Here is a 62,198-nt window from a genome sequence, read left to right on the forward strand (position 1 = left end):
GACTCGCTTATTTTCTGGTTCATTCGCAGGAAAGTTTTTTCGAACACCGATGTTCTGGTGGAAAACAATACAGGCACACGCATGAGCTATCGTCAAAAATCCATGGTTGTTTACCCATGCAAATCGTTGTTACATCGCGAACATGGTAGAATTTGTAATATTCAACTTTTTGAAAGATGACATTTTCCCATAACAAGAAAATTGATGATCATCAAAAATAATTTTACTCTAAATTAGATGTAAGGCGTAACAGTTTTATAATTCGTAAATAAACGAACGAACGATTTTTCTAATTTAAGGTTTTTGTCTCATTTTGTCCCTTACGTTTCTGTTTAAGGTGCCTTCCTCATACATTTTTTTGACATTTCTGTTTAAGGTGCCTTCCTCATACCTTTTTTGACGTTTGTTGTGCTTGGAGGTGTACCGATGTTCATATTGGAGTTAGCCCTGGGACAGTATATGAGTCTGTCTGGCTTTAAGGCATGGAATATTTGTCCCGTATTCCGAGGTAGCCTGATTTATTGACTTATTGTGTTGCCTTTTATATTGCCATTTATTTTTGTCATCAGTATGCTATTCCTTCACAATAAACCCACTACGCGTTTCTATCCGAGCCGACAAGAGATATTAATAGAAAACATTGTTCGTAACATAAATAATGTTTTTTAATATAGCCACCCTTGCAGGTTGGGGATGGAGAAAAGTTACCCATGGCAGGTCCTCTAATGACCTTACTTGTTAAAAGGACATTAAGTAAGAACAAAGCAAACTAAAATAATAAGTAGCCGTCTGAAAAAGGCTTCGCACGCTTACCCATGACATCAATATAAGTCATTGACATTTAAAAACTTTTAAAAACAACATACTTACAGTGTTTATGGAATGTTATTACTTCAACTTTAACTACAGTTTTTCGGACAGGTTGCGGCACGGTAGCTTTAACTTACTAGCAGTGTGATTCTAAGGTTTTATTAACTTCAACATTTGTTGTATGGTTCTTTTGAATCTTGAACTGCTTTCAGTAAGAAAATCCTTCGCCATTGTTGTTTTGTTTTATTTGAATTAAACATCTGTTCTTTCAATAACCTCAACAACACATAAACAGTCTTGTGTTGTGTTCATTGATTACAGACTAAATGGTATTTATATGCAACCCCGTGATTCAAGGCATTGAGAATTAACCGTTGATAGCTTGTACTTGAAGTATTACGAAGGTATTTTACATTATTTAAGCTTTACGTGATGAAAAGACCAGAACTCGTGTTGTACAGTGAATACACTTGTGTCATATTTTTATGTGTTACTACCTGTTATATCACCCATGTGAAAACAGATTCAAACCAATAGGCACGAAGTATGCTGAAGTGAGTCATTTCATTTTTTTACTTTGCACTGATTACAACAGATACCAAGAAACGAAGACGGGAGTGTCGTGTTAGTTATCAGGTTTATGCTTGTATAGGGTTTTATGTCTTCGCAACAGCTCAATTCATAGGAACCCGGCGTAACTTTTTAAATAATTGTGTATTCGTTTGCATACAGTTTGTAAAATGCTGCAATTAAATATAAATGTATACTGAATAAATTCTGGTAGGATAAAAATAAGATATAATGCCCGACTCACGTCGTTACTATTGTAGTGTGATGACATGTAATTGTGTCGTCACGATGTTGTCCTTTTAAACTAAACCTAAAGAGCCTGGGAAGGGTCAAAGCAGCTTTTTTTAAGTCGGTTGTTAGATCTTTTTTTTCTCTCTTTATATATACTTAGACGTATTATGTTCTCACTGTCCGATAGATACACTTAAAATTATTTTATATACAGCATTGCATTATTGAAAAAATGAAAAAAATAGTTATATACCAATTTATGTATACAATACAGAAGGAAACATTTCATTGCTTTTCTAAACATGTTGGCTCAGCAGAATAGTGACAATACATTATGTGTTTTAAAATGCAGGTATTGGAATAGCAAACATCATCATAGATGTCTTTGCGAACATCTATTACATCATGGTGCTGGCGTGGGCTGCTTATTTTTTCGTGATAAGTTTGACATCAGTCTTACCTTGGTCTGATTGCAACAATGCTTGGAATACACCAAGGTATTTAATACCCGTATATAAAACCAAATTTGTTTTAATTCTGACTTCTTTTTTTTATGTTCAAATTGTTTTATTTCCCCAGCATCTTTGGGAGGGATGCCAGGGTTGAGGTACCCCGGGATCATCCCTCTTACATAATATAGCCTCTTGCCAAAGGCCTCTTTCTCTTCATTCTCTCTTTCTTTTTCATTCATTCTTTCATACTCAAACTCAAAATCATTCATTCTTTCATACGTATATTTCATTCATTACAATAACGATACTATTTATTTTGATTAAATTGATATATTAAATTACATCAACCATTCCTTCTTTATATATTCAAATATTGAAAGTATTTTTACATTTATAAATTAATTAACATGCCAAAAATTCTGCTTAACTGATTTGGGATTGCCATATTGTCCTAAAATTTAGACAAGATAAAACCGAATTCATTTATTTTGAATGATGTTGTTTTTCATGTGTAATTTGGATTAATTTAAGAAGAAATGTTTTGGGAAATAAAAAAAGAGTACAAATACTAATGTACCTAGCAATTTAGACATATATACATAAACACGAAATCATAAACAGTGTACACATTATGTATTCATAAATACATTATACACACACTCGAAATGACAAATATATTACTTGAGTCATACATATATACCACACATAATTGTACACACATACACTCGTACCTTAACACACAATTTTGACTTACTTTATCCAGATAATAATACTTCTTATATGGGTGAGCGCTCCTTTCCTTGGACTGCCAATTTGGACTGAACTGATTTTTACGTTGACTGCAGTAGGGCCGATATAGGCAAATCAGCTTTTAACGAATTTTGACGTCACGTTCGGCGTTGTCATCAATTTATGTGACATGTAACGATCTGGAAAATGTTTGTTCTATGAGGCGATTTATGTTAAAATTTCAATCATTGTAAAACAATACATCGTTATCGCAGACTCGCATATCGTGTACAAATGGAAAGCTGAGATCCAAACATGTATATATATATGAGATGACATGCTTTCGCCGTTTTTTGACGTCCCTGCAGGTCGGGGATGGAGAAAAAAATACACCTGCTTTAATCAACTGCATGAATAGTCAGAGGCAACTGATGAGTTAACCCTCTGCAGAATTTGGGATTTGCTTTTGTGTTCTGTACTTGGGGACACAAAAGCGATCAAAATAAATCTGCTGCACCATTTAAATAGTTGGGACCTTTATATATATTCTCTCTACCTCTAAAAACCTTCTATTTCTTAGCGCCTAGCATGGCAATACCTCACTTTTGGTTTTAATATGGAACGCTTGTGCAGGTGAAGAGGCAACGGATTCTGTCTCAAGGCCGGGACATACCAAAGTTTTTAAAAACGGTATTTGTTATTCCCTGCTTACCGTACAGCATTGAGGGAAATGACAACAGCTGGTTCACCAGTTGTCAGTATAATGTGACCGGGCGGAATCCTGACCTGTGTGCCTTCGACATGTTATTTCACTGAAATAGTACTGTGAAGCCTGCACCAGTACACCAACATATCCTGTCTCCAGATCACATACACACATGCACGCATACAAAACGCATACGGCGATATGTCCTTGAATGACCTCAGCTGTTAATATAATAAGACGTTAAACAAAATAAAACAAAACAAAACCACGTTCTTTGAAAAACCCGTCTATAGAATATAGCAAAAAGAACAAAATCACGACAACATAGTATATGCTACGTGCACATTTGTTATATGATATCTATTTTACTTTCTGTATCGATGCCAAGTATGACAGAGTAGATAGGGGATATATATACATATGGTTCAGATCAGTAGAACATTGTTTTTGTATTTTTATTTATCTTTCTGTGAAAATTTGAAGCAACGGTGACAGTATTTTAGAAACCATCACGAACTTCTGTGCTCTAAGAGATGTATTTGAACTTTTAATTCCTCAGAGATAGAACTTTGGATAAAGCCAATAGACATATGGCACTGACAAGGCGTGCGTCACGACTCGTTGTTAGTAACTTGTACCTTATCTCTTATACACATTTTCTGGGCCCGGGATCATGAAACGGACTTAAGTCTAAGACAAAATTTGAACTTAAGTTTGAAGTTTTGACTTAGCTAAGGTCAAAATCTTAAGTGGATCCTGAAACGTGCTAAGCAAAATCTTAGCTGAGACTGAACTTAAGTCAAAACTTATTCGTTGTCAAGCACATGCGCGCGCCGAATTGCGTATTTACGGTATCCATAGGAACTCTTCAATGCGGGAAACCACGTTGTTGTCGGTAAACATAAAAACAAAATGGAGAAAAGGAAGAGTACAGAGTACATCACTTTTAAGATTACAAGTGTGAGATTAATACCAGGTGAGCGATGCAGGCCCATTGGGCCTCTTGTTTGTAAAAAACAAGGAGCGTGTTCGGATTAGAATATCCAGAATTGAATTAAAAGATTGTTTACACCAATTCTCGCCATGATGCTTAAGTGCATTGCACTAACGTACGCCGAGTTCTGTTAGATGTCTTTCAGCTTAAAAGTGAAGTCACTTCAAACGGTTACTTACTAGCGACCTAGTTGGACGAATATATTCGTGTCTTGACGAGAAAAAATAAGTGAGAAAAGAATATTGTATTATGAATTTGAAGTCGTTAACGAAAAAAACTGTGAAATAGTTAATATAATGTCGACTAAAATATTTGGTACTTTGTTTTGTTTTACTGGTTATATTAACTGAATCAAATCATTATTTACTCATAATGTCTCAGCTGTTGGTTTGTCTCACAAATTCTTTTAAAGATTTAAGTTCACCTGGTTCAGCATTATGTTGGGCATTCGGGCATTCGGACATTCGGACTTTCAATGTTTTGTGGCTTTGGTGTATAACGTTGTTTACTGTTTGCTGGCTATGTTTTGCTATGAGTGGCGTCACACCATATTTTATTAATGTCATATCAGTATCTACTACAAAACCAAAAATTGCCTTTATTCTATGTGCACGTTCAACTCAAGAACATATAACTAGAACAATATCGCAACTCTTTTGAAAATATGTCAAGGAGTCTATGACTTACGCTCTCGATATAGTACTAAACGTGTAAGCATTGAAGTTCCAAATGCAGACACTTTTTTGTTATTTTGCTGTCGTAAAGGTAACTGTAAATTAAAACCACTAAGAAGGTTTTGAAACATAACTGATGAATATTTTAATACAAATATCACATTTGCTACTTCTTTGTCCTTATTTTACATTTATAGATGTACACCTTTCCATAAACTTGTCGAGACCAACTCGTCTGCCATTGCATCTCTGATAAACTCGAGCGTCACTGCTGAACTGCCGGTTGATCCTGCTGTCGAGTTTTGGGAGTAAGCTGTAATTCGAAAGACAATCACTGAGGATTTAATAACAATAATTCTGCATTAAATGTTAATGATTTTCGAAGTTCGAATGTGTTGTTGATGCAGTATAAATTATGTATGCATTACATTAGCTACATCTTAGACCTTTCATAATCTTGCAATCTAATATTTCTGTGCTTAATTGTATAAATAAATACTTTACAAGCTATTTAGTACATTACACTTTAATTAAAGTAATATTCATATCATAATTGTCTGCAGACGAAGAGTGCTCCAGTTGACAAAGGACATTACAGACGGTGGCGGTATAATCTGGGAGCTGGCGCTGTCCTTACTGGTGGTATGGGTGATTGTCTATTTTTGTGTGTGGAGAGGAGTCAGGTGGATGGGTAAGGTAGGTCAGTTAAATATATACAACCTTAAGTGCGGATATGTATAAAAGCGATGCTCATGAATAATTTCTAATAAGCTGTATCGTATAACTTGAAATTACCTGATTGCCATTAATGTGTGCACATAATGTGCTGACCTGGCAAATACATTTGTATCTAAAGAAAGTTTTAATATTTTTGTTGTATAGAGCCAACATTGAAATCCTTGGTTTTCCCCTACATCGCGTATAATTCTATTACGTTTTGCTAGTCGCGTTGGTGGTACTCCATGCTAGTTGACAAAAAACATACTATATTGATATTCTTTCTATGCGATCAATTATGATATTGGGAATTTACTCACTTAATGAGCTATTGTTTTGTTGTCTGTGGGCTTATAGCATTAACAGTATGTTGGATATAAATGTAGGGTAATCATTTCTCGAAGTCTGACTTTGGTCAACACGTTCGATGGACGACGAATCATAACGATCTTTATCCATCTTTGAAAAAATATATTATGTCCCTAGACCCTAGTTATGTGTTTTTACTTCCCCTAGTTTGTGCAACTTGATACTTTTGTGTGCTGAAAGGTGTAAGGTATTAGTTACGATGATTAGAAATGGTTCGTCCGTATCACGGGCTGTCTTTAAACATATTTAATGTGTCATGGTTCTCCACTACTAGAGATTTATGAATTAAACATGTATACTATTTTTATCTGATCCTACATCTCTCTCTGTGTCGCTGTCTCTCCCTTTTTGCAATGACAAATGTGATAAATTCATAGCAAAAAAACAACAAAAAAACAACAACAACCAAAGATGGATTAACTTAAGTTATTGTTGTTCCAACATTTTTATGTCTGGTATAGAATAATGTATGGCATAAACAAAACATACTGTTTTTTTCCCTTTCGTTTGTATCGTACGTTTGACTGAGATGACTCTTTACTTCTATCAACTAGGTTGTATATTTCACGGCCATATTTCCATACGTCATACTGTGTGTGCTCCTGGTGCGAGGATTGACACTAGATGGCGCAACGGACGGTATAGTGTTTTACCTAAAGCCAGACTTGTCAAGACTTGCTGATATACAGGTATGGGATGTTTTGCTTCGTTTGCAACCTTGCTTATCGCCAACGTGTTTCAATGCCATTCGATTTTCTTCTTAACGATTATTTTTGTTGCTCCGATTGGTCGTGCTACATACAATGTGGAACCATAGGTCGAATTCGGATGTGGAGTGTGTAGGCGTCCTTTGTGCCTTCTGCATTGCGCCTACGCAACACGCCAAAAAATCCACATAGGGTCTAGAATAAGTATTTTGCTTAATGTTTTTTTTTTGCCCCTCCGTTGATTTCAATTTTCTTTTGGTCAGGTGTAGACCTAAACCTTATCACAACATAAACACCCACTAAAATGTATATGAGCACTTGGTTCATTTTTCGTAGAAGCATAAAACTGAAATTCTCAAAAAGAGTTTTTTTCCCATAAGACGAATGCTGTCAAACTAATAATGCACTGAAGTATCAATTTGGATGCAACAAAATTTCAGGATCATATGCTACAGTATACATGTAAATATCTCTTACTATGGTGAGTTATCAGATATTTACAGAAAAATCAACAGCCGAAAGCCATTACAAAAAAATGTGTTCATCTTATAATAAAAGTATCTCATAACTTTTGTATACCAAAAATATATTGACTAGTTCATGAAGTACCAGTGACAGAAATATCAATCCAAAATATGTGGTGGAACATATTCAAAGAAGGGATCAAGTTAGACGCCGTATTAACAGCTGATGACATTTACAATGTTTTGCAAGAAGCAATAGTGTGAAATGTGTTTGAATGGCAGATTTGGAAAAGAAGGAAGACAAAAATGATGCGAAGCTTTGAATTTGTTTTCAAACTGGTGATTCTAGATTCACAAGAAAAAACAAATTTCAATCTTTGTCAACTTCGTAGCTCTAGGGTGCAACTTTTTTGGATTTTGAAGATTGCTATGATAGCCAAGATACTAAAGTATACTTGATGTATGAGCATACATTCCCATAGTTCTTTGACCAACTGGGCTTTATCAGTAGTAATCTATTATTGGATTATTATCATTTGGTGTCGTGCTGTGCTGAATCCAAACATTATATTTAGTCTGGCTTTTGTGTCTGGAACAAATCTGACAACGGATGAGGTCTTGAATGCTGATTCACCCATATTTCATAATCTTTACGAATTCTGACTTTGCTTTCTTGGAGAGAGCTGGTTGTTTTTAACCTCTGAGCCAAACAGTTTGTTTATGTAAGTAGAAACTTCATTTCGTGTGCGAGTTCTCTGTCTTTTCTGTCAGTTTTCAGTGATCTTTGATACATTGGTCCCCGAATCCAATTGAGACATGCAGTCACAATCTTAAGCACTTCCTCAATTATATATCTATGATGCAATTTGATATTAATCGAGTTCTAAAAAATATCTAATGTTTAAGAGGGCCATAATAAGACTCTACAATCCATCGGGATTTAGTCACTGTTCTGTCAATGCTAGCCTGTAGATCAGAGTGTTGGCTCTGACCAGTCTTAAGATATAAGTGCATTCTGGTATTAGTACCAGATGCCTCTAACATTGGTAGGACATCTCTAAAACCACGAACAACAAACTCATTGTCGTATTGCTCCGACCATGTGAGCTTGTCTATGATATTATGTGAAATGCTTGCATCATTTTGGCTTCCATAGAATGGTCAAACTGTGCCCTAGAATGTAGCCATCATGTAAAGCTATACTTATGAATTCAAGATAATTACATTCCTGGCAACCATAGGACATTCTCTGAAGCTTGTAGTCAGCACCTTTTTTAATATACATATATGTACCATCTATTAAGGCAGTCACTAAGTCTCCAAGGAATGTTTCTGAAAATACAGTATAGAGTGAAAGTACCTGTTCCCTACTCAAATGGTCAAGACCAAGGAACACTTGAACTATAGATTTATCCAATGCTTGTACTACAGAATGAAAGATTTTTAAAATACTAGACAGGAAAATACCAAAAGGAGAGGTACACCTAATTACAAGAGATACATGTATCAGTTTTCATCTTAAGCCAAAACAGTAAAAGAGCACTTTTTGCATTTTTGGAATATACTGAAGAAGAAGAAAAAAAGGGGACCAAGAACGAATGGATATTAAGAAAGTGTTCTTTTATCAACCTGTCCAAGCTTTGCAGCCAGGGTCATCCAAGAGACGAAAATTGAGAATGAAGGCTGATTGATTCTTTGATAAGATGTACGACAGTTCTAAAAGTTCATCAATTATTTCAGATGACCTACTTCATAATTGAGAATTCAAAGACTCTCTTCTTTAAAGGATAATCTGTATACAAGGGTTCTGGTCATTGCCAATCAGACAAAAACACCATAATTTGTGTGAATATTAACTGATGCCTGGCACTTTTTTTTGCAGAAGTGTGGATTTGCTTCACTTCGAAATAAAATTGTTAAAATAAAGACAACTTTTTTTATGTGAACAGGAACCGTAAAACAGGTCCTTGATTGTAAAGAGAGGAAAACTATTATTTTCATCTTCAAAATGTTCTGTTTCAGATAATCTCTTCCACATATACTTTATGTAGCACGTCGGACAAAAACTAACTTCTTCATTTAAGATACGATGGCGACATTCACCAATTCATTTACTCTTCATTATGAGATGAATATTAACAAATGAGTATGAAATATCCCCTCACAGCAATGTAAAAAGGAAAGTCTGATGATTAAATGTATAAAAAATGATAACAAAATGTATATAAACCAATTCTAAAAAGTGACAAAGATATTACATTTGAACTTAAAATTGATTGTTAACAAAAACAATTTTGAAGCAAGTTTGAATTTGGATTTTTTGTGACCTAACATTCACTGAAAGGTTTATTTTACGGTTACAACGAATTTCATTACCAATTACCTGTAATCAGGTCCATTGCTTTTTGGTGGACACCAGGAAAGTGTCTTAGGCCGTCACCTTTTTAGGTAAACGGGATACTTTGTTGTGCAAAATGAATACTTTCCACCACTTCTTTTTGGACTGAACTTTTGCATATATATTTGAAATAACACCACTTCTTCAAACTATGAAAATATTTGGTAGGCAAGAATAATAAGAATGAAAAACCCTTTATGTTACATTAAAATTTTCACAAAATGTTCGAATATTTTTAAAGCACTACATGAAAGAAAATGTTCTTTGTCAATGTTGTAATAAGGTTAAGTAATCATCTGAAAAACTAGTAGAGTGATTCAAGGTAATAACTCTAGATGTGTAAGGGATTGAAAAAAGTTAAAACAACAGCATAAATATTGTAGCACCTCTGAAACCAAAGTTATGAGGAGGCAGTCTCCTATGAAATTTTAACATAGCTGGAAATAGTGTTTTTGTATATGTTGTATTTCAGCTTTATAAACCCCTCGAATTGTTACAGATGTTCAGATCTTCTGTTTACTCAACCAAAAACACTGAAACACTACATATAAACTGCATATATCAAGCTATCCAAATAGTGAAATGTTCAATGCGGACTCTACACATGGATTTTGTTGTACAATAATATGTGTTCATACGCTGTATGACAGAATACATAATTCTGCAAAAGATGAATAATTTACCGAGGAAATTTTATAAAGTGTAACATCCAAAAATTCTCGTGAAGCAAAATTATTCATATATAGTTGTTATTCGCAGAAAAAGGGATGTCTTAGAGTATCTTGACAAAAAAACTTTGTACGCACGCCTACAACAAACCTCCCACGTAGAGATCAACGTCGTTTAAGCTGACGTTTTATGTTACATGTACCTCGTAGTTTTTTTACAGTATATAGAGTTGATACATATGCCTACTTGTTTGAGGTAGAGTTGTTTCCCTGTTCAGAACCTTATTTTCTGATTTTTTCTTATAAGCATTCACATTTCGATCACAACATATCTACATATGATTTGATTTTACAGGTTTGGATGGATGGAGGAACGCAGGTATTTTACTCATACGCCATTGCACTTAATCAAATAATTACTCTGGGGAGTTACAACAAATTTACAAACAATTTTTACAGGTAAACAACATTTATAAATTAGAAGGATTTATTTGTTTTATTCAATTATTATCAAGGTTGACATTTTGGTAGTTTGCAAATTTCAAACATTTTTGTATTAAAGAAATCAACGCGAAGAAGCAATGTTTTCACGAAAATATCCACACTGCGAATTAAATAACTACTGAAGAGTTTTGATTTAAAGACTAATATTTCGTTGGGTATCAACTGTCAATATAAAAAACAATTACGAAAAATATGTTTATTAAAGATGAAATTCAATTATCACAGCACGTGCTGTTTACATTCAGCTGTTGCTTGTATTGGTTAAGAACTGTCAAAAAGTTGTATCATGCCGTGTCGGATGAAATACCCGTGTTTTGCTGAATTAAATGCCTTTTTTATTTGATTATGGATACTTTAAATAATATTATCCTTATATTTGTTTCATCACATGTTGATAGAGACGCTATCCTAGTATCGTGTATCAACAGTGGAACCAGTTTGGTCGGGGGATTCGCCGTCTTCTCCGTGCTAGGATTCATGGCTAAACAACATAACATTCCAATAGCAGATGTGGCTAACGCTGGTAACGATCTTTTTTTAAGCCTACTGATTTTTTATCATTTGAATAGTTTTATATAGATTCATATAGTAAACAAATTCATATTACATCAGTTGAATATGATTTAATAGGACTTTTCGATTTACTACATACTGAAAAAGCCTCATTTAGAGCGTTTACTTTGAAATACTACTTTACATTCATTGAATTAAATTGATAAAATTTGAATAAAAATATGTCACTTATAACATTATATGCAAAGTTGGAAACAAATATATTAAGTGTTTCATACTTATAACAAGATTGTGACGACTGACATGCACTAAACATTCTTGAAGGATTTTGGCCATTATATTCATATTTCATATTTTACTGTTGTATGATACAGAAATACGTATAGCCGCCACACCCACGTCTCTGTCGGTGTTCATGTAACGGTCCCTCTATTTTAAAGACGTAAGTGGTCACGTGATGAGTGACGTCATAATGTAGCTTCATGCGATATCACTCTGAGTTGTACAATGTATGATGGACCGGCTGATCAATATTTTCCCAATCTTGAAAAACAAAATGTCGTTTAAAGGAATTAAGCCCATTTCAATTCAGTTGAACTGTAGTTAAAATGTGTTTACTTGGGTGATTTACCCAGATCGAAAAGTAGTGATATTAGTATGATATCAGGATTATTTTTATGAAATTTCAAATTCTTCAAAATTTCATTATTTGTAGTAATGATGTTTCTGACTTTACAAAATTGCCTAAATTTTCAACATGAAAACAATAATTTTGCATTTTATTTTACATATCTTCAGGGACATCACGAGGATTTTGTCATGAGTAGGGGCGCCTTATGATACACAATCATCTGAGATAGCAAACAAATCCAAACTGTTTATAATTCCTTTTGAATTGTATTGGAAATCACGTACCAGAACGATGTGAAATTCATATCTTTTTCGAGTGTAAATTTCGCGTTTAAATTAAGGTTATCGATGAGTGGAGACTTGTTTAACTGTTTTCTTTCATAAATAATAATTTAATGTGAAATACAATTTGTTTGAGGGGAAGTATGTGGTCCTCACTGGGGTAGTAACTTCCAAGTATTGAGAAGGGGAGTTGTTAAATTATTTTAATGATGGTTTACAAATATGTTTACATGTTCATTGAAAAGTGCAAGACAAATAGTTTCTTATGAACAGTGCACTTTTCTAATGTTTTTATACACATTAAAGATGACATACAAAATAATTTCACAAAATTCACAAAAATACATATAAGTAATTTTCAGAGAAAAAATCTTTTATATTTCACAGCCAATTCGTTCACTGTTGATATAGTTTTCTTTTTTATTTCTAGTTTCGTGTATGTCAATGTCTATTGTTACAGTGTTGTTTGGCCCTATATCACTCGCTTTATTGATGGGCCGTGAAACAATACGAAAACAAAAACAAAACATAGAAACAAAATATCTTCTTGATATGGAAAAAGGGGCCATTTTCATGTACGTTTTTCCAATTTTAGCCCAAACATCTAATGGAATTCTTTTAAGAAATATTACTTTAAATGGTAATTTTGTTTACACGTGTCCTTGACAGTGTCAGTTTGATTTTCATTAGACATACATTTGTATTACACATACACACGTAGGTCTACAGTTTAGTGGAAATTAATCAAATCTCCCATTGCGTTTACTTTCACGGGAATTATGTTCGTAAACATGGTTAAACCGAATTACATGACAGGATATATGTTCACGTGCTTCATGTGAATCAAAAACTGTTTCGTAATATTTTTTTATCTTTAGACGTTGGTATGTGCACATAGAACGTTACATGTACATTTGGTTTGAAGTAGGAATAAAGACAATTTGCTAACCGTTTTCAGAACATAATTATAAATTCCATTCCAGCAATCCGATTTTCAAAATTTGCAGCATCAATAAACTGTCTCCTACGTATTGTTGATGTTTTTGTTTTAAATACAGTGATATAAAGAGGATTGCTTCTGTTTAGCCACTGCTCTACATTAATTGTACTATCTTATCTATGTCCCTATCATATCAGAATCACTTCCCATGTCAATTTTTACTTTGGTAGCGTTTCGTCTTCTTTCTGTCTTCGGCTGAAATAGATATTCAGTGTGTAGTTGTCAAGCACCGAACTGCTACTTGTTTCTGTTAAAAAGAAAAACAAATATATGCAATGTGTAACTCATGAACACTATCTATTGCAATATGAACAGGTGATCCGAAGCTGCTTTATGACGTCACAGGTACCACGATACCGTGAACATTCTCGCAAATTACGACCGGTTACCTTTAATTGACTTTTTCTTAAAAACAGGACCCTATTGAATGATCGTGGATAGACAATTTGGCAGTTATTAAACTGTGTTACATTTTTTTACAAAAAAGAAACAAATATTGCCGGAAATCCATTGATTTTGCTTACCATTTTTCATATTTTGTTTTTTTGCACCCTAGGTCCCGGATTGGCCTTTATTTCATATCCTAATGCCGTCACCCAGATGCCAATTTCTCCTCTGTGGGCCGCACTTTTCTTTTTGATGATAATTCTTCTTGGACTTGACAGTCAAGTAAAAATATTTTTTTTATAAATCTTCGCTCATGACTACGATAACTCTTTCATAACTGCTCGCTGTTGATAAAGATATCCTAATTGCAAAACACTCCGAGTACAAATATTTATTTGCATTGAGACAAATATCACCAATTACTGTTGATCATAAATTACAATAAATTTCATGTTTTCACATTGAACTTTCTTAATTTTAAACAAAAAGAGTGTACATCATTGCAAATCATTGTATTACATTCGCTCAAGCTGTCTTGAAATTAATATTTGATATTCATAATACAATACTCGAACCTGCGTGTGTTTTCAAGCTCCAAAGCACTGATATAAAAAGTCTTTAGATAAAGATCCCATCATTCAATATTAGAAAAAAGCAATGAACATTGACGGATATTCAAACATTTAACTGGTCACAATTATTTTGTTATTATATATATGTTATATATATTATATATAATATTTGGTTGGGGGAAATGAAATATTTGAAAAAAAAAAAAAAATGTTTATAAAAGCGACCAGTTATCGGCCATATTTGAAGCAGTACTGTCCAATAATGTTATCAAAGTCTAGTTAGGATGAACGTTTTCGTCACGTGAACTGTGTTATTTGAGGTTTACCTCACCATTCGATATATCGATACAAATAATTTTGGCAACAACACATGTGGATCTGTTTTACGTATATTTTCTCTTTTACGAAACTCTCATTTTTGTTGAAGTTTGTTGGTGTTGAAACGGTTATTGCCGCGGTCATGGATATGTTTCCAAACTTGGTGCGAAGGGGGAGTCGGCGGATGTTGCTGATGGCAGTCTATTGTTTCCTGTCGTTCCTAGTGGGACTCCCATTGGTATCCAGGGTATGTTTGGTTGTCCAACGTAATCGAGTCTGAACAAATTGCAAATCCATCCTTTTCTTTTTATATGCATTCTAACTATGTGCAGCTTCACCGTCTGTTTTGTATATCCGGGTGAATAACTCTAACACTTTAAAGAGGCTATTTAGTCAAATGACAACCTGAAAATAGAGTCATCTACGTAGTTGATAATGACATGACCTCAAGCGTACGTCCAGTGTTGTCATTTTTCATCTTTTGGAAAGGCCGTGATAAAAACAGCTACGCCTAAAATAGCGTAATATCCGGGCCTTTCAGTGAGAAGTAAACTTGTACAGCACTACGCTGTAGACCGATAACACAGTGTCAGTTATGAGTCTGAGCTCATAAATAACACATTCTTGAATTTACAATGTATATCGCAAGTAAGAATTATAAGTATCATAATATATACCTCTAATCAGATATTTCTGTTAACTGGTTCGCCCGTTGTCAGTATAATGTGCCCGGGTGGGGCGTCCAGCTGGGTGTCTTCGGCAGTATGTTTCAGTGAGGTAGCACTATAAAGTCGGCACCAGTTCCGCGCTATCACAAGGAGACAAACACGAACATATCGCAGCCTCCCAAAATACACACTCATACACTACACGCATGCATCTTGCACACAGTGGAGGCCGTTCTTAAATGACCTTAGCTGTAAATAGGACGTTAAATAAAATCAAACAAACAAACAAACATTACGATTTAGAAATGAACGCACTGAGAGCCGCAGGTAGAATTTCAAACCGCAGGAAGAACGATATCAATAGGTTAAAACGCAAAATAGAACACTCATTTATAACGTTGTTTGATATGCTGTTGGAAGATGATTTTGATTCAGAATAAATGCAAGTTCTCTCCTCGGCTCGAAATACATTTTTGTTAGCTACAAATTCACCGACAACTGCCGCTAAAACGTACGGCTGCACATTTGGGGATTTCTCCATTCCTGATTAAAAACGCCAAGAAAACATTGTCTTTTGCCAATTTCCCGACATGAATTGTTCATAAGGAATATCAAACTATATAATCATGAAGAATTGTGTTGTAAAAAAATTAATTTCATCCCTTTAATACATATTTGATTCAAATTAACCAGTACCCCTATATTTTCTAACAAGCCATTCGAATTGATATGTCTCGCCTGTGCCCCGATTTGACTATCAATGCACAGATCAATGGACCATTGAGGTAGGCCGCATCCATCATTTGATGCATGGGTTGAGACGTACTACCTAAGATGAATCTATGTTCCAAGTTCGGTTGATCTAGCACTAATGCTTTAAGTGAAAGCAGCTTCAACGCAAAAACTAAATGTTGATACCGCCGCCGCGGGAAAAACAACACCTTAGAACTTCCGCTTCTTCGTGGCGGCGAAATAAAAATCATTTAAATGTCTTCAGGTGTTTAACGCAACTCCACTTCAGTTTCAACTGAAGTTTGGACCACTTTGCATTTACTCCTAGGATCACCGATAAGTCCTAAAAACAAAACAGCTGTATTGTACTGTATATGTCATGTTTGGTTTGGTTTAATTTTGTTTAACGTCCTATTAACAGCTAAGGTCATTTAAGGACGTGCCTCCATGTGTGTTGTTTATGCGTGCTTGTGTGTGTGTATGTAGGAGACAGGATATGTTGGATGTGCTTGCCTCCTTGTGATAGCGAGGATCTGATGCCGACTTTATAGTGCTATATCACTGAAATACAATGCTGAAGGCACCAAGCACAGCACTCCGCCCGGTCACATTATAGTGACAACGGATGAAACAGTTGTTGCCATTCCCCTCAATGCTGAACGTTTAGCAGGGAATAACAACTACCATTTGTAAGGACTTTGTTGGTATGTCCCGGCCTTGGGACAGAACCCATTGCATTCCTCGACTAGGCGAACGCTCACCAATAAGGCCAAAAGTGAGGTGTTGCAAAGCAAGGCGCTAGGAAATAAAAGGTAGTTAGAAGTAGAAATAAAAATAAAAATCCCAAATGTTGCAATGAGTGCAGCTGTTTTATTCTGGTCACTTTTGTGACCACAAACCGAATCCTCAATTATGCAGAGGTTTCACTCAATAGTCGCCTACTCCGATACATGCAGTGGGTAACAACAGGTGTATTCTTTTCCGATCCCCATGCGTGTGTGACTTAAGTTATCCTTTTTTGATTCGATGTATATTGTGCAGCGAATGTGTTCGATATTAATGTATTTCTTTAACCCTTTACATATTTTAAGCTATTCACTTTTGGTTTGATGTGTTTATTTTCGTGAAAGTCTCTTTTTACAGTATTGTTGGCCCTAAATGACTCATACTGTAGACGGGCCGTTAAACAATACAAAAACTGAACAAAACAAAACAAAACGAGTCTGGTAACTAAGGATTTTTTTCTGATTAGACAAAATTGTTTAAACACTAAACTTGACAGTTACAATGTAGCTTTTGTGTAAAAGACTTATTAGTAAAACAGTCTATATGTTTAAAGAATGTATCGTTGAACTTCTATATCAACCCAATATGTTTTCCAGGGTGGAATGTACATCTTCCAGCTGTTTGACTACTACGCCGCCAGTGGAATGGTCCTGTTGTGGGTAGTGTTCTGGGAGGTGGTGGCAATCGCTTGGGTATTCGGTAAATGTCCCATCTTATATTGATACCGCTCACTATCTACATATGTACAAAAGCATGTATTGTAAACTTATCTTGATTTTTTTTTTATCTTATATGACAAATCGGTATCGGTAATGGTGAATCGTATATGTGTATTAGAAAACTAATGTTTTAACAAAATCGTGACCGAAGAAAAGTTTTTTTTATGCTTTTAAGGAACCTGTATCGTGGGGTTATTCTCACAAGAAAAAAAAGGACAGATTTCGCATATCAAGAACATTTTTTCCGGATGTAAATGTAGAAACCACCTGAACTAACTAAAAACTCACATCGTTAGTATGATTATGCTTTTAGATATAAATGTTTGCTTATAAACACTTCAAATATCTAGAGATATTTTATTTATTTTGTTTGTTTGTTTGTTTGTTTGCAGAAATCATTGCCGAAAGTTCATGATCGTTTTTCGTACTGATCGAGTAAATACGAGATAAGCCAACATTTCCACAGCGTTAAAAGTGTGCAGTGACCAAATGGGCTTTAAGTGTGTCGAATTAACATTTATTGTTTTGTTCTGAAGGTGCTGATCGGTTCTATGACGCCATTGAGATGATGATAGGTTCGCGGATCAATCCGTACCTTTATTTCTGCTGGAAGTACCTGTCACCTGTATTATGTATGGTAATACAATCTTCTGTTTTTATAACAATAATACTGTTGACGTTGTTTGTATCATCAGATATATCAAGAAAAAAAACACAATTCAAATACAGTCTTTGTATGAGTGATGAGTGATTGTGTTTTGAAAACAAATAAATATCTGCCACAAGGACACCACCTTGTACAGTTTAAACAGCTATATCAATATATCACCAACTACGTTGACACTTTCAAGGGTAGCTTTAGTGTTTCCAAATCGTTTATTGTAGTTATCATTTTACAGACCAAACTATTAAAACACTTACATTTTGGGACTAACAATAATCTCCATCATCAGTACTTGTAAAGGATGGGTTAAGTTCTTTCCTGGTACCGCTGCATTATTTAAAAACACCCGTTTCTTCTTCAAGAACCAAGTTAAAGTTTAGTACGACGGTGAATGTTATTATTCTTCAAACCATATCATTTGTACCAAAACACGATAATGTTCCAGTGAATGAAGACATGACAATTGAAGTACTATTCCAATATTCTTATGATAAAACAGTATGACAAAGACTGCTCTGTCTTTCGTTCTGTTAAAATGACAGGGTTGAGTTGGTGTGTGAAGTCACTGGTAAATTTACTAATATCATCACCAAGAATCTGACTCAGATTCTCAGAATATCTACAACACTGATTTCTTAAAGTAGCGTAAAGGGGAGAAGACAATCAAAATATCGTTGATGAGATAGGTATAGTCAGCGAAAACATATTTTTTTGCAAATATGCCCATATCTGTTTAAAAGGGAAGTGACCTAAAGTCGTTTGAAGTGTCCTTGAGACATTAAACCTAGTTTTACAAATTCCATATATTCTGGGAATATGTATATCTTTAAGAGTTTTTTTCTTAATCTTTTTAGGGTCTGCTGTTGTCGCAGCTGGTTGAATTTCGGCCCCTAACGTACAACAAGACGTATGTGTATCCCGACTGGGCCCAGGCTTTCGGTATAATGCTGGCCTTGTCGTCTATGCTCTGTATCCCGGTCTACGGTCTCTTCAAGATGGCCATCACGGACGGATCACTGATTGTGGTTAAGTATATACCGTGTATTGTCAACCCTCCAGATCAACTCCCTCCTTTATATAGAGATTACTAGAAGAACGAGGTCAATTCAATAAATTTCGTCACTAGTGCCAGGAATCACATGTACATGTATGATGTATATATGGTTTGATAACTCTATAACCAATATATGTCAATCCTTCGAAGAATCCTCCTTAGCATATTTAGGAAACCGCCGGGGTTTGGGTACCCCGGGGTCAGCCACTTCACAATCATGTGTCCTCATACAAGAGGGCTCTCATACTTACTAGTAGTTGTACTATTCTTTTTTTTTAATTTTCACTGTCTTCTTTAACACGCATACTTACATTCATGTTTACATGCAAAAGTAACCTTACATTTATACATGCGTACATTTCCTTTGCCGCGCCGCCAGGTGAATTACCCCGTAGTGGGCATCACTTCGGAACAGATCGGCCTTGACATTGGCTGTGTGTTTTAATATTAACATGGTGGAAACACGCCGCGCCTGGCATATGACAATATTAAACACTAATTATATACTTGCATATAGACAATAATATGAGAAAACTGTCAATCAATATCATAACAAACTGGGCCAATATCGGATAAACTGGGCCAATATCGACGAACTGGGCCAATACGGGGTAAACTGGGCCAAATATCGATAATGCGCCAATCGAACGCATACCATATTACTCGGAACATTTCTACACTTATCGGCAATGACTATACACAGTGTCGAGACCGATAACGACCTTCACCCATATCAACGCTTCATTGACGACGGCAGACGACAACAAATCGTCGATCGGCTCTGCAAAAAATGGCGAAGACATGCTAGCGGTGTCAATGCATGACATTACCAGATTTGAAGTTTTAAGTAAGCTGAGCCAAACATTGCTTACTGATGTATTAGGCAACGACGACGGCGAAGATAATGTAAAACGTGATAACATTCCCGAAGTAGTTGCTCGTCCAACTGAACGATTCAGGATGTATCTTACAAATAAACTGACCGCTTCATCAAAGAGCAAGCGAACAAGAACACTCAATACAAAACAAAGAGTGACTTAAAGGTATTTAGAGACTGGGCCCTGGCTAATAATAAGCACATGGATCCGGCTGAGATAGCTCCATCAGAACTGGATTCCCTTTTGGCACGTTTCTTTCTCGGTAAGTCATGTATTGAACTGTTATAGTAAACTGTATGTCCTTACGACTGATTACCAATTGAAAATATAACTAAGGCTATTGTCACTTTATTCATGATGGTGTTGTGTATTTCTAAACAAATCGATAATTGTTTGTTTATTTACCACAAAAGGACTATAATGTATTACCTTGATAGGTAGTAATGACTTACTTACTGATGGTAATAAAAAACAGACATATATGAATACATATGGTGCCTACAACTAATAATTTGTAAATGAGCCAGGGGATCAATGTTTTAATTGTCTTAATTTAGATAAATACATTTGAAATCTATTTAAAAAAAATACACTTGACATTTATATATTTTATTAAGATTTAATAATTAAATCTAGTACAATGTAAACTGTACATTACATACAGAGGTTCTTCTTATCACTGTGTGGTTGAACAATGGAGTGTATTTTGGACTTCGCGGAAGACAGGACCATACAAATCTCTACTGGGGTGATGTTACTCTGAAGTATACAACTACTGATAAGGCGTACCTGGAATTCAATAGTGAGTTTCATTTTCAGGCTTAGTGAAATATTTGTCCTTTATCAATATACTAAACCCCATTACAATATAAAATATAAATGATGTGAATTTTTAAAATAGAAAATATATGATTTTTTTATGATCATTATACAATTAATACAAGTACAATCAAATATAAGAAATAAATATCTTATATAAAGTAATTACTGTTACAGAAATAAATAAAAAAAAACACGGGATGGTGCACGAAAAGGTGACTACAGAAAGGTGGACCCTGATTTTTTCACAACCAGATAATGACAACTGTCCTGTAAAAATGTACAAGCTCTATAAATCTCATCGCCCACAAGACCTCAATGTTCCTGATGCACGTTTCTACCTTCGGCCGCCTTCTGGAAATCCAAAAGCGGACAGTGCCCTTTGGTACTCCCATCAACCTGTAGGTAAAACAAGACTCGGACAAATGATGCCCCGTATGGCAGAAAAGGGTGCATTAAATGGAAGGAAGGTAAACCATTCAACACGTAAAACATTTCGAACTCTGTTGTCCAGGCTGGTGTTTGGGTCAATATGACAGACCTTGACCTTATAACAAGGCCAATATGTAATTTGCTGATTAATAACCCTATATTAGGCAGTCTAAACGTGCTTGTAAATCATTCGAGTAGGCGTTTTATGTTTTATGTTTTAATTTTCTATTGTGAAAGAGGGAGGGGGCTGATATTGGTGAAGCTGTGTTGTAAGATCAGCGTACCTGTTACTGTCAAGACGCGGAACAAGGAAAAAGGTTTAACCCCTCTCTAATTAATTGGTCTGCATACTCAATGATATCTTGTGTTTGACGAATATTATAACCGATATATTTATTTGTTAAGTAACCTTGTTGATCTATGCTAATAATAGATGATAATACTTTTTGAAGATTTGGTTTGGTTTGATTAAGTATTGTTTAACGTTCTATCAACAGCTATGGTCATTACAGGACAGCCTCCCCTGCGTGCAGGATGCATGCCTGTAGTGTATGCGTGGTGTGTGTTTTGAGAGCCTGCGATATGTTCGTGTTTGTCTCCATGTGATGGCGCGAAACTGATGCCTATTTTATAGTGCTACCTCACTGAAACATACTGCCGAAGACGCCCAACAGGATACCCCACCTGGTCACATGATACTGCCAACGGGCGAACCAGTCGTCCCACTCCTAAATCCTAAATTGCTGAGCGTTAAGTTAAGCAGGAGTAAAAACTACATTTTTTACCGACTCTGGTATGTCTTAGCAAGGGGACAGAACTCAAAGCGTTCTTCACATGGGCGAACGCAACTAAAGGCCAAAAGGTGAGGCATTGTCAAGGGAGACATTAGGAAGAAGAAAGTTGTTTAGAAAGATGAGAATATATTAGATGCCAAATTAATTATAAGTCGCCTTTTACGATCATGCAATGGGGGCGGCACTTCCCATTCTTACACCCTACAAGCAGTGACCTTTTTGAAGACGTTTTCACTTTTGCCAGTACATATGCCGTTATTTTATAATCAAAGTTTAATAATGTGATCGGTCTTCAATTTTCTAGTGATTTTGGGTTTCCTTTTTTTCATATATAAGTGTAATTGCCCCCATGTTTTTATGAAGCTGATGATTTAGTTTTTGTATAACATGCATTTAGTGATTGTTATACCACCATATAGCCTTGGTGATTTTTTTAATTTCATATATTTACAGCGCCTGTACATTCTTTTTCTGTAAGTGGATCGTTGCATAGTTTACTTGTTTGTTTATTTAGTTTATTTTCAAAAACGTTATTGCTCAAATACCCGTTTACTTTGATGGGGTCTGGAGATTGTGTGGTGTATAGGTTTTTTTATAGAAATCATGCGCCCTGTTTTTAAAACCTCTAATTCTTTTGTTATTGTTTTACCCTCAACATTCAATTTTGTTAGTCTTTTTCTTATCTGTCGTTTATTCTCTAATTGGAGAAGATATTTGGTGTTTTTATTCTCCCTTCTATATCCAATTTTCTTTCGCTTTTATTTGGGTGCCTTTCGCTTTTAAGTTTTTCTAGATCTGTTCTTTTGTTTTCCATGCTTTCCATAGCCCCATCATCACTATTTTTAGCTGTCGTTCTAGTAGGTTTAATTTATTTTTCCTTTCCAGACTTTTCTTCATGCCGAAATCAATTGACTTTTCTTTTCTAAATTGTGGATTTACATAATTCCCATTCTACTTGTATATCTAGTACACCACCGTTTATCGCATGCTGCTTTTCATTAATAACATGTTTGTCGGGTTTTTTGTGTGAAATGTGTTTTGTGAATGAAAGCTATGTCTACTTTTTGATGAAATAAATATGTGTATAAACGATTGCTTTTGTTCCTTTCTCCTAGACCTTGGATATTAAGCGACAGAATATGGACTGTGCTGTTAAGTTGGTGATTAGGGATGCATGTTGTGAGTGTGTATGGTATTTAGACTATAGACGTGTAGGTATAACCTTTTTCAATTTGCTTTACGTATACCGAGTCATACTTAATTATGCCTTGAAAATATTTTGAACTAAAGGATGTAATACTGAGATAGTTTTTTTAAATTCACTTACCAACATTTTCAAGATCAAGACAGATTGAATTATATAGCAAAATGTAGGTACAGTTGTTATTATAACTGTAAACTTACGTATCTCCTCATGTTTGTATAAACTATACCTGTATTCACATGTATATACAGGTACTTTGTTTACCTCGTACCATATTTTGAAAGCATTTAAAACATTTAACAGTATTAAAATTTCCCATACTGAGATGTTGAACCTGCGAACGTCTTTAAGATATGTGATTTCAAGTACATAATGTAATGTTGAGATTCTTTATTTTAGTATAGTTACAACTGTTTTCAAATTCAAAACTAGTTGATTTAGGAAATACAGAATTGTGAATACAATTGTGTACAAACAACATGCAATAATATTCCCATACACATACATGTACATGCATATATCTATATACACACGTTTTTGTTTCATGCAAGATTGTACAACGTGTATTATTAGTATAGCCATATTTAGTTTCCAAGTGTTCATTTTTGTGTAACTCGTTGTCATTCTCAATAGTCCATATAACGATAAACAGTTCAATAAAACCAAAAAATAAGTTAGACATGGTAGCGTATCAGGGTCGACTGCTGGTACCACTTGCCTTTCGCGTATTACCGGCGGTCGGTGGGCCTAAGCCTGACTTAACCTTTTTTTGTCGTTGTGTTTAGTTCTTCACTAGGGGTTGGTGGGGTCCGGTCTTGTCTTGACTTTTTCCAGACGCTTTGTTGAGTGTCGAGGATGGTGTCGAGACTTTCTGTGTTTTACCCGTTAAAACGCGTCGGGTTCCTGCGGACACTTTGAATTGACGACACTCTGTATGTGTATCACTATCAGGGATGAGCGCCTCATTGTCAGTGCTTTGAGAGATCGTGCCGTTGTCGAAGCTATGATCACTATCGTAGTTCCTTCCCGAGCGTTTTCATTTTCGTTTGTTTTTACCTCGTCACGGTCCTCGGCTTCTCTGGTATTGCCGTCAGACTTGGGTGCCTGAGAGGGTAATGGGCACTCTGATTGTTTATGGTTTATGGTGCATGGTGGTCAACGTCTTCGTAGACATAATACATTGCTCCTGTTGACGCTTTTCCATAGTTGTTCACATATTTACAGGTTGCGCAGAGGACGCATATACAACTTTTCTTACATATTATTAGCACGATGGTAAAAACTTGATGGGATGATTGACCCAATGCTTATTGAGTCTAGATTTAAACTACAACAATTGTAGGGAGGTGATTCCAAATATTTACAATTCTATTTTTAAAAGTATGTCCCCTAATGTTGGTCTTATACCGAATTATTTTCAGGTTTTTTGAGTTTCCCCTTGTATTGAGGTTGTCGAAGGCAGGGATGATTTGTTGGTTGGTTATATCTATGGTGTTTATCAGCTTATAGATTTCTACCATGTCAGATCTTAGTCTTCTATATTCAAGTGATGGTAGACCTAACCGACGAATACGCTCAGGGTACAAGAGATCTTTTAGGGATGGAACTAGTTTGGTTCCCCTTCTTTGAACATTCTCTAAGAAGATTCGGTCTTTTTTCAGTATAGGTGACCACGTAGTGACATTCATTTCAAGATATGAACGTACCAAAGATTTGTAAAGGTTGAGAAACATTTCTTTATTAAGACAACTGAAAGTTTTGAATATGAGACCTACGTTTCTATTAGCTTAAGATACTTCAGTGTTCACTTGCTCACTAAATTTTAGGTTTTAGTCAATAAGTACACCGAGATCTTTTTCACTTGTCACATGTCTGCCCATTCACATACCTTATTGATGTCGTTCTGGAGTGACAATCCATCCTTATTAGCTTTTGTTTGTTTGTAGAGTTTGGTCTCGTCGGCGAATATTTTGATTTTATTATCGAGTGACTCATGTAGATCTTTTATGTAGATGAGAAACAGTACTTGACCGAGCACGCTCCCCTGTGGAACTCCACTTGTGCGTGACCAATTTGGATGATGGGTACTGGTCGTTTACAACTACTTCCTGTTTCATATCATTTATAAAATCACGAATCCACTCTAGTAGTGATCCTTTTATCCCGTACCGTTCTACTTTTTCAATCATTCTTTTGTGTGGGACCTTGTCAAAGGCTTTATTGAAATCTAAGTAGATTGTATCGATTTTATTGTTTTGGTATAAAGCTTCTGTCCAGTCCTCAAGGGTTTCTAATAATTGTGTTGTGAAGGATCGACCACTTCTAAACCCGTGCTGGCTTTCAGAGATCAGATTGTTCTCGTCTAGGTGGTTGACGATGTCATCTCTTATGATCTTTTGTAAGAGTTTCCCCACAACCGACGTGAGACTAATCGGTCTGTTGTTACCTGGATTTGTTTTGCTTCCTTTTTGTTTCCATTTTGCAGGTAACGTTTGATGTTGCACAGATTTACGGAATATGATTTCAAGTGGCTTAATGAGTTCGTCAGCAGTTTCTTATATAAAATGTGGGTAAATCTGATCGGGTCCCGGTGATTTGTTTGTTTTCAGTTTGTTATTAGCTTTTCTGATCTTGTCTTCAATGATAGCGTTGAGCTGATAGTATGTTCGTGGCGGAAAACCGGGGATTTCAATTGTACCTTCATCTACGAATACACTCGCAAAGTGTAGATTTAAAGTTTCTGCCTTTTCCTTGTCATTTGTGGTTAGCTCTCCATTTGTTTTTTCCAATTGTGTTACCTTCTCTTTGGTTTTGGCTCTTTTGCGGACGTAGTTCCAGAATAATTTGGGGTCAGACTTGATCTTACTTGCCATCTGTTTCTCAAAGTTGTAGTGTTGATTTCTTATGGCCTTTGTGGCGTTGTTCCTTGCATCTTTATATTTGTTACATGGGTACCTTTTGTGCTGCCTGTTCGTCCTTTGTTCACTGTTGCATGGTGTTCAGCAACTATATATATCTTTGCAGCAAACAAATCCGAGGGTTCATCCAGGTCCATGTCTTACATAACATTCCAGTTAACTAAGTTTAACTCTTGGCGGATTGCATTGTAGTTCCCTCTGTTGTAGTTTTTTCTCCTAATTGGGGGTGGGGATTCATCACTAAAACATGAATATCTAAAGGATAGAGAAAGGTGATCACTGGAGCCTATACTGGCGTTAAATGAAATATTACCAAGCATGTTTTCTTAATTAGTAAAAACAAGGTCCAAAACTGAAGGTTCTTTGCCATTTCTGTAACGCGTTCGTTTTTTTACATGTTGATAGAGGAAATTATCTATGATCAGGTTGAGATATTTGGTAGCTATGTGATCCACTCCAACATATGTACAAAATGTTATCCAGTCAATCTCCTTAAGGTTAAAGTCTCCTGTAATCAATAGATGAGATGATTTCATGTTTCATAACGGCTCGGGCACTATACCTCCCCAGACAACACTATAAGAGAACAGTTCCCTCGGGAAAGGGCCATAATAGAATAATATAGATGTGTCTGGGTTACCTTGTTTGTTTCGTGTCCCCTTTTCCCTTTGTCTTGGAGTTCTTTCCGTAGTACCTTCGTCAGATCCCGTAGCAGGATCACTCTTTTTAAATTAGCCTTACTCGCTATGGTTATTGCTTTTTGGAGTAGCTCTTTTCTTTGGTATCTATTACCTATCTTGGCTATGACTGGTCTATCTCTTTCCTCACTGGCTTTGCCAACTCTATAGTGTAGTACCAGTTCCAGGTCTGTTAGTTACTTCTAGGCTGGCCTCCAAGTTTCGTAAATGGCTCTAATCTTCTTCCTTCTGTTTGTCGGTGTTGGTTTCAGAACCCTCCGGGACATTAGATATGATGATATTGTTTTCTTTACTTCTCCTTCGGTCTAGTTCTTTTGTTCTTTCATCTACTAACGATACAATTTCCTCCTTTACAGTTTGTACAACAGTTTCTGCCAGGTTGTTAATTTCTGTTTTGATGTTCTCCTTGTTACTCTCTTCCAATGTCTCGATTTTCCTTTCCAGTCGTTCCATTCTATTTTCGATTCTTAGATCCATTCTTTGAAGTGTTGTCACAATATTGTCTATTGTTGGCTGTACGTTTGTGCAACTATCACACCACCACTGACAGTTTTTGTTAGTGTTTTTACAAAAACATGTGTACATAACTTGTACAAGACCAGTAAATTTATGGCAGTAGGACAGTTTACATACCCTGCACTTAAGTCCCTTGTCGGATATATTTTTATTGCACTTGTTACACACAACATCTTCATTGGAGTCCTTTCTACCCCGTTTGTTCATTTGGGTAATTGGTGTACTGGTTGTTAATTTACTAGGTCTAAACTCGTACTGCTTTTTTGTTGTTGTACATTCGTTACCATGATCCTTTGTTACACTGGTTTGGTGTTTTGGCAACGGTTTCCTCTGCATGTAACTTGTCACGTGTCACACTCGCCACTTTGTTTCGCTCTAATGTGTGGTTAGTGCACTGGCACGCTAGCCATGCAGAGTGAACACAAAATTCAATTATTTCTATGTTTATTTATACTGGCATGACACCCATGCCGAGTGGTTACACGTTGTTATGTCTAAACTAGCACGGATACCATGCCGGGTTTGTGAGATAACAGTGTTGTACAGTTACTCGTCCTCAGCGTGTATATCAAGTATATCTGTATCATCAATAGGAGAGTTCATGTCCTCACATTCTTTCGTGGGGCAACACGCATTGCTATCATGATGTATCATACACGTCCTTGCTCTGCTCAGGTGTGGTGATGAATGTATTCCATCTTTTAAAGGTTTAAGGTTGTTGGAATAACAGGTTTTGCCGGAGCGTTTGTTTACCACCTCGACTCTACCTGAAGCAGTTGCTTAAAGGTACTGAGGGTGTACCAAACCTTTATTGATATCGTGGATGTTTTTATTCAATAGGTCCACTTGTCTCCTCAGCTCGAGGTCGGCTTCTTTGTCGCCGTCGTGGGGCCAGCCCTTGAATGTATTCCACAGTTCTATTGAATAGTGAGAACAGTCAATAAACTTTAACTTTGCGCCTGGTGTTTTGTCAACAATGTTAATAGCGAGTCTGTGTAACTGTTCAATGTTGATGACTGCTATGTCGTTCCAGTGACTCAATCTAATTGATTTGTTACATGAATCCTTTGTTGTCAGGCCACACGTTCCACTCCAAATATGTCCGTCGTGCGCTGACTCTGAGGAATGTCTAAATCTGAGTTTGGTGGTGTTTTCGTTTTCAAAACGGTTTGGGTTGGTTTTAAGGACGCCCATGGCGTGCCCCCTTAGCGGGAGACTCGATGAAAGGAGTTCACACTTGTCATCTAGGTAATTGCGCCATAACCGTCTAATTCTATGCAGTCAATTGATATGGATGGGATCTATAACTTCAGGGAGAGCAGTATACATTTCGGGATGGGTAATGAATTCAGTGTGTTTAGGTATCCGTTCCCCGAAACAGTAACGTTCTCTAAAGAAGAACGCTTATGGCGGTTCCGTGAACAGCTCAATGACAGGTTCATATCTGGCGTTATTTGTAAAGATCAACATCTTGTACTCACAGTTTCCTGTCGAATTCCTGTAGAATTAGCTCACAGAACACACTTGCTGCAATGGTGATTAGTAAATTCTAGGTTTCAATGTGAATCTTCAAATATTTTAAGTGCCGAGTAGAAAAACCGCCTTAGCTGTGTCGCGCATGCTCAGTCTCAAGTAAATGTCTTTAAGGTTGACAGATTGAAAATTGAAAGCATTACAATGACCTGATGTATTTAAGATATGCATCTCGTGTTTCTGGAACTCGATAAGCTGAGTAAAATGGAATATGTCTGGCGTGTGTGAAGACCCCGATGTGTTTTGAAATAAGAAGTATATCTGGTGTGTGTAGACCCCGATGTGTTGAGTAATAAGAAATATATCTGGTGTTTGAAGACACCGATGCGTTGAGCAATAGGAAATATATCTGGTGTGTGTAGACACCGATGTGTTGAGTAATTAGAAATATATCTGGTGTGTGTAGACCCCGATGTGTTGACTAATAAGAAATATATCTGGTGTGTATAGATTCCGATGTGTTGAGTAATATAAAATATATCTGGTGTGTGTAAACCCCGATGCGTTAAGTAATAAGAAATATATCTTATTTGTGGAAACACCGATGTGTTGAGTAATATAAGGTATGTCTTGTGTCAGGGACGCGATGCATAAAGTTATATGAGGTTTGTCTGTTGTTGTCTGGGACTCGGGAAGTTAAGCAATATGATGTATGTATTTTGTCACCGGATTAGTCAGAATGTAAAATATGTCTTATCTTGTTTTGGTTGTTTAGTATCAATAAATTGTTCACAACATCAAACTTATTGGCTTCAAAATTGGTTAACACTGTACGTTCGTGATAAGAGCAGAATTATAAGAGCATGACAAAATCATACATGTTTATATGTTACAGAGATGGCGAAAAGTAACCATGCCGATATTACGAAAAAATCAAATCCACCCAAGCTGGGGAGCTACCACCGCCAGGCAAAATTAGAAGGGCAATGTTGTCTGGGAGCACCGTGGACACTAAGTCAAATTACCCCGAAGGATAGACAAAACGCATTACACACCAATATTGGGTCAACTACTGTTGTTATATTTCAAATGAATATATATGTAAATTAGAAGTTGATTAAACCAAAACATTGTTGCCATGTGACTCAACTGAATGATTGATATATAAAATTAAAAATCGGGAATTAATGATGAAAAAACGAATTTAAAAATAACGTTGAGTCATGAAAATGTGATGATTTTGAAATTTGTTTTTTGATTTCTTGGAAGACAAAATATTGCTTTAATATCATGTACTTTAATCGAGCAAATCATATAAAGTATCCCACGATTAGGTACGCTTATATACGAAAAATTATGCATATATAATCTGGTACAAGGAATATTAAAACATACAGGAAAAGTGAATGTCTTTGTGTTATCAATTTGGATGTTAAAAGTACAGACATGTATTCAAAACCTGCATAATATTCAGGTTTAAATTATCAATGTATTTTTGTAACTTTTGTTATAAGTGAGTAATCAATGTATGATTGATACTAAACGAAACAAGTTGTGTTCATAAATCACACCTTTACTAGATTTTGTGAGATTTATTATAGCGACTTAGATATACAAAGGGGACCTTCTACAAAAAATCAAAGGAGCTCACAATGAAAACTATAATTCCTTTGTTTCTACCAACAATTACTATATACTCCGCAAAGGAAACATTCCTCTGCTGACTACCTCTACATCGGTAAAAATAGAACAGAGTTTATTTGTAGTGTATAGGAATGGAATACCTTTATACTAACATCCTTCCTTGTTTTAAAACATTCAAGCGTTGAAGTCAATGGTCGCCCAAAAGCTCCGTTTTCGCATATAATTCGTGAAGTAAACAAGTTGCCAGTTCAAATGTACACGTAATTCCTCTGTTACCCCGTGACGACTGAAAAAATATAAAACTAACAAATAAACCTTTATATTGTGCCGCAACTGTCACGAGTTCAGAGTATCGCAACGTTAGGTTGCACGACAATTTGGTTGCGGTGCAAATGCAATTAAACTTTTGTTGCCTCGCATGAACCGAAGTTGGTCGCCGTCTTACGTCCGCAAAGCGACATACCCCGTGTTATAACCGCACAGGACGACAGCCGGGTGCGGTTGTTGCATCTGTGTGATTGCATTGATCTTGCGACCGAGACCTTGAGGACACTACTAGACTCTCATGTATCTGTCCAAACTATCCGAAATCGCTTAAAAGATGCATAACTAAAAGCGCGGCGCCTTCACACATGTCCTATCTTTATGCAACGTCACCATACCAACCGCTAATTTGGGCCCCTAAACAACGTGCATGGGTGTCAGTCAAACGAAAACATGTTCTTGTTACAGACAAATCCAGATTCTGCTTGTCACAAGGTGATGGGAGGCGTAGTCTATGGTCGTCGAGGTGAACGTTTTGTTAAGAGCAGCACCGTTTTGTTACCATTAGTGTTATGGTCTAGAATATTTTTATGGTAGTAACCTAACACATTTGTGTTAGTGCCTGGTTATTTGAATGAAATGCGTCTTCGAGGCGAAATTTTAGGACAAGTAGGACATGTACATCCGTATTAAAATACGTCGGAGCGCTGCACTCTTTTCCAACAAGAAAATGCAACGACGTATACCAGTCGCGTCAGCAGATAAAACACATAAATTGGCAAAACAATGTTCAGGTGTTAGATTAGTCATCCAAATTTCCCGATGTCGCCGCGGATATATGTCAGTGACGCGTAAGGAAACGTCACAATTATAGGTATTATTTGCAGGAGCCTGCAAAATCGTAGGACCAATAAATGCGATAACAGTGAGGACGCTGTAACGTTGATTTTGGCGCAAATGGTGGTCATTAGCGGTATTAAACACATGACTTTTAATGTTTACGTTAATTAAATCAAATCAGCGTGCCATGTTTTTTCTTTTCAATGTACATAATATGTCGATATTGAATCAACGAGGAATAAAAAACCCAGTTACAGGCATATTAGAAAATATCTGCTAAATCTGAATCGCATACAAATCAAGGTTACCATTTTTTCTCATTTTCTTAATTTTTTCATTTGAGATTCATTAAAAATATTTTTGAAACAAATGGTGTTTGCATTTATAAAGAAACGAAAATATCAGGTATACAAATAGAGTAAAGCATGTTTGAGTCGGGTGGACAGTATCATATAGATCATGTATCGGAAATTAAACTTAATGGTAAATAATAATAATCGCAAGAGTTAGCTCCCTTATGTTGTCCTATTAAGAGGATAAACGCTTTTGGAAAGACAAGGGTATTTATATATATAATTAGGGCCAGAAGATTGGAGGCGAAATTAATTCTGAGGCATGATACAACTAGTTTAGGACTTGATAAAATATTATGTATTTAGGTTGCATATGAAAATGTTTCAAGCAAGATAAGTAAGTGACGCCTAGGTGCCTCGTATTTTGCATAGAAGACACAAATAAGTGGGTCATTGCAAATATGAGCCCGTGCAGGAATATTCTACAAAGAAAGTATATTGTACTGGCAGTAAATACCATTAATTTGTTTTTGTGTGGCGGTTTCCCGTTTAATATGTCAGTGTTGAACGTGGAGTTTCTTCGTGTTTTCGAGGACAGTAAAGCACAGACAGCGCTTGTCCAAGCTGTTACAATCGGGGTTCTGGATATAGCAGGTAAGTTGACAGACATCATGCAAACCAGTACAAACACATTGTGTTCAAAACAAAGCATAAGCATGTATAAGTATATGTTGAAAAAAAGTATCGGTCACTTATATGTCACATTATGATGGGCCATACGGTTTGGACCTGTACACCTAAAATGGATAAAAACTCGAATAGTGTTTAAGCCGTACGTCTCGATAAATGAACGAAACAGAAAATATATTGATTACATTTCCAAACCAATACAAATCACCTCGAAGATAGGACCCAACATACAATGCAAGCCCGTTTTTATATAGTAACGGCTGCAGGGACCCTGCAATAGCCCAGCATTAATAAAACATAGTAGCTTCTCTTGTTTGTGTGTGCAACGGAATACATTACCTGTGTGGACGGATTATTTAGAATTTTATTTGGTTAATATTGAGTAAATATACTCAATTCAACAAGTACTCCAAGGATAGTCCAATGATATGAATTTGATTTTGATTTTCTCACCAACCAACGTGTCATACCAGACGCGTAGCTGCCTATATGTTGGTAGGCAGGTCAATCAACTAGTTTGCAAACAGAAAAAAACACTGATTGTTGAACCCCTAGTCCCACTACCGAGGTCCTGCCCTTGACACCCGCTCCCAAATATCCATACACATGGTCTATACTTGGGCGGGATATTGATACATATTTGAAATTGCAATTCAATTACTCGATACGTAAATACAACATGAGGAGAGCAGTTTAATATATGTAATCCAATAACTATATCTGCATGCTTTTTATTTGGTTTTCTCATATTTTTATCTACTGCACTTTGTTGAGATAATTATAAACAGACAAGCAAGCACACTGTACTATCAAATATAAAAACGATATATCTCTGGAAGAAAAAGGATTATCACCAGTAACCACAATCAAGCGAAGTTAGCCGATATCAGAAAGGTTACAAATGGTAAGGCAAACAAACCTATTTTGCGATCCTACACAACTTTCCCTTTCTGACTTCTGTATATCAAACGCCATATGTTTCTCTTTGTGTCCGAAAAAGTCTTGGCTTCAACCGATATAACAATTTGATCTCTGTGTATTGTTGTATATACAGTGTTTTACTTATAATTTTATAGTACACACCGAAATCGATTAGTCTATTAATCATGAATAATAAAATATTGTTTCATCTGTGTAAAATTTCGGGTCCCGATAGGTCCTACATAGAGGATAAAACGACGCGTTTTTGGTTACATACATGTAATCATAAATTGAGTTACCCATAAATTATAGTCTTGTGACTCTAAAGAGCAAGCACTGGAGTGGATTCCCTGTCGGCAAGCGAATGAAAATACCTGAACTTGCTAACCTGCAGAAAAGATAAAGCATTTGTTATTTTTTTTTGTTTTGTTTTAAATTGCATGGCCTTGATGTTTTATAAATACAACTGTGTGTATAAACATTTATGTAACGTATAAATATTACAAAGAACATTAATTTAATCCAAATGTCAAATAATCAAGTATATTTACATACAACGTGCATGTTAATGCATATCTAACTGACGCAGCAAGTCACAATACGTTAATGTGCAGTTCTGTCGAGGTCAAGTGCCGCTCTGTCGCACTAGACAACACTACGATGGCAGACAGCAGCGGTGAAATCGCTCCTACTACTACCCCAAACACTATTAAAGTTAAGATCTGCACGGTGTACCTGTTGTCGTGACAGATTAAATTATTCATTGTTTGACATATGGTCCTATTACATCATCTGAAAATTGTACGTGTTGACAGGCGATTTTTAAAGTAAATTGTCATGAAAACAGCTGATAGGCAGAGTGTAGATTTTGACTTCATTTATTGTAGTTACTGCATTATCGCCATTGGCATTTACATACATCTGTGACGATACATTGCCCGTTATGAATAAATGTCTGCCGGCTGTGTAACATACAAAGTTGTCCTCTACAGTATTTACGGACGGACGTTCGGTTCTGTATGATAATAGGCTCACGGATCAACCTGTACCTATATTACTGCTTGAAGTACCTGTCACCTGTACTATGTTTGATGACATAATCTTCATATTTGTATAGTAATGATACTGTTGACGGTGTTTGTATCATCCGATATTAAAAGGGATATTAAAACAACAACAAAAAACAACAACTAAAAACCCAACATATTTCCCCTTTTAAATCAAAGACAGTCTTTGTATTAGTGATTGTGTAACAAACAACTCAGTACGTATCTACAACAAGAACACCATACAGTTTCAACATCTTAATCAATAAAGCACCCACTACGTTGACACATTCATAGGAAGCTTCAGTGTTTCCAAATCGTTTATATTAGTTGTTATTTTACTGACCAAACTATTGAAACACTTAACAAGTACATCTCGAAAATCAACTGAGGACATTTTGGGACTAACAATAATCTTAATCAACAGTACTTACAACGGATGGATTAAGTCCCTTCCTGGTACCGCTGCAGTACTTCAAAAACACTCGTTTCTTTTTTAAGAACCAAGTTTAAGGGAATTTATGAATTTAGTATTTCAAACCATATCATATGTTCAAAAACCCGATAGAAGACATGTATTGTCTCATGCCACGGCTGTACACTTTCGTTCCGGTAATGTTCGACGTTGTGTTCCAGTGAGTGAAAACATTACAATATAAGTATTATTCCGTGTTTTTTAATGTTTAATCAGTGTGACAAAGACTGCTTTTATCATTCTGTGGAATAAAACGACAGGATTGAGTTGATATGTGAAGTCACTGGTAAATTTACTGATATAATCCCCGAGAATCTGCCTCAGATTCTCAGTATATCTTCAACACTGATCTCTTAAAGTAGCGTAAAGGGGGGAAGACAATATAGATGTCATTGATGAGATAGGTATGGCCAGCGAAAACATTTCTTTTCCAAATGTTCGCATAAACGTTTAAATTGAAAGTGACATAAAGTCGTTTGATACGTCATGAAAATATGAAACCTATTCTTACAAATTCTGTATATTATGGAAATGTTTATATCTTGAAGTATTATTATATAACTCTTTATGGTCTGCTGTTGGTGCAGTTGATTATATTCCGGCCCCTCACTTACAACTAGACGTATCAGTATCCCGATAGGGCCCAGGCTTTCGGTATAATACTTGCCTTGTCGTCTATGTAATGTATCCCGGTCTACGGTCTCTTTAGATGGATCACTGATCGTGGTTTAGTATATATTATGTATTTTCCATCATCCATTGAAGCATTTAAAAATGTAAGAAAGATATGAATGTAAGACAATAGACATTAAACATGCTGAATAAAAACATTAAGTTTTTAAAATGACGAAAAGGAAATATCACATGATAAACACACATACATTTTTGGTATTCATAGACGATGGTAATTGTTTTGTAATAGCTATAATACCTTGTTTAACCTTAGGTCAGTCACTTAAGTTAGATTAATATCAATACTATTTATACTTAATAAAGAAAATAGTGAATGATTGGTTTGGTTATGTTTTGTTTTGTTTTGTTTTGTTTAACGTCCTATTAACAGGTAATGTCATTTAATGACGTGCTTCCATGTGTGTTGTGTAAGCGTGCATAAGTCAATGCATGCTGGAGACAGGGTATGTTGGTTTACTTGCCTCTTTGTGATCTGATGCCGACTTTATAGTGTTATCTCACTGAAACACCATGCCGAATGCACCTAGTACAGCATCCCGCCAGGTCAAATTATACTGACGACGGGTGAACCAGTTATCGCTATTACCCATAATGCTGATCGTTAAGCAGGGAATAACAACTACCATTTTTAAAGAATTTGATATATCCTGGCCTGGGAAAAAGAAGGATTTTAAAGAATTTGCTATGTTTCCCCTATTCGGCCCCACCGCTCAGGCCCCTCAGGGGCCAGACCCAAGGTTTATACAAAATTGGTTCCCCTTTACCCAAGGATGCTTTAGAACAAATATATAACAAATCCTTTAATTCCTACAGACGAATAAGGATTTTAAAGAATTTGCTATATTTCCCCCATTGCGCCTCCCCCCTCAGCCCCCAGGGGGGCAAGACCCATAGCCTTCCTCACCTGGGCAAACGCTCAACATTAAAAACCGAGTGAAGTAATGCCAAACAAGACGCTAGAAAATAAAAGGTTGTCTGAAGAAAAAAGAAAGATAAAAAATCCAAATGTTGCAATGGGTATATCAGATTTATTTTGGTCGTATTTGTGTCCCCAAAGTAGAGGGTAGAGGGCACAAACGCAAATCCCTAATTCTGCAGGGGGTTTCAACATAAGTCGCCTCTTACGATACATGCTTTGGGTTACAGTAGGTTTATTCTTTTTCTTCATCCCCTACCTGCAGGGGTGTTAAACATTCTATTAACAGCTAAGGTAATTTGAAAACGTGCCTCCATGTGTGTTGTGTAAGCGTGCATACTGTACAATAAACTAGTAGGAATCTTTAGATAACGCGTCGAGAGCCAGATAACCTCGGGCTTACTGTTGTGTTTTATCAATGTCACGCATATGGACGGTGTCAGCTCAAGGTCATGTAGGTGTTTCCCTCTTGTGCTACATACATAATGATAACTATAATGTTGTATCCGAAATCCGTTATCTTTCATCCTACCTGGGTCTACCTGGCTTCGGCCTATATGTAGATATTTCCATCTCTTGGCCTCCGTCATATATTCTTCATATATTTTTATATAACAATTTCTAGTTACAGTAAAGCTATCTTGTATAGAAAATGCTACCTATGACCACAGCGTACTTTTTGTGCAGTGGCGAGTTAAGTAAGACTAAATACCTTAAATCAGTTTTCTTGAATGTTAAATTACTTTCAAATGCCTTTTAGATTCATCAATACATTTGATCGATCGATCGAAATTATGTGCAACTGTATAACCACGAAACACCGTCCACAAATCTCTAAATAGAGTAGGGATATCCTAAAATATGGGGTGTGGCGGGTATGAATAGTTTACACATGTTCATATACAAAAGGTCTATATTAATAAGAGGCCCAGAGGGCCTGATTCGCTCACCTGGATATCAAAGCAAGCATGGCAAAATATTCAAGGGAAAATGCCAGATCCCAATGCCAAATCTTTAAGTATGTCTGTATTAGATTTTTCATGCCCAGCAATTTAATGTATGGTTATGGGGTGGGGATCTCAACTGTTTCCAAGCTGTGACTCAGAAACTAGATCCCTAGGGTTGTGGCCAGACCCCAGGATCAATTATAATATCATGAATGCATTCGTATCTTTTTGTCTGGCATTTGTATTTATAGTCTTGGGGTGGGGATATCAACCGTTTTAATGTTATGACCCAGGGGTTAAGTCTGCAAGGGTGGGGCAGACCCCAAGGCCATCCTGGAAGCATATGCGCATTCTTCTCTTTATACTCAGCAATTGTATATATGCATGGTTATAGGGTGGGGATCTCAACTGTTTTCAAAAAAACTAAAAAGCTAGGTCCCTAAGTGTTCGGTCAGACCCCAGTGTCTATTCTAATACAAAGACTACTTTTGGTGATCTAAACCGTTTCAAAGTTATGACCCAGGGTCTCAAAGGGTGGGTCCAGACCCTATGTTTCCCCTATTGGGCCCCACCGCTCTGGCCCCTAAGGGGCCAGACTCACAGTTTATACAAAACTAGTTCCCATTCACCCAAGGATGCCTCAGACCAAATATGGAACAAATCCTTTCATTCCTACAGAAGAAGAAGTATTTTAAACAATTTGCTATGTTTCCCCTATTGGGCCCCGCCGCTCAGACCCCCCAGGGGCCAGACTCACAGTTTATACACAATTTGTTCCTTTTTTTTACCCAAGGGTGCTTTAGACTTAATATGGAACAAATACTTTCATTCCTACAGAAGAATTAGGATTTTAAAGAATTTGCTATATTTCCCCTATTGGGTCCTGCCACTCAGGCACCTATCGGGCCAGACCCACGGTTTACACAAAATTGGTTCCCCTTCAACGAAGGATGCTTAAGACCAAATATGGAACAAATCCTTTCATTTCTACAGAAGAAGAGGATTTGCAGGTGAGCTAAATTGCGCTTAAGTCTGGTTGGTCTTACGAAAGATGGCAGCAGGAGCACGCACCATGAAGCATCCCATAAGCAAGTTTACAGATAAGTTCTGGCATGATTAACCGCTTGTAACTCGGTAGTCACTAATGTGTGATAGATTTTTCTCAGTTTGCTTTCATATTTAAAACCTTTTAATGGTACATTGCACTTAACTGAGCAGACGAAGTACTGTTTACGCTTATGTAAGTTTCAGTAAATATCATAGTTTGCAAACGATAATCCATATCCAACATATCTAACATATATTTAGGCATTTTGAGATAAGTGATAAGTACGTCCGAGTTAACTGAAAACAAGTACGTCAGCTGGTAAAATACCTTCACACATTTAAATATTTTGTTATCGTCATTTGTGCATTGTACGTATCTGTCGCAACACCTCGTTTACAAGTCAGACGGAAAACGGTCAGGTCAAGGATTTCAACAAGGAAGTAAATTTCCTAGATTTTTCTTTGTGTGCCGGTTTTCAGTTCAACATGTCGGTGTTAAAAGAGACATTTCTCGTGATTTTGTCGACAGTAGAGCACAGACTGAATTTGTCTAAGCTATAACTACTGGGTTAGTAGTTACAACAGGTAAGTCTAACACTTTCGAACAAATCTAAAATTGCTATTCCAATGAAATAATAATTAATGAAATAAGAGATAAGTGGTTTTTAATCTAAAGCCAAGACAAAGTTGAGATAATATCCTCCTATGTTTTTTACTTATTTATTAAATGTGGTTATAAATAGAATGCAAACAAAGTCAATATATATGTGTGCAAGTTGCACTAACGCTAACGTGTATGTGGCTTTGGAGCGTCTGCATGTGTTCTTATTTAAGGATGCAGTTTGTGTTGAATTTATATCAAGTCACTTAATCACCCGATTCACCTCCAATGAAATCGACAAAATCAATATATTCAATCCTTATTTCAGAATGTAGCAAGGTCGTTGATTAATTGAACCTGTGTAAGTCTAACATTTTGTGTAAGTCTAACATGTCCTTCCAACAGCATATTTTATAGTGCCACCTCACTTGAATGCTACAGCACAGATACCGCAACATCCACCCCAGACCATTTTACACTCCACCTGGGTTGTTGGAGTTGTGTCGGCAGGAGAAAAACACTTTCTCTGATATTCCATGCGTTCGGCGACCTCGAGGATCGAACCCCGGCCGCCTGCGTGGAAGGCTGAAGTGTTAACCACTCGACCAATCCGCCAATATTAGGTGTTCCATCCAAATGACGACACCAGTGTTGTGTATTTTCCCAAAACTATTGGTACCTATGTAAGCCTTTTGTTCCTCTCTGTAAAATATGTTACACCTATTTTGATATAAAGTCCACAGAAACAAATTGTGTTTTTTTTTTTTTATATTTTATCAACATTCATGAAACAACATTTAAATATATTTACAGCTTCTTAGTTCACTCTTTCGTTTAATCTTACTAGTTACAAGTTCCATCGAAAATCACTGTATTTCCTCTCCTTTTTCAATTTACCTTCTCATCTCAAAATCCGATCCATATCTAGCCTATTACTATCTAATCTACCTCAATGCGTTTCCTTCTTCAGCAATCCTCTGGTACGCAATTTTCTGTTATAGAGAACGACACTGCGTGGTTGGGGACTTAATGACTGTGGATATCCACTAAGCGATCCAGTGTGATACAGTTGATTGATTGGACCATCGTGCCTGCAGTTCTGGAAAAAAAATACTGGTAGCTCAAAATATTACTTATTAGTTTAATTGGATTTAGAAAAGCTTCCTTCTAAGTGTATTTAACAAAAACAACAGGAAAATGCAGTAAAGCTGCTGGACACCAAACCTTTTTATGAAAATAACTTACTGACGGTCCATCAACTGCGAGGGAACGGATCGTACATACTTGATCCTTTTTATTATAATTATATAAATTGTTAATGGAATTGATTTTGTCGTTCAGAAAATTCCGTTCACGCTCAATATCCTTAAATTTTGCACAATTGTCACTCAATAATTGTCCCACAGCACGCAAATGTAATTTCAACGATTTGATAATAACGTCATCTTCCGAGAGAGAGAGAAAAGCCGGAACATAAGATGATTTACATAAAAGATCATTTATACCTCTTGTCAAAATTGCAGCGAGTTTTGCAAATATTTCTTTTGACAATGTAGCTATATTTATTTGACTATTTTGGATAAAATATCAACCATCTTCTAGGTTAAAGCGTTAAACGTAGCCCCCAACGCTTTTAATAATAGTCACATATTCGTTTTATACAAGTGAAATAAATATATCGTTTATGTAACGTTGTTTTTTACGCCAAGTTGAAATGACGTCACGCTTGAAAACAATACAGAGCGCTATTTTGAACCGGTTTTCACTGCAATTTTGCCGTTTCCTAGTATTATCTGGTGAGATTTCTAGACAAAAATGATATTAATTGTGTAGTTATGTAAAAACAATAATGTATGCTGCAAAGGTAGACAACACATCTACTTATTCTACCGTCACTTCATCTAAACTTGAAACTGAAAATCTGCGCAGGGAATATAATGTACCGTTCAGATTGGACAATATTAAGAGTGAAGTTTTTACTTGTACAGATATATTGTTTCGTTTATCTATACTGCATTAAAGATATGTTTTTATCAAATTGAGAATTCATGATATTTCACTAGTTAACTGTAATATATGCCGATACCGTAAGGTGTACCCTTATATTTTTGTAGACAGTATGCGGCCTCAATTTCCCAGGGGACTTTCACGCAGGGGGAAGAACCGGAAGTGGACAAAGTGTTTACATATCAAACCCCGGTGCGTACAACCATAGGATTTATCAATAATTAAATATCATAAATATCATAAGTACTTAATTTTTAATCATAATGTGTTTCATTATATATCAAATTATTCAATGCATTTTGCACAGTATAAAAAGAACAGCAAAGGTATCAAGAATTAGGTCGACCTTTCCACTGCCAGAGTAGGTACGGATCATTTTGATGAGTGACTAAGATATTTGCCTTGCTATTCAGTAGTATTAATCATGTCATTATCGTTATGATCAAAATTGCAGAAAAAAACACGGGGACTATACAGAGGAAGACTCTTGACAAAGTTTGAAGTGACGCCATCAACATGCAGTAGCTCCTGAAAGATGTACCCAGTGTTAATGGTCTTGGATGGGCTTCAGGACAGTGTTTTCCAAGTGACTTCTATGCTCAATGGTCAACTATCACAATTCCTCAGTCTGTGACAAATTAAAACATTTTGAAAATTTGCGCGGAGGAATACAATGAACCTTAAAACTACGTAGAAAAACAATATTTTTAAAACAATCATATCGTCATTGGCTATTCCATATTAACATTTACGCTTGAAATGGTGTTATTATCATCACAATAACTTTTCCGTTACTTTATATTGATTTGCTTATAAAAGAATATATTCTTACGTGGATCAGTTTTGTGTGGATATCACTTCCGGTGTAAGACGTCACCTGACGCGAGAAAATAAGTTCCCAAAAGCCGGGAAATGGGGAAAATTCTTTCTCAAGTTTTACTCAAGTTGTTCTCAACTTCACCTGGGGTATTCTCATACTGATAACCCATGATAATGATGTTATCATGCTACCGGTAGGTGGTATTAAGTAGCATATAGGTGTTAAAACATAATACCAATTGCCACATAGCTGGTGGGCTAATATCATTTGTAGCCGGGGTATTTCTGTTATTTTTTACCAGATTTATTTAAAGTTATGGTGATATCTGGCACAGTAAGAATATTAATTAATTTTGACCAAAACCGGCCATATAGCTCAATCGATATACCTAGCAAATGACGGAACCACGCCGAGATCCTTGTTGTTGACACTATTTGTAGGACAGCTGGATACAACTCTACATCTATGCAAGCATTTTTATGAAGACAAAATTAAAAAAAAATACTTACGATCTACTCTCAAAATCAACAGTGTTCTGTCTAAACCCTCGTAACAAGATAAAGATAAAGATGTATCCATACCGATCACTTATTTTTAGTTATCTTGTACTTTCTCCTGTTACGATAGCATAAGCTGCTGGGTTGCACGAGTTTTAATATCTCAATATTTCGAATTAGTAACACAGAATTGCGAGATAACTACTATAAATTTGGATTTAATAACTCAAATTTCAAGATAATAATCCTCTTAACCAGAAATTGTTTTATCTGGATCTGTATTTGTGTAAACCGGCAAAAGTAATTGGTATAAGATTAACTCCGAACTCTGTTTTTCTGTCATCTGGCATTGTTTTCCGGTCCAATACCTTCTTAACATTAATAAATATGCGCTTTGTGAACTGGCATCACAACACGTTCTGGTCTAATTTCATACGTTTAACTAGACAGGAAAATAAACAGTTGACCAGTCATTTTCGACTTTCCTAGCTACAAAAATGTATAACAATACATTACATGTATTTTATATTTTTATTTACTGTTCATATCAATGGCGATAATTAAGATAATAATGGATCTCTTCTGAATATCACCTTCATAATGTTAGTAAAATTTTAAAATAAGCATGTGTTTCATTGATTCACATTTATGAGAGATTGTATTTTGAAATGAATCTAATATGTCCATATCGATATTTGTTTCGATAAATTCCATTATACACTCTTACTCTGATAAGTTCAGAGAATCCAACGACCAGTGAAAAAGGTTTGATTTGTTGAATTTCATTCGCAATTAAGCATCAGGAGCTGCAAGGCAGACGTGTAAACCAAACATCCGTATCGTTTGTTAGAAATAATAGTTGACGAGATAAACTGTTTAATTTTTTTCTAGGTATTATTGGCGGACAGTGTGTAAATAAGTATGGCGTCAGAAAGGTTGGAATGTTTGGTGGACTGCTGGCTTTTCTTGGACTTGCCTCTTCATTCTTTGCCACAGGTATCCGTTACCTGATCGTCTCCATCGGTGTAGTTGCAGGTCAGTTAATAACAAAACAGTGTCCTTGTAGTTCGAGGTATCGTTGATAACCCTAGCGGGCTAATAAATCAATATTTTCAGAATTAATGAAATGAGCACTGAAATACGAATGAGGAAGGATTTACTGTGACAGTCTGAATTTTGTAAATACTTTTACGATTTCAGTTGACTACGTAAAATGAAATTTATGAAAATTAGTGATGCTAACCGTGCATCGAATAACAAGACACATATACAATTTGTTGTAGTCAATATTTTTGTTATTTGTGTCATTTTGTACTTACGTCGAAGCAAATATATTACCCAATCTGATTAAAATCATCTGTTACATGGCTCTGCCTGAGCCATGTAACAGATGATTTTAATCAAATTGATATATTACCGTATGTATAATGACAAACTACCCTACATTTTGTTTTCTTATATCACACTTGTTAATCATAGATCAGTTTCAGCGTGCATTCGGAATTCGTTTTAAAAAACGATCAGAACATCTCTTGATTTCTATTCAGATATAAAAGCATAGGCCAAAATAGACGGTTCTTTCAATTGCTCGAAAGAAAAGCTGATATGGAAATACTCGTGTCAAAACTTGTTTGATGAAAGTAAAAATTGACTTCGATTCAAAGCGACCGAAGATTTAAGAGGCATTCGGAATACGTAGGAATTACTTCGCCAGAAATTATGCTCACAACAACTATGTCGATATATTAGCTTGTTACTAAGAAACATCTGAAACAACGCTGAAACGATTGCTTTCATGTCACTCCTGTAAATGTATTTAAATTTAAGATTTTATTTATAAATTCATGGAAACCCATCACAATACATGCGTGGAAGTATACGTCATCAGCTAACAATTGTTTTATAAATCGTTCTTTTAGACAGAACAATTTATTGCATATTTACTTAGATATTGGATGTAAATTGTAACTAATTATCACATCGCTTTTGTTCAACAGGATTCGGCTTTTCCTTAACCTTTCTCTCTTGTTTAACATCTGTTGGTGAATACTTCGACGGAAAAGTAAAACTGGTTGCAATATCAATTATCGGTACCGGAGCTGGATGCGGTGGAATGCTATTTCCTTTCCTGATGGACTATCTGATAGACATGTATGGATGGCGTGGATGTGTTCTAATTGTGGGCGGACTCATGGGGAACATGATTTGCTTCTTTGCGGTTTGTAAGCCTAATTCGGTTGGTGTGTCACGACCTAAGCCTGAAACCTGTTGTTCGCAAGATCCTGACAAGACGCAACTATCATCGGTTCATCAACATTTACATCAGGACACCGATATATCCAACTCTAGTGACATCGACCTACCCAAGGAACAATATACATGCACTGAAAAATTAAATACATTGAAGAAAAACGTCATTTTTATCATCTTCGTTCTTGGAATTGCTTTGACACTTTCCTCGTTTGGTGCAGCATTGATATATATGTTGGAATTCCTTCAGACAAAGGGGTTTGAGGAACAAGAAGCGCTTTTATTCTATTTCTATATGAATACATCAGCTATGTTATGTAGGGTGCTACCTGGGTTGTGTATACTCGTACCATTTATAGATGGTCTTGTCGTATCCGCTTTCTTTACAAGTCTGAGTTGTTTAACAGGCGTGGGTCTACTTATAGCAACTACATACTGCCATCATGTGATTCTGATGTGCGTCTTTGGGATTGCTCTTGGATGTTGTAACACAGTCCTATCAATGACTACGATGGAACTTGTGGGACTTGATAACTATGCCATCGGGATTGGAATAGTGATGCCTGTTATTGGTGTGAGCAGCATCGTTGCTGGAGCCGTTTCAGGTATACAAATGATATGCTATTAATATTACCATGTTTGCGAGATAACTACACTTTTGAATTTAGTCAAAGATTATTGGACGATAGACCATACGCGATTGTGCATTATTTTCCAACAGACCTACGTCCTTTCAAAATGTATACCCCGCAAATGCATCGGTAAACAAACGAGTCGAGGGACTTATTTTCCTTAGTGGAATGAGACAGGTTATCCATATTTAAGTATGTATGTATTGAAGATTTGCTAGCGGACAAACTAAATTCTAATGTACCTATAGATCTACTTTAAACATGTAAAACTCATGGTTAGGATGTTATCATATGTTTTTGCTGCTGGAGGTTGTTAGTCCGAGGCCCAGACAGGACACAAGTAAGAAACATTCGTCTTAGTGATCTGTTGTGCTTTGTATAATAAATATTAATATAAACAGCATCTGTACATAGTTATTTATTCACATCCTTTTCATTGCAGGTTGGCTAGTAGACGTAACAGGATCATATCACACATCATACTATAGTCTGTCAGCTACTCATGGCGTTGCTGTCTTTCTGTTCATCCTGGCTATTGCAGTACGGAAATGTTGCCGAAGTCAGACCCCCTATTTGGATGAGAGAACAGTGTTTGCATAAGAAAACTGGATATGATATATGATAAATTGTCAAGTAACCGCTTGGAGCCCAACTGTAGTACTACAGTACCATGTATTGTGTCACCTTTGCAGGTTGTCACTTTAATGTGACAGGATGTGTAGCCAAATTCTTTTTCGGGGTTGCAAACAACCGAAGTTTTTTTTTTTTTTTTTTTATATAAAATTAAGATAAACTCCTCTACTGGCAAGGAGTTAGATAGGATGAGAAAGGGCTATTCTGAGCCTCTTTGGCATTTTACTGACAATCTATGGTTAGATTTGGGAAGGTAACACACTCTCTTACCATTATATGGCATGAAAACACGATTTATCTGAAATGAAAAACTGTTTTGAGATTAACATTGGTCCAGTGATAGTCATATTTTACAGATAGAACTTTTTGAATTAGTGGAAATGTACATCATGCTTATATTCAATACACTCGGCAGCGCTTGAATTGGTCTTTTAAGGATTTGATGACTGCCTAATTATCGAGATTTCACGTCGTTGGTAGCATGGTGCATCTAGGCACATGTTTTAAAATTTAAGGATATGATAACCATAAAAAAATGAGTGATGATTTGTCTTTAAATGACTACGCCGCGTTTGACCAACATCACTTTATAACAGTATTACATCATAAGCATAAAGTACTATATTGTTCGAGATCAGCTGCTAAAGCTCAATAATTCGTTTTTTGAAACGGAATTTAAGAGAAGCAAAAGTATCTAAAGAATATATTATTGATAAGCACCAAATATTTGTTTCAGGTCTTTGTTTTTGTAAATTTGAATTGTACATTTCATTCATGAGTAATTTTTGTATCACATTCATACACATATCTGTATAAAGTTTCTTTGTAGACAAACTGCAACACATTGACACATGGAAAATAGAAATACTGTACACAATGTAAACCCAATTCATGATCAGCTTAACAGATTGCTTTTCCACCTATGATGCTATTTATATGGTTGCTAAATATTGATTCAGAATTGGAATGTCAAAGTAAAATAGTACTCAATTTTCCATAACGACAGCAGGACAAAATTAAAACTAAGAAAAATAATACTTTTTGGGCACCATGCTCTCGTAAATCACCGGAAGTAAACTTATGTGATTTAGAAGCATTAGCCTTTACTGCATCGCAGGTATAACTTACCATGTCCTTTCTTGTTTAATACGAGGAATTATGTCGTAGGGTTTTATGACTATAGTTGATTTTCTGCCTTCTACTTAAGGGGGACAAAAACGACTAAAATAAATATGCTGCACTCTTTAAAGTTTGAGGGATATCTTTACTTTCCCTCCTTTTTAGCTACATTTCTCTTTCCTTACGCCTCTCTTGGCAGTCTATCCATCTCGCTTTGGCCTTAATGTCGGACGTCCAACCAAATAAGGAAGGTATTGAATTGACAGTAAACTGTGACCGGATGGAATACTGTGCTGGGTGCCGTATTCAGTGACGTACATGTCCCTGCAGGTAGGGCGTAAGAATTGAACCGGCTGCCCCCAATGCATGATCGTAAGAGTCGACTAAATTTGGTATATTTCCTTTTCTTTCTGAACAACTTTCTTCTTCCTAATGTCTCCCTTGACAATGCCTCACTTTTGGCCTTTAGTTGAGCGTTCGCCTTTGTGAGGAAGGCTTTGGGTTCTGTTCCCTGGCGGAGACATACCAGAGTCTGTAAAAATGGTAGTTTCTACTCATGCTTAACGCTCCGCAATTTAGGAGTGGGACGACTGGTTCGCCCGTTATCAGTATAATATGACTGGTCGGGGTGTCCTGCTGAGTGTCTTCGGCAATATGTTTCAGTGAGGTACATTGTAGCACTATAAAGTTGGCACCAGTTCCGCGTTATCACAAGAAGACAAACACGAACATATCGCAGCCTCCCAAACAACACACGCAAACACTCGTGTATGTATCTTGTGCACAGGGGAGGCCGTCCTTAAATGACTATATCTGTTGATAGAACGTTAAACAATTCTAAACCAAACCTAACCGTGACGTACATAGTGATGTAGCATTCGAAAGTCGGCATCACAACGGTGCTGTCACAACGAGGCAAATACTCCAACATGTCTCCTGCACTTTCGCATTCATTATATGCATGAAAGTTTATCTTCAATAATCTTTTAAATATGATGTTAACCCAATAAGCAAGACTGGACGTCAATTAACTAAACCGGATATTCCAATGAGCACGCACTCTAAAAACTTTTTTCGATGAAGCCGTTTACGAAAGCAAAATTCAAAACTACATGTACAGTGCATCGTATCGCTGTGATTGCTTCGGCACAAGTTTTGACGATATCAGTTTAAGGCTATGTGGCTGTTCCCCTTTTGTGATACATATACAATGATGAGTGTGTTATGTTGTGTCCAAAATCACTTAAGTATTATCCGTAACACAACAATCTTCTAGTTACAATACAGCTATCTTGTATGCAAAACATAGCTATCCTATGACCACAGCGAAATAACCCAACTGGTGGAATTCTAGTTTTGATTTTGCGGTGGTGTGTCAAGTTAGACTATAGTGAGGCACTTGAACAGAAATATGGTAATATTTAAGTTTAAGTTTGTGGCGTTTATTTTGAAGCAAGCCCCATCATTTTTGGTTCTTTGTACACCTTATTATAAAAATCAACACAAAGATATATACATATGTTCGATTTCTGGCATTTAGAATAAATGCTCATTTTCGACAATTTAAGTGTTTATTATTTTATCGACAAAAAACATAGCAGAGTATAACCTGTGTGTGCTGTTGGGTTTAGTGCAGACTAAACACGATAATATAAATCTTTAAAATAGCTTTATTGAAAGTAAATTATAGTGTGAAAACAGACATGTTATGGGAAAGAATGGTTTACACATGTTCATATACAAAAGGATTTTATACAAAAGCGCTTAATTCTGGTTGGTCTTATCAAAGATGCATTAGAAGCTTAATTTTCCTCATTAAATTTCTACTGCAACATTGAACCTAAGGGTATTGCTTTTTTAATTCAGATATGCCAGTGTTGATACATTTGTCGACATCGCCGTCCTTTTGCCTTTGTTTTCAGACAATTTCGTCTATTATCATTTTATTTGGAATAGACGTGTAATATCCCCATAAACTAAATAAGAACTGCGATAAAAATGATTTGTATCATTTTGAAATATATCCATCTATATCCTATTACGTCTTACTAAGCTGAATGTAAGATGGTAACAGTTAAAACAAATAGGAATATAGCTCGAGCCCTCAAGGTAATTGGCCTCTTGTTGAAGGTACAAATACAGGATGACTTTTAGGGCAAGAGAGTTCGAATCGAAATAATTTTGAGGCATTGTGATGTTTTGACGTTTACAGTAATTTAGATGGGACGGATCGACTAGACTAGACGAACACATGTATGTTAGCCATGACACTTCTGGTGTTTTTTACTTCCGATTGCATGCATCTTATGCATATATAGGAATTACGTACACATGGAACAATACTTCAGGCATGATGGAACATATTTTAAAGCATGATGAGTTGTTTAAGACACAATGTAAAATGAAAGAAGCCAAATTCATGACGGCGCCTCGATACTTGATTTCGTATGGATGTCACAAAGAAGTAGGTAAAAGCAAAATATTACACCTAGGCGGATGTTTTTTACAAAGAAAATATCTTGTATTAACAGTTTATATTATGAGCCTTTTTCTGTGCGCTGGTTTTCCCTTTAACATGGCAGTGTTAAACGTGGAGTTTCGTCGTGTTTTCGGGGAAAGTAAAGCACAAACAGTACTTGTCCAAGCTGTTACTACAGGGATATTGGATATAGCAGGTTAGTCGTTCAACAGCGGTTAATGTCAAGCATGAAAAGTTATTTTTATAGCATGCGTTATTAAAATAAATATCATTTAAATACATGGCTTATCAGATTGATGTCGATTAAAAATGTGCTATTTTTTAAAATTGATAAAATTATTTGCATGTACGAACCGAAGACATGATCTGCCCTGAGCGGTCGTATTATGTATTTTTGAGTTTACACACTCGGCTGATGACAAGGAAACGTACTCCGTTTAACAAGTAAACGAATATCCTTAGGATGTCAAATAATGTAAACTTGACTTCGATTCCTTATACATATACATCCTAGACCTGCGTGCAGCCTGGCTCGGGAATAAACCTGATCCTCATGCAGACATCTGGATTCTGTTTGCTTAGTCAATTACCACCTCTTCCAAGGATTATGAGAAAACATTTCTAATCTACTCTTTTTCCCTAATTCTTGTTGTTGCTGGTGCTTAATTGCATAAATATATATGTATATAGTGCAGTTTTGTGAGATTTGTCTTTAAAATTAAAATGAGTATTGTTTTAAAAAAATGTTTTGATAAAGTTCAATATTCAACCTTAACCTGAGAAGTTTGGTAGTATTCAACGACAAGATGAAAACAGTTCTGTTTAATAGCTGAATGTTATGTGCACGCCATTTTTGGGCTGATAGTCCGGGTTAATAAGATAAATCTAATTCGCCTTTCAGCTTTAAGAGCTACGAAATACATTTACTGTACATGCTAGGCATGCAACCAATATTGACGGACATTTAATGATCAATTTTGATTGGTAGCAGTAAACTGCGTATAGGCGTAATATAGATTCACTGTTCAACCGTTTTTAATGTAGAATTTGTGGACATTGTGTAAATAAGTACGGCGTCAGAAAGGTTGGAATATTTGGTGGACTGCTGGCTTTTCTAATATTTTCTTCTTCATTCGTTGCCACAAGTATCCCTTACCTCATCGTCTCCTTTTGTTTAGTTGCAGGTTGGTATCCTAGTTGATGCCAGTTTCGTTGATAAGCTAACAGGCTGTCGAATAAATATTTTCATAATTCCTGCAATAGGTACGTTCAATAGGTACTGAGAGATTCACATGGTACATGATCAGGTTCACCGTGACAATCTGAAGACTAGTTGATGTTATTTTTTTTCAAATTTGAGTAAACAACGTGTTTTATGTTTTGAAAAGTTAGTTTTGCAAATAATGCGTCGAATGCGTCAATTTGCCTGTAATCAATATCTTTTTATTGCAACTGATTCTTTATTGTCAAATAGAAGTTCAGATATAGAATATACTGCTGTACATATACTGGCACACCTACATATTACCCACTTCTATAAAAATGTGTTATTATTGATCAGTTTCAACTTGCATTCGGAATTCGTTTTAAAATTGTTCGAACTAACTTTCGGTTCAAAAACAAGCAGAGAATATAGACAGCTCTGACAATTTCTCACTAAGCGGACCTGAATCAATATTTGACTTTGTCAACCGTATAAGCAAAAATAATATAATAGCAATCATTATAAATCAGAGACATGCAAACAATGTATCTGATTTTCTTTATGTATGTAATAAACAAGATAGTACATGCCTTTTCCAGGAGAAAATGGTACCGATATTATTTGATAGATACAAAGATGTTGTTGCTATGCTTCTAGCTGTATGTCAGTAACCAAATATAATTAACAGCTGCTGTAGCTACATATCAATCTACGGATATAAGCATTGTGATCATTCTCATTTGTATTGATGCTAAAGTTTATAGAATATATATCTCATACATTTCAAAGTGACAGCAATATCCTTATATGATAGTAAAATAATTATTATTTAATAAGTCAAATATTACCTTTCACAAGTAATTACCATTTATTTGTATGCCGTCAACCTATGCTTATTGTCATTATAATTCGAACTCATTGCGAAGGTCGAAAAGGCAAAAGTCAAACAGTGGCGAAGATTTCTCGGTATTACAGTAATCTTTTATAAGTGCAGCGTACGTATTACCATCGATATCTTCCGCCGATATATCATTATCAAGTTTAAATATGCAGTTTTTAAAAATGTTGTTCATAGAAGTAATAATCTAAGGAAAATTATATAAGAGAGCAAACCATAATGAAGCCGACTTGGAAATACTAGTGTCGAAACTTAATTAAGTAAAAGTTGCTTTAGATTTAGAACGACCGATCACTTTGATAATTTTCTATTGTATCACAGGCATGATGAATGTTTATGGAGTGTTTTGAAATAAAACTACACTAACAGTTGTCATATTAAACAAGTTACAGTTCTAAAAAACAACAACAGTTTTCTCATCAAAATCTATTACTGTTATATGTGCAGTGAATATATCCTGGCGAATGATTGAACACAATTTTTATATCGATATGTTCAACAGGATTCGGCTTTTCCTCAACCTTTCTCTCTTGTCTGACATCTGTTGGTGAATACTTCGACGGAAAAGGAAAGCCTGTAGCAATATCAATTATTGCGTTTCGGATCTGGATGTAGTGGAATATTTTCCATTCTCCTGCTGGATCTAATACATCTATATGGTGACGTGGATGTCTTTTAATTGTGGGCGGACTCATGGAGATTATGATTTGCTTCTTTGCTCTTTGCAATCCTAAATCAGTCGGTGTGCAAAAAGATACAGACAGCAAACAACTGTCATGTGTTCAACAGCATCTACACAATGACGTCAACGTATCTTTCTCTTGTGACATAGACATATATAATGAACAATACACCTGCACTGATAAAATAAATGGATTGAAAAAAAAAATGTATTTTCATCACCTTCACTCTTGGAATTTCTTTTACACTCTCCTCGTTTGGTGCAGCATTGATTTACATTTAAGAATTCATTCAGACGAAGGGTTTTGATGAACACGAAGCTCTATTATTATTTTTTATGAACATATTAACCACATTAAGTAGAGTGGTACCTGGGTTGTGTATACTACTACCTTACATGAATGGTCTCGTCATATCCGCCATCTTTACAAGTATGTGTGAAAAGTAACATATTGACACACTTTTCATTACAAGTTGGTCTGTCGACATAACAGGATCATACCAAGCTTCATACTATAGTCTGTCAGCTGCTCATGGCGTGGTTTTTTGTTCATTCTGGCTGTCGTCCTTTGGAAATATTACCGACGAAAGACCTACTGATTGGTTATTGGATATCATATATGGTACTTGGTATGCCAATCGCGTTAAGTCTAGGTTTGATACACCAACATAGCATTTATGTTATGTCTCCTTTGCAGTTTGTTGCTTTAGAAACCTGTAACGTGTTCGTGTGTGACGTTTAGATGACCAGTAAGGTATGTAAGCATTCACCTTCATCCGACAAATGACACAAAGGGGAAATATGTACGTGTTGGTAATATAAAATCCGGGTCGATTCGGCTACAAATTTAGCGTTCATGTACATACAGTACTAGTCATCGAAACGTAACACAAAAACACCTCGCTTGTTGTGCTACATAAACCTTTCTACAATCCATAATTAAGAAATACTGACAAAGCAGTTTCTGAAATGTCGACAATGTTTATTGACATGAAGTGAAGTGAGAGAGTCCGCAACCTAGATAGCAGGAGAGTTCTATTCTGAGACTTCTATATATTCTACCGGCCTTCTATTGTTCGATGGGTTAAGAAAATGCGAGACATTTTAAGCTTTTGAGGACACGTTGTGTCTGAAAAATATGGTAAGAGGTGCTACATGGATGCATTGATAGTCATATTTACCTAGTAAGAATGAAGAAAAAATGTACACTGCTTTACCAAGATGTCCTTAATACGCGTCTTGGGGCTGAATTTGCTTTTTGAGTATTCACTTAGTATTTAGTTTCCCATCAAGCAACACGCATCGTAGTTACCATGGTGTATCTACATGTAATTAATAACCTGAATGATCAGCTTACCATAAAAAATTGAGCGATGATTTATTTTCAAACAACTACGTTTCGTTTAATCACATGGAATTATCAAATCGTAAGCAGAAAGTCTTATTTATTTACAAACATATGTTTATAATAAATTTCAGGAACCTTTATAATTTCTCTCCTGTCTAACTGCTTTTTCCCGACCTTCTTTTTTAAGCCAAAAATAGTATGGGTTGCGTCCCCTGACTGATTTCCCTGTGTTCGTAAAATGAGAGCGGGTGAAACACTGTGCCGAAGATGGCATCAGATACACCACCTATTACAAGGAAGCCAATACAACACTATAAGCATACGCAGCACACACGCATACGTGGAGGCACATCCTCAATGACATTATTTGTTGATAGGACGTTGAACCCAATAAACAGAACTGAACTTCTAAAATCAGCAACTTAACCCTTGCACCCCTATGTAACTTTAGTAGACTCTACCATTCATTGATCTGGATGAGTCTACAGCGGTGAAAGGGTTAACGAGATTCCGAAGACAATTGCACTATAACTCCAGTTTCGAAGACAAGAGTGTTTGTCAACAAAAATGTACATAACTACATTATGTATAAACATATGTAAAACGTTTTGAATGCGTAGCATTTGTAGCTGGGATGACCACTTCTTACCTGTATTTTAGATTGAGCCAAGCTTGTCCGAGTTACCATTCTTACTGCAATAACATTAATAAAGCCATGATCTTCGATTGTATACATGTAGCTGGCCGACGTGTGTGCATTTTAAAGCAACACGATGTTTATTACTTTATCTTTTCTCGAGTTCCCATGTTTTTGCTTTAAGTTTAAAATTCATATTGGACTGGTTATAAATTAAAATTGTGTTTTGAATAGTTCGTTAACGCAGAATGCCGAATGTCATTTATAAATACATCCAAGAAATGCGACCTAGTATGTCATTTTTTCATAGCACTTTTTCCTTTTGATTACATTTTATTTGCATTTTAAAAAGATAATATCATGTACCTGATTTTGATTTTGCAATGAAAAGAAAACAACTTCATGCTGATAGAAACTTGATACAGGCTAAATTAATTACATGGAAGTAATCAACTGATATGTCTTTACTATTTGAAACGTGTGCTTAATATTCGGCCGGTTTGTTCGATTTTTGTATCTTTAAATACAATAAACGTATATCCGTTAACTATTACTGCAGAAATAATAACTTTATATTACAAGCTAAATATACTTCTTTCAGGTACACCGAATAAAGCAACAGGTGTTTCTTAAAAATAAAAGACATATACATTTCCGGAATTTCTTTTGGGATGCATAAAACATGCATTTATCACTTATTCATGCAAAAATCATTGTGACCATACCAATTCGATATTTGTTTTATTCAACTTATAAATCAGAGAAGATTTCAATTCCAGAGCAAAAAATGAAAAGTAAGGCAATTACTGAATGCTCGGTAACAGAAATCATATTTGAGTAAAGTATTCATACTAACGAAGAGAACCTCGTTATTCCATATTCTAACTGTTAAATGATTTAAATTAAATTTAAAAGTAAATTATTTTGAAGCATTTTTATTTTTTTCATAACGTGAGTCTTAAATAGGTGGTACCTTTTGGTAACTAACGAATCTTAAACTTGCCTCATCCCATAATATCATGGACAATTTTCTTCTTATATTGCACGCCATCGTAGTATGGATTAACAAAACTAAATTGCAACGGACTTGCAACGTTCATTTTCCATTTCATCTGGCGCATAAATTGGATTTTCATAACTGTAGTCAGTGACATCTCTATCCAAATTTTCTCTTTGCATGATACCATCGGATATGCAAGATGCACGTCTGTCTCGCTGTAACGATTCATAGACGTTCTGCACATTAGCGACTGTAGCATCAATAGTATTTTGACTCGTAAGCTCTCTTCTCACTACACCTCTAACCCGTCTGTTCAGAAGGATAAAAGATACGAAAATACCAACTCCTTGTAAGTTACTCATAATGGAAAATGAAAACCAAAACGTCCTGGAATCTTCCACAGTGGCAACAAGACAGATGATCCACGAAAGTCCTAGAAGAGTCGATATTTTGCCGTAAATGAAACATCGCGTCTTTTCTAGATTTCGGGTGTTCCTGGAGCTCTTTGATTTGTTCGTTTCGATGCCATGTACAATTATTATGAAGCATATTATATTAAACAAGATGGATATACAAAATGGAAGAAACAAGCCAAAAATCATGACGTTGCTTGACGCCATACAAACTCCACCATCGACGATTGTCCCATACAGCTGTTGGCTATTATCCAAGTCTGAATTAACTACCACGCATATAAGAACAACTAAGGCAGGACAGCCCCAAGCCACGAATGCGTATTTAACATATCGTTTGTTGTCGTTCGTTGACCTTCGCTGATTCATGGCAAACTTGAATCCAAATATCCTGGCCAGATCGAAAGCCATTGATGAGGTCCAAACAAAGATGGAGAGCCAACAAAAATGAAGCAGTGCCCCTATTCCTGAGCAGAGCTTATCATTGAGTGTCCCTACATCGTGTAGAAAAAGGATTTGTGAGAAGAAAATGGTGACGGAAAGCGACATCAGATTTTTTCCGTGGAGATTTCTAAGTTCTGGACATGTCGCAAAGAAGAATATTGTCAAGAAGAGTGTTAATAAAGATAATATCGATAGGACAAAATCTACTGTCTTTAGACTGGTTGCATCCAATAAAAAGCCAGAATTTCTAGTATCTTTATCGTTAGTGCAGGTCTTAGGCCGCCCTACATACTGACGTGGAAATACAATATAAATATCGGAATAGTTTTGTCTAGAATTAATCATGAGATTCAGATATGACACATTGAGGTTTTCGCCAACTGTCAGGTTGTATGCTGCAAATATATGGCACGATTCCTCACAAGCGCATATATAAGATATAGGCTGTCGACGAGGTAAGTCACACAAATTCCTTTTATGAAAAGTGCTGTCACTATTGAAAATTGTAAAATTGTCATATAGATGAGTATTGGAGGCTAGTTCGACGTTGGCCATTGTAGCATCGACATAACAGAAATGGATGTGTGTTGAAATGCCTTTGTGTAAACACTTGCTTTCGTTTACATCCGTTTTAAGAATGTCTTGAGTAAAGTCGGTGGGATTGAGCTTGTTTGGGACATCCATGGACAGTTCCCAGATTGTACTGAAGACCGGATTATCGTTATTTAGGTTGTTCACATTTACATGCTTTGAATATGAATCTAGACTACACTTACATATCATCGATGTTACGTTGGTCGCGCAATACATCTCGTTACTAACGGGAAATTGAATAGTACCGTTATCAGAGATGACCAGCTCGTTAAAGGAGTGTGTAGGTTTCTGTTCTGTATCTATGCTTACAATGAAGGAGGCAGCCCTGTTCCGCGTTTGTAAAATCTTCTGACCGATAATGTAGGTGAGTCTCTGGGCGTCGCAGCAAAGTGTGCAAATCGCAAAAACTGGAACAGAATAAAATCAGGTATGATGTACAATGCATTTTATTGTATAATTTCATAGTTTTTTTTTGTTTAAAAATGTTCTGGTATATTGTTTCGGTTTCAGAAAAAGGATCAGCTGATATTGTGCTTGTTATTTATTTTGCATTATCTTAAAGAAGTATTTTTGTTATGAAAATCTTTGACTTTAAAAGCATTTCAATCATTTTAACAATTTTTAAATAAATATACCGACCGTTTCGGATGTTTGCTGTATCTAATATGTTACGTATTTGATTTCATCTCCGTACTCACATCCTAGCAAGGGCCTCAAAGGAAGCATGTGTGCAGAAAATTGGTAACATATAACTACATAAGCTAAATTCCTGATCATAAACTGAAAATTTCAAAACGGCCTTGACAACCAGCACTAACTTACACGTTAGTGCTTAATCATAATGCACAAGAAACGTATATCGTATAAAATCCCCTTTGGAACACAATTCGCACCCTCCTGCTAAGTAGCGTGAATTAAATAGCTCCTAAACCTATAACTAGATCATGGGAGAATATACGTAGGCTCGATTACCATACAGAGTTTAATTGCAATACGTTTTAAGTAATTTTAAGAAATTGGTAATGTATACTCTACAGCACAAACTGAGCTGGATGCCGTTTTACGACGCGTACGTTTTACGGGTACCCATAGAATTGATGTGGTTTAAATACAGATTTGTTGACTTTGTAACTTTTGATAACAATCAAATGATTTTAATAACTTGCAACGAAGCGAAATCATTTCTTCAAGTTTTCTAAGGCTTTCGTTTAGAACTAATCCTAATTTTGAAAATATTCAAGACGATAACTGATCATCTGCAACTAATTTTGAAGAAGATTAATCAATGGCACATTCAGAAGGTATTGATTGTATGAAGCAAAAAGTATTTACCCGTAAGCATTATGATGAAAGAACTCTGGTTGTCCTGTCTTTGTACTCCCATGTTGTCGCTGCCGTGTATTCCAGGTTGACTTATCATTCTATTGTGACATTAGATGTAAGAATTGTAACATGATATAGAACGTTTTGTTTTTTGGAAAACACTACTCTATTAACTTAACGCTGTTACAGAAGGACTGTTTGCATAGCTGTTCAGTTGTTATCTGCAGCATTGTGATTTTGTTTGTGTGGGATTGGTATGGATATGACTGTTAAAACACTGTTTACCTTAGATTTGTTCTGTCATTTATTTTGCAGCAACACTTGGATTCCACCATCTGCCTATTCGTGACAGATAATCTTCACAGAGGAATTCCAAAAAAGATGCATTCCCCACCATCTAGTGGCGTTCGAGTAATTGTTGCTCAAGCTTTCAATCTAAAGGTGCCAGACTAGTGTTCAATGCAACTTCAAACTTTACATTTTAGCAAATTTCAGAATTGTTTTAAACTCTTTTTAATTTTATTTTTTCTCTTTTGTATAAGAATGCAAAGAGTCTTTATCGGTCTTGACCATGCTAGTCCCAGCTCACAGGAATAATATACATACATTTTGGACGTTTTGCCGTGTTTTATTTCTTAGGATGAATGTTCATTTGATTACATAATTTTGATTTCCATGAGGTTTTCTTTTTTCTGTTATTCGCGTTCTGATAAAATAGGCGAAACATAAGTCCTACGAATTCATAATCATTTGGATAGATCATAACAAAGCATATATGTTCAATCGATCTATTTACTGTTTCAATATAAAGAATGGAATTTTCATTAATGAACAGTTTCCATGCAAACAATTTAAACATAAGATAAAACGCAAAAAGCAAAAACAAAAAAACAACAAACAAACACCAGTACAATTAAAAAAACACACGTGAAAACCCCCCAATAAATGATCATTTTTCATGCAAATAATCAAAACATTAATTGTGTGAATATAAAAAACAACAACAACGACATTCATTAATTTGTATGGTACAACAAATTGTCTCATTAAATTGGGCAAGTATATGAAAACACTTATACAGGAAACAACTCCCTTGGAAATGGCAAATATATGCATACAATTGTACAAGAACCATATTTCGTTCATTGAATTTTTTTTAAAATCAACTCTACGTAATATGGCGTCGTTGCAGAAATATTAGCAAAGATATGAGTCAATGAGAAAATACAAGTTATAGAGTACACAAAGTAAGCCAAATCAAATTAATGCAAGAATATTGATAAGCTATTGCCCATTTAAATGCTTTTAATTTCAGGAAAATTAAAATATAATTAAAGACCAAAGTATATATAACAATAATATACTGAAGTGTTGGATAATGTTTCCATTGGCTTTGTAAACATAACCTTGGTTGGTTGGTTGAAGTGTTTTTCGCCTACATGATTCCGCCCATACGGGTTTCATCTCACTGACGGAAGTCGGTGTTCTGTCGGCGTGAGGGAAGTTGCCTTCCTCAGGTGGTGGGGAGGAGTCACCTATGCTATCCTATCCTTATTCTTTAATGAAATTTGGGACGCGACTCCATTCTGCCGAAATGGTTGGTAGGTGTGTCGCGCCGGTTGCTGCAACGTTGTCTGTTGTTCCTAACTAGTGTTTTGGTATTGTTGGAGGGAGGTCAAAAATGGTCAAGGAGGCTTGTAATAATGTATATACAGTATATAGAAAAGAATTGAAAAAAATGTTTGCATATTTTAAAGTGTATTCATTGCATATATTCATGTTCTTATAGGGAAGTGTATATATTATATGTGTTATGTACCCCGGGTCTCTAACTGCCTGTTATGCCCAACAGTAGAGAAACGTCTCTGCTTCCGTTAGGTACAGTACTTTGTTTCTTGTCAGACTTGGCCGGAGTCTGAGATTATCCGAGGGGTCTATGGTGTATGCGGGTTTTTACCTTTTATTCTATGGTGTATATTTATATATATTAGAATAAAAAATAAAAAATTAGATAAATATTTGAGCAATCAAAAAAGTAAAAATTGGCAGCTGTTGACATATATTCATTTGGCCCACATCGTAACAACACGTTAGATGTATTTGTATAAGACAGTCTTATAATTCTACTATCCGCTGATTCTCGACAGTCAAAATGAACTATAATAATAAAAAAAATAGTGTTTGCATGTGACATGCAACAAATTATTAGAGAAAAAAATCGAATCTAATTCGCTATGACTGTTTGGTTGTCAAACAAAATGGGTGCCTCGGTAGCCGTGATCGCTAACGCGCACAGTCATTGTACTACTGTGTTCTATCAAGCGTGAGTTTCAGATCACTAGCTCTCCCAAGAATATCGCTTCGATCCCCAGCGGTGGGGGAAAAAAAGAGAGTGATGTCTGATAGAGTTAGTTGTTATCCCTCCGATGGCCCGGTGCCCCCCCCCCCCCCCGTGGGTTTTCCTCCACTTGGAATTGCATTTAAGAAACCGGTGAATGTTTTTTACGTTTTCTTTTGTACAAAAATATTCATTCGAGTCAATAGAATAAAAATAATCACATTTTGTTTCTATTCCTGTACAAATGTGGGTATTTTGCGAAACATTACCCTAAATACGCGTATTTGTTATTTTGAGAGCTCTGTGGCAGATACTTTCTGCTTATACGGGTACATCTATCTATAATGTTTTGTTCCTGTGATTGTACGGTTACATGTATCTATAATGTTTTGTTCCTGTGATTATACTTATTTTCCATGCAATTATGCCTATATTTTGGCTTCTTATGCAGTTGTTGACTTATGTAAGAGTAATTCAGACTGCTATGCACTGTTGTTTTTATTCACTGTATAACTCACTGCTAACTTAGTTCCCTAGGACCGATGCAAATACTTACCATGATGAAGATTCAGATCAATGAGACGACGAGTTTTGATATGGCATACACTCTAAGTAACATAGACAAGTTAGAACTGTATTCACTGCTATTGTTTGAGTTTTATAATAGTGTTTCTGTTGCACATGTCACATACAGCCAGTAGGGGTTTAACGCTGTGATATTATATTAAGGTATTCGACTGTAGTAATTGTTCGAAGTCTGTAATCATGTTATATGCAATTGTGTCAATATTTGACTTCTGTAATATGCTGTAAAATACATTGTGTAATAATGTATATTTTTTTTTAGGTCTGTTACAATTTGATAAAACAGTTTTGTAAATGTTCTACCTCTATGGAAATATGATAATAAAGTGTTATATTATGACAACATTAGTTCTCCTGTCGTTCGAGGTTTGTGATCATTTGTGAAGCAATCGTGAAAATGTAGAAGTTATGTGATAATATGTAGTATAATCGTGTAATTGTTTGAGTTTTTTTGATGATTTGTGATGCAGTCGTGTCATTTTTCGAATTCAGTGGCAGTCCGTGATACGATCGTGTAATTTGATGACATCTGTGATTTTATACAGTTCATATGTGTTTATATTTGTGTTCTATGATAACTTGTGAAAAAATATCGATATGGTTCGAGGTCTGTCACAATCTGTAAAACAATATTGATATGGTTCGAGGTCTGTCACAATCAGTGGTACAATATCGATATGGTTCGAGGTCTGTGACAATCTGTGGTACAATATTCATATGGTTTGAGGTCTGTGACAATCTGTGGTACAATATTGATATGGTTCGAGGTCTGTGACAATCTGTGGTACGATATTGATATTGTTCGAGGTCTGTGACAATCTGTGGTACGATATTGATATTGTTCGAGGTCTGTGACAATCTGTGGTAC

The 62,198-nt window shown here is 35.9% G+C and overlaps 2 protein-coding genes across 7 annotated transcripts in view; both read left to right on the forward strand.

Annotated features, from left to right (window-relative positions):
• The window catches only part of LOC110459050 (sodium- and chloride-dependent creatine transporter 1-like), an 80,412-nt gene extending 49,940 nt beyond the window's left edge, over positions 1 to 30,472 (forward strand). For 2 of the 3 annotated variants that reach the window (XM_021511089.1, XM_021511090.1), the window contains 13 exons: positions 377 to 508; positions 1,964 to 2,108; positions 5,364 to 5,474; positions 5,730 to 5,862; positions 6,807 to 6,941; positions 10,845 to 10,948; positions 11,392 to 11,516; positions 13,975 to 14,087; positions 14,805 to 14,942; positions 17,478 to 17,580; positions 18,137 to 18,237; positions 19,119 to 19,289; positions 29,946 to 30,472. In XM_021511089.1, the coding sequence (XP_021366764.1) occupies positions 377 to 508; positions 1,964 to 2,108; positions 5,364 to 5,474; positions 5,730 to 5,862; positions 6,807 to 6,941; positions 10,845 to 10,948; positions 11,392 to 11,516; positions 13,975 to 14,087; positions 14,805 to 14,942; positions 17,478 to 17,580; positions 18,137 to 18,237; positions 19,119 to 19,289; positions 29,946 to 30,029 (1,595 nt within the window). In that variant the 3' untranslated portion in view covers positions 30,030 to 30,472. Of the gene's footprint in view, positions 1 to 376; positions 509 to 1,963; positions 2,109 to 5,363; positions 5,475 to 5,729; positions 5,863 to 6,806; positions 6,942 to 10,844; positions 10,949 to 11,391; positions 11,517 to 13,974; positions 14,088 to 14,804; positions 14,943 to 17,477; positions 17,581 to 18,136; positions 18,238 to 19,118; positions 19,290 to 19,697; positions 20,459 to 20,860; positions 20,999 to 29,945 lie in introns of those variants that run through there. The other variant, XR_002463852.1, reaches the window with a different exon arrangement.
• Positions 30,473 to 32,149: 1,677 nt separating this feature from the next.
• Positions 32,150 to 46,592, forward strand: LOC110459074 (monocarboxylate transporter 12-like). Of its 4 annotated transcripts, none has more exons than XM_021511148.1 (6): positions 39,975 to 40,110; positions 40,429 to 40,543; positions 41,542 to 41,626; positions 41,889 to 43,786; positions 44,749 to 45,606; positions 46,076 to 46,592. In XM_021511148.1, exons 4-6 carry the CDS (start codon positions 43,693 to 43,695, stop codon positions 46,231 to 46,233), a joined length of 1,110 nt encoding a protein of 369 aa, XP_021366823.1. In that variant the 5' UTR covers positions 39,975 to 40,110; positions 40,429 to 40,543; positions 41,542 to 41,626; positions 41,889 to 43,692; the 3' UTR covers positions 46,234 to 46,592. The 4 variants fall into 4 exon arrangements, with proteins under 4 accessions (XP_021366822.1, XP_021366823.1, XP_021366825.1 ...); XM_021511150.1 differs by having other exon boundaries at positions 41,546 to 41,626; XM_021511149.1 differs by having other exon boundaries at positions 39,975 to 40,102.
• Positions 46,593 to 62,198: the final 15,606 nt, after the last annotated feature.

The sequence above is a fragment of the Mizuhopecten yessoensis genome, unplaced genomic scaffold, assembly GCF_002113885.1.
Source record: "Mizuhopecten yessoensis strain PY_sf001 unplaced genomic scaffold, ASM211388v2 scaffold9963, whole genome shotgun sequence".
In the NCBI taxonomy this organism is placed as follows: domain Eukaryota; kingdom Metazoa; phylum Mollusca; class Bivalvia; order Pectinida; family Pectinidae; genus Mizuhopecten; species Mizuhopecten yessoensis.

Bases quoted from the DNA above. Each gene is read 5' to 3' on its own strand.
- LOC110459074 (XM_021511147.1), top strand. From the start codon at position 32,553: ATGAGCCCGTGCAGGAATATTCTACAAAGAAAGTATATTGTACTGGCA. The intron at 32,746-43,642 runs GTAAGTTGACAG...ATTTTTTTCTAG, and splicing joins CGGGGTTCTGGATATAGCAG to GTATTATTGGCGGACAGTGT. The intron at 43,787-44,748 runs GTCAGTTAATAA...TTTGTTCAACAG, and splicing joins CTCCATCGGTGTAGTTGCAG to GATTCGGCTTTTCCTTAACC.